Source organism: Numida meleagris, chromosome 6, assembly GCF_002078875.1.
Source record: "Numida meleagris isolate 19003 breed g44 Domestic line chromosome 6, NumMel1.0, whole genome shotgun sequence".
NCBI classification, from domain to species: Eukaryota; Metazoa; Chordata; class Aves; order Galliformes; family Numididae; genus Numida; species Numida meleagris.
The window spans coordinates 2,280,029-2,344,974 of record NC_034414.1 but is presented as its reverse complement, the minus strand read 5'-3'; the positions used below and the strand labels follow the sequence as shown (position 1 = coordinate 2,344,974).

Below are 64,946 nucleotides of genomic sequence, written 5' to 3'. Positions count from 1 at the left end.
GATCAACAGCCAGTAAGATTTATTCTTCCCCAGCCCTAGAATCTGTCAAAACGTTGCTAAAATCTTGATCTGCACATCAGTAAACTGGGATGAAATGATTTGGGAGTCGTTTCCAAAGTCCATTTCCATTTCCAAGTGGGAAACCGCTCTCTGGCTGCAACAAGATGGGACCAGGCGGGTGGGAAGAAGGAGCAAATATCTTACCAAAGAAGAGACGCAGCCCCAAAACAGTAGCACTCGCATATGCTTCAGCCTTCACCAATGAACAATATTTTGTAGGTGCTGCGTAGCATTTCGTGACACCATTGTATCTCAGTGGCACTGCTACCAGGTCTTGACGTTAGCCCCAGTGCAATGGGAAAGGCACTGAGCAGGACAAAAGGGTTTCCCAGAGATCTCATTTGTGCAGCAATATCTACTCTGTAAACATGAGATCTGGGAGGAAAATAGTTTTCAAGGCTTCGCCAATGCGAGTCCAGGAGAAAAAAAGCAGAGAAATGGGATGATAGCCTCGCTCTTTGCTCTGTGAGGGCTGCTCCTCTACTCACTCAGCCTACATTTTTGGGCACCAGTTGGGTTTGCGGCCGGGCTGAAGCCAAACCTTAGCAAAGCCCAGCTGCTAAAAGCTACGCACGTGGCTCCAGCCACACGTTTCTCCTCTTACGTCAAGATTTCTGTACAGTGCAACATCCCCATTGCCACCTCCCCCCCCTGGAGCCCCTCCAGCACTGAGCTTTGAGGAGCAGATGGAGAGCCACAAAGTGGCTGCGAAGAACTCCCAGTCAGAAGAAAATACGTATGTTTCTGTGTGTTTCTTTATTTCCCCCCTTTGCAATCCCCCCAGAGCTCTTGGCTGGCAGCCCCAGCACTCAGCACTCACATTTCTGGGGGGTGTGTAATTTCTCCTTGCTCCATATGCAGTGCAGGAGCAGCTCCATCACTTCTTCCATGGGCCTGAAAGCTGCTTCACACCGCAGCCCCAAGGCCGTGGGAAACCCTCTCACCACCAACTGCAGCTCTTTTATCACCCCCCAAAAACCCAAAAACAGAACAGCTCCCACTTTTGGGAGAGTAAACTGTAAATCTCTTTTTGTAAAAAGAGCCCTTTAATCGCTATTTCTAACGTCAGCAAATCATCCTACCAAGTCCCACCAATGACACAGCAAAAATAAGTTGTTTGGCTTGGCTCGTCCTCTCCTAAAAAAAGCTCTTCTCTGACCTTTTGCATCCAGCTTGGGACTTGGCTCCACCTGCCCCAGTGCCTCTGCATGATTCCAGCACAGCTGGAGCCTCTGCCACTGCTTCCGTGCAGCTACCCCGACTTTAATCTCACTATTCGAGCGCAGCCATCGCCTGTATTGCCTCAAACCTGCCAAGGGAAGGTAGAAGCAGTGATAAAAGGGGAAATCTCCTTCCCGTAGCTCCCATCCGATGAGCATTTTCCCCAGTGAAAGAATCCAGAGAGGCTGAAACGGGAAAGGAAGGAGATTGTTTACAGCGGTTCATGGCTGGCGGTCACTTCCATCGCTTTAGCAAGGACCTTCGGTTGCCTCTTGTTGTGTTGTATGTGCTGCTGATTCTCGTACCCAGGATGGCAGGAGGTGGGGGAAGAGGATGCAAACTTCATGAACGGGAAAGGAAGGGGAAGGAAAAGCCCAGATTTTCCTGACGCAGGTTCAAAACTAGCCATGTTCATTCTAAGGATGGACAGATTGGGTTTATTTTGTTTGAGTGATATTTATGTTCTTTGTAAACACGGACAGGAGAGAAGAGACAAGAAATCCAAGTCCAGGCCAGCTTCTTACGTGACTCAACGCACATGATGGAAGTTTTTTCAAGAGTTTGTGAGAAGGGCATTTTAGCCATGAGGCTTTTTCTCCGGGCTCTTAAGAGCCTCCAGGCTCTTAGAAATGTCAGTATTGAAGTTACCTTGAAGGGAAAGGCCCGGGGATTGAGCAGGTCACCTTCCTCTGGTGTATCTCCTGCAGTCACCCCTCTGTGACAAAAGGTGACCCAGAGTGTCCCTTCAGAAATGTGCTGCTTTAGTGGAAAGAAAAAACATCACACAATGGCTGCGTCCCATTTACACTGATACAATCTGAACACGGAGTCCTACTGCTTTATTTTACTTTGTCTGCACATTTTGTCAGCGTGGGTGACGCTGCGGTGGCTGGAGCCATCTTGTTTTGGGGACAGGCTGGTGCTGCTGTGCACTGGGGTTCAGCCCTATGGGGTACGTGCTGTGCCCTATAGCTCTGTACTGTATTTTTCTCAGTGGTGGCCCCCACTGGCTGGGCTGTCCTCACCCCACAGCTAAGCCGCTCTTGTCCCCTTGGCTGGGCTGTTCTCATCTGATGGTTGGGTGCCCACTGACCCATGGCTGGCTGCTCTCATCCTGCAGCTGTCCTTGGCCCGTGGTTGTGACATCTTTGTCCCCACAGCTGGGCTGTCCGTGCCCAGTGGTAGGGCATCTGTCATCCCATGGCTGCTATCACCCAATAGCCACCCTCGACCAGTGTCCTCCCTCACCCCACAACTGAGTTGTGCTCACCCTATGGCTGCTCTTTCCCTGTGACTAGGCAACACTCACTGCACAGTTGGGTGTCCATTGCTCCATGGCTGGGTGTCCACTGGTCCATGGTTGGGTGTTCATTGACCCCTCTTGGACATCCACTGACCATCTCATGGCTGCCCTCATCTCATGACTCTGCCATCCTCACTCCATAGTTGGGTGTCCATCACCCAACAGCTGTCCTCGCCCCATGGCTATGAGTTCATCACCCCATGGCTGCCCTCAGTCCCAGACTGGGCTACGCTCACCCCTGGCTGCCCTTGCCCTATGTCTGGGCCACCCTCACACCACGTTTGGGTGCTGGGTGTCCATCACCTGATACTTGGTTGTCTGTTGACCCAAGATCGGGCTCATCTCAGGTTTGGCTGTCCATCACCGCACAGTAGGGCACCCATCACCCCACGGCAGGACCACACACACCCCAAGTTGAAGTGTCCATTATCCCAGAGCTGGGCATTCACCCCCCCAGCCCCACGGCCACTCTCATCACCCTCTTCCTCAGGCAGGGCAGCCAAGGAGCTCCACGTGGTCCCTGTGCCCACCCTCCCTGTTCTCCCCAACACAATGAAGAGACCTTGCTGCAGAACAGCGGGACAAACGTGACCATCCCCACACAAAGCAGGAATACCCACCCTGCGGGTGGGAACGCCACGCTCCTCCCCAGCTTTTAATCACGGCGCTCAGACATCAGAGTGACAATAAGGAGTGAGAGCGAGGATCGCGGCAACCGGAGGACTTGCGGTGAGCAACAGCTGGTGAATGAGATGCATTTCCCCATCCTTTTGAAACAACCAGCGAGCAGAGGGATCTCAGAGCTCTCTTGGAGCCAGGCAAGCTCCGGGCAGATTACGGCTGGTGAGCGCGCTCGGGAGAGGGAGTCCTGCTTCCTTAAGGGAAAAAAAAAAACAAAACATTGATGCTGGATGGAAAGATGGGAAGGTTGAAAGATGGAAATTCAGCGATCAGGTTTGCTTCTAGTTTCCATCCAGATTTTGCTTTCCAGGGCTGGACACGCAGAGTTGGAGCTACTTTAATTCCAGCACAAAGTAGAAAACTATAATATCTCTCAGTAAACTCTGGGAGTTAACTAATACAGGGAAAGGAGGCTGTTCAGCAAGGGGAACAGAAAGGTAAATGTGACAGCGTGGGGTCCTGGGAGTAATTCTGCATTTCCCTGCACTTTCTGCCAAAATAGATCTGCCCCCAGTTCTGCTGCTGCCAGGAGCTGTGTGCTGTGCCGGGGACAGCTTCCGCACGCACCGGGGAAGACCAAGTGCCGCAGGTAATGAGCCAAAGTGGGGGGGCAAAGGGAGAGAGGGAGGACGGGGGCTGGAGCGAATAGGGTGCTGAGTTGGCTCAGAGATGGAAAGGCAGCGCGCACGTTTTCCTCCGGGAAGCATTGTGGTGAAATAAATACCCAGGGGGATGAAGTAATGGGAGGGGAGATGTTGGGCAGGCTGGGATGTGTTGGAGCCTCCTGCCCAGCTGTATGGCTGGAGGCAGGGAGAAAGGCTGACAGCAAGACACTGAGTGCAAGAAGAAATGCGGGTGCCTTTATTTCCCCGCTGCGTGTCAGCTCAGATTACTTTCCATCCAGCATCCCAAGCTGCTTTCCCCAGCGGGCAGCTCACAGCAGCAGCAGGACTGTTTAGTTAACCACTTCGTAGCCACACTCCCTGTTTTTTCCACACCAAAGCCTCGGTGTGCAACTACGGGGACCTAAGCCTGGTGGAACTAGGCACAGGGACTGGTCTTTCCGCCCAGAAGCACAACCACAGTGAGTTTCTCTCCTCTCCAGGGTCGAGCCTTGCTGAGCCCTTGTCATGGCACAGCTCCCCAATGACTCCTGGCAGAACGCCTCAGCCCCTCTCTTCACAGGCCTCGACCTCCTGCTGGAGCTCAAGCCGCTCTTCATCCCGCTCTACGCCACCCTGGTGGCTGTGGCGTGCACGGGGAACCTCTTCCTCATCCTCCTCATTGCTCTCACCAAGAAGCTGCACTGCACCACCAATTTCCTCATTGGCAACCTGGCGGCGGCTGACTTCATCATGTGCTTGGCCTGCGTCCCTCTGACTGTCTCCTACGCCTTCGAGGTGCGGGGTTGGCTCTTTGGGATGTTCATGTGCTACTTTGTCACTCTGATGCAGGCCACCACCGTGTTCGTCTCGGTGCTGTCCCTCACCGCCATCGCCGTCGACCGCTACATTGTCGTGGCCTACCCCATCCGCCGGCGGATAAGCTGCAAGTCCTGTGGCTGCATTGTGGCCTGCATCTGGCTGCTCTCCATCCTGGCCTCTGCTCCTACCTCACTGCACACACAGTACTTGGATCTCAACGCCATCGGCCACGACATGATCATCTGTGAGGAGTTCTGGAAGCATGAGGAGAGGGAGCGGCTACTGTACTCCTGCCTGATGCTCCTCTTGTCCTACATGCTCCCGCTGCTGGCGGTGTCGGTCTCCTTCTGTGCTATCTCCTACCACCTGCGGAGGAGGAACGTCCCGGGGGCCGCCTACCCCTGCCAAGACAAATGGAGCAAAACGAAGCAGAAGACTTTCCGTGTGCTCACCATCTCGGTGGTTTGCTTTGCAGTCTGCTGGCTGCCCCTCCAGGTGGTCAACTTCATCAGAGACGTCGACGAGGAGTTCACCATCCTGGACAAGAGGTACGTGAACGTCATCCAGGTCTCATGCCACCTGGTTGCCATGAGCTCCGCCTGCTACAACCCCTTCATCTATGCCTCCCTCCATGACAAGTTCCGCTTCCACCTCAGCAGCTACTTCTACCGCAAGAAGAAGAACTCCAGCGTCGTGTCCTACAAGGCTTCTCGGTTCAACACCTGCTCCACTTTGGCAGATGCCCCAGCTGGGCTCTCGGATAAGATAGCTTTGCAAACCAGGTTCTCTTAGCTAGACTTCCCCTCCAGACTTGCTTTTGGACCTGGATGTAGGTGCTCATGCCTGGCAAGGAGAGTGAGCACCACGGAACCAAGCGATGGGATGTCCGTCCTCAAGTAGCAGCACTTCTGAGCAGCTCAAGGACATTTTGTTCCTTGCCACAGAGCACACCAGTGCAACAACAACAAACACCGCAGCCACGTGAAAATAGAATACTCCTGAGCAGGATTTACCCACTAGCCCCCATAGTGCACTGGTGGGTGCTCCCACCTGGTCTGACTGAAGAATCAGTGAAACAGCTTTTACTTGCCTTGTTGAAATAGAACAACGTACATACATCTGGATTAACGACTGGGTGCATAACTGCTGTGAGACAGTGTTCCATAAGCTTCGGTTTTCAAAACACACTGGCTCGGTCAAAACCTGCCTCGATATGAGTGCTTGCTTTGTGTGCAAGGAGAAATGCTTGTGCTGTACCACAGGGTTGTGCAGGAAGGCTGGGGATGGGGCATATACACATCCTATCTGACTATGCTAAGGGGCTGGTGCTGTATTTGCAGCACAAAGACATCTCCTTGTGGTGTATCTAGGGGTGGGCAAGATGTTGGGTGCATTTAAAGAAGTCTTTGGAATACACGTCATTTTGTAGGATAAAGATTGTTCCTAAGCAACAGATAGCATTTTCTGCCTCTGGAATAACACCAGCTTTCCCAACTAGCAGTTAAGAGCTGTGCATTTTTTTGTGGAAATTGCAGTCCATTGGTGAAAGGACAATATACGTTCATTTTTCTGCCAGCTGGCGTGGAGGGCACACAGCCACAGTTTGTGCTGAGTGTGGGGACACTTCCATCATCTGCTTGTCCTTCTGAGTAACCTCATCTCTGTAACCTCATTGAATAGCCCCAGTTTCTTCAGCCAGAAGCGTGCAGCCAAACAAGGTGGGCCAGCTGGGGCTCAAGGGAATGGAGTGGGTGATAAGAATGGTATTAAGCTGTGTGCTTGCTGAGGAAGAAGTCCCAGTCTTCACTCCGAGTGGTTTAAAATGGCATATGTGTTTCTTGGGCAGAGGTGGGAATCCTGGTCGTGGGCTACTCTGACCCCAAAACTGCTGAATAAATTGTGGGTTGGACTCTGGTGTCTCCAGATGCTGGTTGGACCTTGAGAGCCTCAGGAAACAGCCTGCTGCTGGCTCACCTTACTGCTGAGACCTTCACATGCCCCAGTGGCCATCCTGGAGCATGAGATGGAAACCCATCAAGCACAACACAGCTCACATTGCTGGCGTCTTGCAGCTTTCTTGTGGCTACGTAGGGTTGTGCTCGGGACTGAGGCTGAAGCACTTGTGCTGGTGGAGCAAAGCCTGGGTCGCTGCTTGTCCCTTCTGCTAATAAAGGTTTCAAAAAGCTCAGGCTGTGTGTTTGTATTCATTCGAGCCCAAAAAATATGGCCTGCAGTCACTCCCCCTGAGTGCAGCTTGATCCCATCACAGGAAAACAATCAATTAGCTGCTCAGGGTCCAGCTAGCAACCCAGGGCTGGAGCTCTGAGGTGTTCAGGGGAGCTTTGCTATGACACTGCTCTGCAGTCCCTTTCTTTCTTTTCTTTACAAGGAAATGTCTCACAATGTGCTTTCTTGGCTTGCACTTCTCACTACAGCACCGCCCGTACCCCGGATCCACCTGAAATTTTGCAATAGCGCATCATGGGTCTCAGCAGCCACTTCATGCTGCTCAGCTTTGGGGTGCAGTCGTCTGCTGCCCCATGGCCTTCTGCTTGGGTTCACAAGAAGGTCCAGTGTTATAGGAGAAGGTACAAAACCCCAATTCTCTGGGCATATTCTCATGTAAAAAAAAAAAGTAAACTCACCCATTAAGGACTTCAAAGACAAGAACACCAGGATGAGAAAGTGAGTGGTCAATGAGAAAACCCAGCAAAGGGAAGGGTGATAAAGCTTAAAAGCAATTTTTCATGCTGGTACGCATAAACTGGATATTTTTAGGGCTGAACTATGAGGGTTTCCCACCCAACAGCTCCAATTGCAGGCAGATTCCCGGCAGCCAGCATTGCTTCGAGGTCTTGGTGCGCTGTGGCAGCAGGAGGATGTCTGAGCCACTAAGGGCAGTGAGATGAGTACTGAGATTTTTCTCCACTTGACATTCCATGGGAAGCTTTGCAAAGGCCCTAAAACATCCCAGAGTTCCTAAAAGGATTTTGGTAGCTTGCAGTTGGAAAATGAATGGGGCTGGGAACTCCGCACAAATGTGGGATTGTGCATTAAATCCCATTTGCCCTCACGCTGCCAGAGAGCACGTGGTGCTCGCAACAGCACTCTGCCTGATGTGATTATTTCTACATTCAATTAACTTGGGAGAAAAAAAAAGGAGATTGAAGAGTGATTAAGCCACCCAGTGCTCACATTTTCCAGCCCCGTCGTGCTGCTGAGCACAGAGGATGCCTCCGATGGGGATGAATCAGGTGGGATGCAGCAAAGAGCTCATGATCGTCTTCTTAAATTAATGCTTTTCAAAATAATTACATTCCTTCCCCGGGATTTAGGTTCACTCAGGCTGTGCCGCACTCTCAGGCGTGTGGTGGCAGAGGAGACGCATGGAGATGGGAGGATGGAGGAACAGACAGACAGATAGATTGATGGGTGGATGGGAGGATGGATAGATTGGCTGTTGGGCTCGTGTTCTCCAGGCAGTGAGCATCGCTTCGTTCCTCTGAGCTTTTAGTAAGGCTGCAACCACAGGTCCTCTGCTCAGCACAGCGAGCACTGCCTATGAGTCAAAACCCAAAGACGAGTCCAATCACACGAGTGCTCGGGATGCTCAACAGTTCCTGTAGTGCTGAAGTGCTGCTTGATCCAGTTGTACTTGGTGGGTAGGCAACATCAAACAACACAAACAGAAATGCAAATGGGCCTTTTCTTCTCGGATTTTTGGGCTGTTCTCGCTGCAAGCAGACAGGTGTTCTCCATGGCAAGGATCGCTTTGTTTTGCTGCGTGGCTTGAGAGCTTTGTGCTACTCCAGGGGAGGGAGGGACGACTCAAAGCCGAGGAGGGAAATAACCACACAAATCCTTAAAAATGTGAACAAGCCAATAGCAATTCAAAAAACCCCACATTGTTGCTGCAGAAGGGAGCTAAAACAGCCAGGGATGTATTCATCCCACCTTGTAATAGATGCTAGCACTTGAGTATCATGGGGCTTGCATGTGGTTTGGGTTTGAAATAAGCGAGGCATCCCAAACAATAGAGACCTGTCCTCATTAGGAGCGATGCTTCGTGCCAGCTGGATGTCCCCAGGAGGGAAGAAGGGAGAATGGGCTCCACCTGCCTTGGCTTGCAGAGCTTCCCCTCGCTAAATGCCGCGCGGAAATCCCCAAATCCCCGTTTCACTTACAAGCAGAGCTAAACCTTTCAGCGACCTTTCCACCTCATTACATGCCGTGAGAACCGAGGAGAGGGAGGATTTTCTCCCCCATGCCCAGCCCAGGCTTCACACAGCTCTGTTGCCCTGTTGTCCAGATGTCAAAATCCCGCTAGCAAAGCCCAGGCCATTTTATTTCATTTTCTCTTGTTGTGATGAGCACGTGAAGAAGAGGCCATTTCAGCATGCTGGGGACAAGTTTGGAGTTCTACCGGAGTTGAAGGACCTGCACCCCAAAGCTACAGCAAATCCTCCAAGTCAAAGAGGGATGCCATTCTGAGAGGGTTGCCAACTGCTCTTGCTGTTGCACATGTTTTGAGGCAGGAGGAAGCTTTCCCAGACATTATACAGATTTTTCCCCCTGTGGGATGAAGCGGTCTGGAGAATATTACTGGTGCGTGGTGTTGAAAAGTGCTCGGGGCTTTACAAGGAAGACTCTCCTCCTGCTTAGTCTCACAGCAAACAAGAGCCGTAAGCAAAATCTTTTTGACCTTTGGCTAACGATGCAGGGAAGACAAACAGAAAAATCAGAACATATGCAATGTAAAGTCTTAAATAAGCATATTCACTCCACCATCAGCCCTTGTTTCCTTATCCTCTTGCTCTGGAAAGCTGTAGGGACTTGTTCCTCTTTAACTCTTAGCCAGCTGGAAGGAGAGATGCAGCTGGGACATGCTGTAGCTGCTGCTGACACACAGGTTTCAATTATTTTTTCCTTGAACACAACAGAAAAGAAACAAAAAAGGAACTAGACCAGCAACAACAGCGGATGTAGGTTCTGGTTCAGCAGTCTGCAAAGACCCAGGAGGAAGGGGCTAAGGAAGGAGAGGGATTTCCTACAGGGATGGGGTTGTGGGAATGGGTAGGAATGATGACTTTTGGCCATCTGCGTGTCAATGGTATGGGTTTGATCTGCTCAAGGTCTTGCTGAAGATCTACAGCTTAACAAAATCATGGTCCATAGGATGCTGTGATGTGAAGCTCACCTCTGATCTAATGGGTGGCCATCCTGACCGTGACAGGGCCTGGAACTGCGTGGTCTTTAAGGTCCCTTCCTACTCCAACATTCTATGCTTTTACCGTCCCCACATCCACGGCATCATCAAAGATCCTTGTCCACACTGAGCATGACATATCTATAGGGGATGTGGCCCAAGATACAAACCTGTTTCTTGAGGACAATTTCTTTCAAGGTCCTTCCATGAAAAAATAAACTCCACTCTTCTCAAGATGTGACCAATAAAATAAAGAGGCCTCTCTCCTGCAGGTCCCTTGGCTTTTTCTTCTTCTTTTTTTTTTTTTTTGCTTGTTACCACCCACTGATGAAAATCTCTGCAGTTTCAAAGCCAAATCAAACCTCTCCTAAAATCCAGGTTGAATTAGAGGCATTTACTGAATGGGCAGAGCTGGTAGGTTCTGTGCTATAACAAATGGTAAACAGACAAAACTGAGGCTGCATCTCTGAGTCTAGTAAATGGAAAGAATGGGGCAGTATCACAGCCCCTCCCTCCCACAGAGTTCATCTGCACTTCCCACTATTTTGTCCCACTTAGCTTTAATTGACCTAAAAGGATGGCATTTTTATGACTTGCCTTGGGCTAACAGCCCTCCCTCCAACCAAGGGTACCATAGGAAATCACAGGCTGTTATCCAGAGTCAATCCTTTCCTTCTTTCTTAATTTCCTTCCATCACAAGCTCTATTACCTCACTCTTAATTAAAACTCCTCAAATTGCCCTAATTAGCTCCTCCTGTCATCTTTTTTCCCCGTCAGCTAGGGATCACGGGTTTTAAAGGGGTTGAGGAAGGCAGCTTTGAAAGAGGAGCCTCACCATCTGTGGGGTGGCACACAGCAGGTTTGCCTCTGCATATTCTCATTCTCCCCCCCTTTCTATCTCTTTTACATATTCACATAATCCAAAACAGTTTATGTCTCCAGGACCATAAAAAGAAAAACAATCCTGGAGAACTGCTCTACAAAGAGTACGATGTTTCCTCTTCTGTATTTCCACTCTCAGCTGGAATTTGCGATTCTCAAACACCAAGAGAACAAATCTCCAGCCTCCCCCCACCTCCCCTCCTTGCTGGGATGTTTTGTTCATCTTCCAAAATTACATGCAGGAGATGGGAAAGCACTGTTTTGTAAGGAGGAGCTAAAACCCAAGTGTCTTCTGAGAATAAATTCAAAATCAGTCCACAAATCCAGTCATCACAGTCTCTGATTCAAAGGTACACATAAAGAACACAATTCGTTCACTTAATGGAAGTAAATTAGATAAAATATGTAATATACGAAGGATGACTCCATGCCACTTCCCTCAACAAGATCCTCTCAGCTTGCTCTGCTGCAATCTGGCAGCCATAAATGGGGTAATTTTGTTGAACCATCCTCTGTTACAAAGGTTTTTGCCTAATATTCTGCCTAAGCAGGTTTTCTCCCTGCAGTCTCTTTACTCAGCTGAAATATGGCTCAGAACCCAATGCTCTCGCCAGCTTGGTATTGCTCTTGGTCTCAGCAACAACCTGCAAATAGCTTTCCCGTTGCCAGGAGCTGAAGAGATGCTAAATTATCCAAAATATAGACAGCTAAGGGGTTTATTTTTAAATTAGTATGAGAGTCTTGAGTGCAGGATATGACCTTTGGGACAAAGACTCAACAGTAGCCCTCTGCAACCATCCACATGTTGCTTGAACATTTTATCAGTTGACTTGGTTCAACTAATGAAGAGGCCAAGGCTGGGGTCCGTGCACACTGCAAATGTCCAGCTGATTCTTGATTGCATGCATCTGAGCTAGTTTCCAATTCTGAGAATAATGCCTGTTTAGCTGTCAAGATGAGGTACAAAGGTGATTTGCTTTTCAGCTGAGGAAAATATTTTTAATTTGTGAAGATCTTTGTGGTTCCCAAGATGTTTCAATGCTGGCAGAATGTGACCTCAAACAAATGTTTCTTGGGCTGAAACTCTCACAGTCTTTCCTAGCACATTGTAAGTACAGGTGTTTAAAGACCTGATTGCCTTCTTTGCTGAGACTTGCTGGTCTGCAGCTCTCCAGTCTGCTAGAATAAGGCCCAACAGCATTCAAGACCACTTGTTTTCAGTTGGCTTGGAAACTGGTAATTCTGTGGTTACATGGATGGCCACATTCCTTGGCTTATGCGACCCTCTTTAAATTGATTATAGCTAGTGATTTTGATATCCAGGCTATTTTGAGCTAATCTGTTCTTGCCCACCCCCCAACCTCCTCTTCATCTCTACTGACGTGTTGGCTTCTTCCTTACTGTTGAGCGTCCAGGATGCTGACGCAACCCAGAGACAGCTCTTTGGGGGCAACTCCAAGGTCCACCACCTGAAATTCCACCCCTCTTCCTCCAGCCTAGCCTCTTTTGGAAGAGAAAGACAATAGTTATTTGTTTCTCTTAGAAATAATTTGAAATATTATCATTTGAAAGAGCTCACATACACGCAAGGTATTACTGCCATTATTTCATGACCATTCAGTTTTCTCCCACGGCAGCAAATGTTAAAGCACTTTCCCCTTCCTTTCAAAATAAATTGAGATGGAGCATTATTCATAAATGTACATGAAAGGCTGCTGATTCCTTTTTCATGTGTACTGAATCGTCTCTTGGAAATTTCCTCCTTTGTCTTCCAATCAGGCACAGCAAATAAAATTAGCCTGGTAATTTTCCATTCGTTATTACCTTGCTACTTTTGCTCTGCTGTGCTGTCAGCAGTGACTGCAGCTGACAGCCACTAGAAGAGAACCCTCCCTCTGCTGAACTGTGACCATCAAACAGATTTCAGTCATGGAGGCCAGGCTGAAATACCATCTTTCTCCTTCATTCAAAACCAGTGTGTGCATGAGTGTGTTAGTAACCAGACCCATATAAAGACGTGCTAACCCCTCTCCTTCCTGTCCAAGCTTCCTTCTCTAGTGTCTTTTTTTTTTTTTTAATTTAGCTGTTGTCTTAGAGTAAAGACTTATTGTGGTTATAAGATCCAGCTTGGCTTTCTTATTAACCCTGACTGATAAGTGTTGTAGAAATAGCTCCTGCACAAAGGTCACAGACAGGTGGGCTTCCCCAGTACATGCCAGGCAGCACATTGATGCCCTCATTCAGTGTCACACTTTCTGGAAACGTCTTACCTGGCAGCCACTCTTTCCCTCACTCTGCTCCCCATAATGGCAGTGGGAAAACAGCCTGGTGGCCAGGCAGGAGGTCAGAAGGCATTGAAATAGGGAGGCAATGAGGTGGCATAGAAGGGCAGCTGACACCCATGTACACATCCATCTCTCCGGTCTCTTCAGTTTGGGCTGGAACCCAAAGCCCTAAAAGCGAATGCCATACATTTCCCAATGATGCTCAAGTCCCTAGGGCTCAGCAGAAGTAAGCAGAGAAGCAAGACAGCCACTTCACACTTCAGCTTGAATGAGAAGCGGTTAAGGATGGGGAAAGGGTGGGAGGGCTAATGAGGTGCTCAGATGACTTTGCCTCTTTTACATGGATTTCAGAAGATAAAAATAAACCCATCCCTGCTTCATTAAGCTGTGAGGGAGGTTAGAATTGCGGCAAGACAGTCAGATAATAGAGGTGAAAATCTTCCGCAAGAGCTTCATCACGGATGTGGACTGCCCACATTTTGTTCTGGCTCAAAGCATTGCTCTGGTTAACATGGTGCTGCCAGACTCCCAGAGGTTTACCTGATGCTGACCTTAATTCTCAGAGGCCTGGTCCTAACCACTATGAGCAATACACTGATTTTGCAATATTATTTCCCCAGTACATTTTCATTTGGAAACAGCAGCAGAGCCCCAGGGAGCCCACAGATGGCCAAGCTCCAGCAAACGGCCCACCTTAGAATCATAAAAGTCAGAAAAGACCTTAAAGATCCTCAAGTCCAACCCCAACCCACCCTCACCACGCCCACCGACCATGTCCCTCAGTGCCCCATCTCCATGTTTCTTGGCACGTTCTCCTTGGAGTCCTTTTTCCTCACCCAGTACAGGTAAAGAGGGAAGCGTGATCTATAAGCAATAACTCCTTGCTTCTCTTCACAGTCCTTTGCACTTTTTTAAGGTCCTAAGCAGGAGGCTCAGGCAGTAAAAGGGTTGGAGCTTCCAGGAGATCACCCCTAAAGAAGCCAGCTGGCCCCAGTTCTACTAAGCTGACATCACTGGCCAAATTGGCGTTGAACTGTTTCAGGCTGTCAAGCTCCTCTTCCAGCAATTTGCTCCCTACTGGAGCCTGTGGGACTTGGCAGACCTGAGCGCTCCTGCTTCTACAGGAATAAGGAGTCATTCAGCCTGTGGAGAAAAAAAAAAAAAAGAAAACTATGACTCATTCATTTCGGTGCAGGATGCAGACGAGTCATTCTGCTCAGTGGGTACTAGCACAGCACATTTCCTCTGCTTTGCTGCCACGTAGATCATTGCTTGGGGTCACAACAGTTCCTCTAGGAACCACCAATTTAGGAGTACATGTGTGTTAAACACTAACAGAGCAAGAGCACTGTCTAATTCCCCGTTCCCTTCGTTGCAGCAGGATGGCAAGAAACATCTTGCAGATTGAGCACTGCACTTGAAAAGCTAGGACAGACAATGCATGGGATGAGCAACTAACCACAACCACATACAAAGCTTAATGACCCATTATTCCTGCTTTTTTCATCCAAGCAATGGTCAGAAATCCGATACACCAAACCCAGCATCACCCCTGGTGGGTGTAGTGGTCGGAAAGACCAACACCATGGAAAAGGTGTTAAAAAGAGGAGGAAGGACCAGAACAATAGCAAGGTGCTACAAGGGAAGGGAAGTAGATTGCTCACCTGTATCAGAAGATTCCGGGTTCATAGGGAAAGACTTCCACCAAGAAGGGATCTCCCGAAAGAGATCCTTCCTCAGTGGCAGTCAGCCCTTAAATGAGGCCTAAGAGGTGAATTGCCTTCAGCTGTGCTGCCAGGGCTGACTGGGTCTTTCTTCCAGGTGCTCAATCAGTGTTTCAGGCCGGGACTCAGCAGTTCCCACACAGTGGTCCATAACCGATGAATCCAGACTTGGTCAAGAAGTAGGGAGGATCTGGATTTATTAATCTCGTGTCAAAAACTGCAGAAATATGGTCCTCAGCTGCTGTGTTTCTATGTAGTTTAACAGACAAAAAGGTTTTGTGCTGAAATTTTAGTTTTGGGAGCTGGAAAATGTTGTTATCCCTCCCTGGGTTAACACCAAGATAATGGCTCTGCTGCAGAGAAAGGAGGGCAGCTGGGGCTGTCGAAGGGATCTGAGCTTTTGCAGGAGCTGGGTTAGAGAAAGTTCGGCCACCTCCAGAACAAGTTAAATATAGACAGGCCTCAGGCAGGGGAGGTTGGACTCATTCACTGCTTAGCTCCAGAAATCTAAGGTCTGCACAAAGGTTGGCTCCAGGACAGCAATGGGCTATAGCAGATAGGCCAAGACTAAGGAACTTGTGCTACAGGAGCCCTTTTCCCCTCCTGGTTTGTCTCATGGGTTCATGGGTTTGAAGCCAATCTATTAAGAAAACTGCCATTTCTTCTCATCCAAATGTTGAACAGATAATGGGGCCAGACAGGAGGGGAGCATTTTCACATGACACCACACCACCTCTTGCTGTCTTCTGTCCAGAGGACCTAATGGAAACCATTGGCAAGTCTATTTCTGGCAGGAGGTAACTGCCCTGAGATGGCACACTGAGTCCACCAAGAGCAGCCTGGCTTTCCTGAGTTGGCGAATCCTTAACGTTGAGCTAAGCCCATGGAAGTTACTGCCCTAAGAGCATGAAGATTGCCCTTCTGCATCCCGTAATGCTGACCTGCCGGAGCAATGTCATCAAATAGTTCGATGGCAGAAATTCTGACCTTGGCATTTCTGCAAAAAAAAAAACAAAAAACAAAAAAACCCAAAATAAACAAACAAAAACAAACCAACCCAAAAAAACAACAAACAATGGAGTAAATATGTGCTTTGTGGCATTCAGAGTGCAAAGAGCTCTTGGTGTCCTCCAAAATCCAGCGCCAGAAACCACCGGACTTCTCTCCCCATCTGAGGCAGGGAGCGTCTCAGCATCCAAACATTCACCTTGCTTTTATGCCGTAGAAAGTCATACATCAAATAGCCCATTCTTATTCCTTGAACGTTTTGGCTGCCTTTCTACGTGGACTGCCTCCGTCCCACCCCTGCTGCTTCTGCCAGGGATTAGAAGCCTGATTTCTGAAGAGCTAAGGTAATTATTTCGCTTAACTCAAGCTTATGCCTGTTTAACTCACAGCCATAAGCCTGCGATGGCAAACCCCCCAGGGCTGAAACTGAGCTCCCCACTGGCAGCTGAGGAGGCGACAATTTCCAGTGGGCATACAGTCTGTATGCACTGCTGGACGTCACCACTTGTGTTATTGCTCAACTGAGACAAGCTGAATCCCATTTCCTCTCCGCTACATTGAAAGGGAGATGGGGAAATGCCCTGGATCCCATTGGATCGCTCCACTCCATGACCTGCCAAATCCTTCAGCAGCTGTGAATTCCTGGGAGTGATTTATGAATGGACCCATTTCCATCCCATTATGCATTCCCCTGGTACCTTCTCCTCCTGAGCTACTCGCAGGATGAATGTGAGAGCTCGCGTTTTAATTTCTCTAAGCACAGCAAGGTCTAGCTGTGGCAAATTAATGATGATTTCTTAAGCCCCAGTTTTCCTCTCATTCAGTCAGTTTACCCTTCATTCAGCTCCCATAGCAGATGGTGAGAAGTTCCTTCGTTATCCTCCACAGTTACCAAATCCTCCCTCTGAGAAAAATCTGGCATTTACCATACTTAATTCTTCATTTTCCCCTGGGCTGGTGACAACATCCCCTTCCCAAAAATCTGCATCCCCATCACTCAGTACGCTGGGTACCACTGGGGCTCAGCCACAAGCCAAGGATGGAGCGGGGCTGGGATCTGCCCCTAAAACCCACCGCCCGGGCATCACTTCCTCTGCAGTTTTAACATTCTGGGGGGTGATAAGCAAAGCCTTCAGGCTTTTATCACAGTGGGGATGGGGTCATCCTGCAATCCTGTTTGGTATATGGCAGCAACATTTTGGGGACAGACCCCCCTCCATGCATCCCCCAGCCGTGGGCACAAGCATAGGGAATGGTTTCAGCCCCTGTTCTGTCTCAGCTTGTGTACAGGTTGCTGATTAGTATAACCATGTTGACAACACGCAGCGTGCAGGGTGACTGGCACTAATTTCAGAAAACAGGCATGAGCACTCTTTCATTGCCATAAAGGTAAGAGCTGCCACAAGCAGTGCTCTGTTGCTATAGGAACCCCTAAACCCCAGGGAAATGCCAAACTGCTGGGCTGACGTTGCTCCTTCTGAGATGGGAGTGGGGAGCTGGGGTCCCTTCCTTATGACACAGCTCCTTATCCAAGTAGGGTATCAGGGCAACTTCAGGATGCCAAATGCGGTGGTGCAGGTATTATCCAGATGTGCCCTGTGATAAATGCACCATGATGCAATTTCTCTCTCCAAAATTTCATAGAACCATAGAATGGTTGGGTTGGAAGGGACTTGAAAGCCACCCCAACCCCAAGAACCACAGAACCACTGAACGGTTGGGTTGTGAAGGGTCCTCAAAGACCACAGAACCAGTGGTTGGGTTGGAAGAGACCGTAAAGCCCCCCACCCCCAATCCCTGCTGCGGGCTGGTTGCTCCCCAGCAATCAGGCTCCCCAGGGTCCCATGCAGCCTGGCCTTGAGTACCTCCAGAGATGGGGCACCCAAAGCTCCTCTAAGCAGCCTGTGCCAGGGCCTCGCCATCTTCTGAGTCAATAATTTCCTCCAACATTTGGCCTCTCTGGCACAGATGCTTGGCTCTGAGCTTTCATACACACAGCTGGAAGTGGTCTCTTCTCAGCACAGGCTGTCCAAACCTGTCCAGATGTGCACCAGTGGTCCCTATTTCTTCTGTTGTCCACAAGGAGACTCCATTCAGATGTCTCTGTCTCTTGTAACCACCTAAACTTCAGTGACATCCCTTCCAGTCTCCAGCATCCACATTTCCCTTCCCCACGGCTCTGATTCCCATCCCCCCACCCAGCTCTTATCCCATTTATCCCAACAACTCGCTGCACGCTACCTTGTAAGCCCCATTCCCCTAATGTAAAGAAGCAGCATAGAATCATAGAACATCCCAAGTTGGAAGGACCCCATGAGGATCACGGAGCCCAACTCCTGGCTCCACACAGAGCCACCTAAAGATCAGACCATGAAGAAGTCAACGTGAAGAAGTCAACATGAAGAAGTCCATGAAGTCCATGTGGTTTCTTTTAGAAGATGGGTACTGCAACGCTTACCTACAGAGCACAAGTAAGTATAAGGGTGAATTTTAGCTCCTGGGTGGTGACTTCTCACAAAATGTTTTGTAAGCAGGGATGTGCCAACGTTGTGCAATGTGCTTCAGCGTCAGAAGAAAAGGAAATGGGATAAGGAGATAAAGCGAGTTTACGGGAAGTGAGGTTAAATCTAAATGGGACAGATAAAGGGCAAAGAGGCTAACGGAGGAAAAAGTCTCCATCGTGTAGTCAAACTAAATTCAGCAAGCATACAGCAGCTTTAACGGAAAAATGGCAAAAGAAAACCTGTCGTGCCGGAAAAATAATGCTTATAAATGTCCAAACTTTGGGGTTGATCCTTTCAGCTGTTCTTCCCTAGAGACGTGGCCAAAGAGGGTACGGCGACAATCCTGATGGGATGGACAAAGCCTGGTCTGGCCATCGGTGGGAAGGGAGGAATTTTTAGGGGTCGTTCCCCTACATTCAGCCAAGGGCACATCACCCTTTGCACCGCAGCGGCGACCATCGCCTCCCAGAGCATCACCAGCGGATCCCAGGGCAGGTTCACTGCTGCCCCTTCCTCCTTATAACAAGAGATCTTCATTTATCCACTTGCCACAGGGAGTTTGCGGGCTGCCAGCTCACAGAAGACAACGCTGTTTTCCGGGTCTCCGTAATTATTTACATGTGGGCTGTATTTATTGCCAATTAAATGGTTCGGTGGCTCCAAGACATCGGTCTCCTCTAAACACGTTGTGTGCCAGATTGCTTCCTGACAGCAATCGCTGCAGGGTGGGGAATGCTGTCAAGCCCTGTGGGGCCATGTGTAAGGGAGGGGGCAGCTGGCAGAGCCTGCAAATCCTAGCAAACCCAGGAAAATGTGCATCAATCCCCGTAGAACTTTTCCTAAAAAATTTTTTTTCCAATTCAGGAAAGCGTGCAATAAACCCTGGTAAGATGTGCATTAACCCTTAGCTAAATCAGATGCACGAAGCCTGGAGCAAGAGCTTCAGGAAGAAAAACCATGCAGGAACCGTGGTGCAGAGAGCTGAAAAGAGACAGGATGAGCGTGCAAACCATGCAACGACCCTGTAAAACCTGCAGCAGACCCTAAAGCAAACAAGTTTCATTTCAGGGGATGTCCTCACTCCTGCTGCCATCTATTCTCTTGGCTCACGTCCCAATAACCCCATTGCAGAGAGGGCGGGGAGGGGGGGGAGGGATGGGAGAGATTTGCCCCAGGGAAAAGCTCGGGTACGGGAAACTTCAGGGCATAGCTCAAATATCACAGAGATATAGGGAGGGAGTGTTACTGCTGAGAAAGGGGAGCTTAATAGGGGCAAAAAACATGGGGCTTTACCCCATCACAGTGCTGCAGCCGCTGCCAAGCTCCCTCTCGGCTCCTGCATTGCTTTGTCCCTCACAGCAGGGACAAGCAACACAAACACGCCCTCCTGCCCAGCACAAAGAGCTTTTTTTTTTTTGCAATGGACTAGATGTTTTCACAGCTGCCCCCAGCATCCCCTCCTCCCTGCTACCAACAGGTTGGCAGCCCCAAAGCGCACCTTGCAATCCCTGCTCCTCAATTCTAAATCAATTCTGCTCCTTTGCTGGCAGAAAGCAGAGCCCATCGCCTTCCTATTTAGCTATTTATGCTCTACTCACCCATTTGTAATTCCAGCATCTTCACGAAGCCTACAAAACAGCAGCCACGGCTTCAGCGAGGTTCTCATGGCGGGCATTCACGTTGCTGCTGCTCTTTGCATGTTCCTATTCTCTGTATTTCCTGATGCTCCCAAACAGATACAGCAGTCACAGCCCTACGCCTTCCAGCAGAGCAGGAGGACATGGTTTAGCCCCAAAGAGCCCCGTTGTTTCCCATTTGCAAGGCTTGGAAGGCCAACCCACTGCTGCCATCGTTCGGATCAGCTGGGGTGCCATGGAGATGTGGAGAAGACCTCTAAGATCATCAAGTCCAACCCCAACCCACCCCCACTTTGCCCACTGACCACGTCCCTCAGAGCCACATCTCCAGAGTTCTTGAACACCCCCAGGGATGCTGATCCCACCACCACCCTGGGCAGCCCATCCCAATGCCTGACAACTCGTTCTGAGAAGAAATATTCCCTAATCTCCAAGCAGAACCCCCACTGGCGCTGATTAAGGCCATCACCTCTCATTCTATAAATCCTGCTTCCTCTTGCATTGCTTTCATCCGTGGCATTTCACACAGATGCCACACAGTGGTATGACAGAAAGGGAAATCACCTTTCCCCCCCCATTTTTCGCACCCTGCAGTTTCAAACAGCTGCCTCTCATGCAGGGGCAGACATCCCCCTTTTGTGCAGAAACCTCTTGTTTTTCCTAGCAGCTGCCAAGCACTGGGGCTGCTGGTGTGCGTTTGAAGCCCACGCTCAGTCAGATGCAAACAGCCCCAAGCACTGCTTCACTTCAGTTGCCAAATATTTTTCCTGCTATAGGAACCAATTCACTTTCTTTTTTCTCTTCTCCCCATCGCCCTGCAGCCAAAACGCACGCGCAGACGCTGAGTGTCATCACCCCGTGCCTTTCTGGCCCCTCATAGGAACAGAGCTGATTTATTGCCAGAAGAACCTGGGCTGCCTTAAATTCCTGCTCACGCTCTGGCAAAACTCTTTGGGAAAACTTTGGGTGTTGCTCCAGCTTTCCAGCACTCCTAGCCTATAAGTTGCACCAGCCAGGCTGAGGGCAGATGGAGATTTTGGGCTCGTGCATCACCAAAGCATCTGATGATGAAGCACAGCTTCAGGTGGGGCAGAGGTGCTGGGATTGAGCTGTGCTGATTAATGGGGTCTGTTTTGGTGACAAAGGCAGTGTTTGGGAGCTCAGGCCAGGAGTTACACGGCGCTGAGCAGCTGCTCAGACCGGTGATGGAGATCTCCGGGGTTGCAATCCACGCACGTTGCAATGAGAAAAAGAGGAGCAAAACACTCCAGGATTGAGCCATAAAACCCAGCTTGCAGACAGGGACGTGACGGCACGACAAGAAAAAGAGCGAGGGAAGTGCTCGGGGTTTGCTGCTGCCTGGCTCAGTGCTCCTCACCGGGGGAGCTGAAAATATGACAGCCCTTTTCCCACAGTTGTTCCTCTATTATTCTTTTTAATAGCCTGTGACGCCATGGTTGCGCGCTGAAACCATTTGCTGAATGGAGCTGTAATGGAAAGCATGCGCTGGCAGCGCCAGGGAAGTTGGAAGGGACGGAAAACATCCCCGTCCTGTCTCATTCTCTGACATAAGGAGATGAGAAAAGCCAGGAGTTAAGGAGGTCAGCTGAAAGACGCTGCATGGGATCTACCTCACAAAATGCTTGCTGGGGAAATATCCCTCCCTCTGTTGTTGTTTAACCCCCTTCTGTGTGCTTTTGAGAGGAGGCTGCACCAATGTATCCTACCTCATTGCAGCCTCTCTGGGAGCTGAAAGGGTTGGGTCATTCCCACTGAGAGCTGTGTTAATGCGCGGCTTCAAGCTGGAGCTGAGCCTGGGGACCTGGCTGTTTCATTCTGCAAAACCAGGACTCCACTCAGGAATCATAAAGGTCATAAAAACGACAGCTTTGCTCCTAAATCCCTTCCATGTGTGCACACCAGGGTTGTAGCTGTTGGAGCGAGCAGCTGCTGAAGTCGGTCTTGTTTCTCGACAAAATGGCTCATCCATCAGCAGAGCTCTTGGCCAAAATCTGCCCTGAAGCCGTTTTATCTGAGGGATTGGAAGGAAATCCGAAGAATTTGTTCTGAGGAGTTGAATCAGACCCAGTCCCCGGGCTGCCCCGTGCCTGACCTGCCCAACACCGCTTCTCCAAATCCCTTTCCAGAGCTGATTAAAAGCCCTTCACCACGGGACGCGATGCAATCCTAACCAAGAACCTCACACAGGGCTGCTCTGATCCCTCCTGCAGGGAGCAAGGAGCTCATTAAGAGCTGGGGAGCGGGGCACTCCTCCAGCGTCCAGCCGGGACTGCTCATGGCTGAGAGCCATCCCCGTGCATGGACCTGTCCACTCGTTCCCATTAAACGCTCTGCTTCTGCCATTTAGCAGGGAGAAAGCCGGAGCTTTTACACTTCTGCTCATTCCTAATTGCCTCGTCTGGCCACTGATATCCAAGCGCTAATCAATGATGCTCAGCAGGCCATCAAAACTAGCTGCAAAGGGAAGGCAGGCGTGATTGCAACCAGTGGGATTTTTTCTTTTTATTTTTTTGAACAAAAATGCCCTTGCTTTCTTGCTGTGAGGTTTCTATTTCGCTAGGAGATGGCCCAAAAGAAGCAATATAATGCAGCTACCTTGGAGTGTATAGGAAGCCTGCATGCAATGGGAATCTCCTCTCCTGACCACGACATTACTGGGGGACATTTCTCTCTCCCAGAGCTGAGATCCTCTCCTTTCCTTTAGCATTTTCATGGGGACTTTGTTAGTGCCTTCCTTCCAGCATCAAGGAGAGCACGACTGCAGTCCCCATTCCCGTTCCTTCTTCCCCCCTCAGGAATATTACAGGAGATAAAAGAGCTTTTCTCCACCTGGCCACCGAATGGCTGCATTTCACTTGAAGCCAGGACGCTCATTTCTCACTTCATGCTAACCTGGGGAAGATCAAGCTCCCTCTAAAATACACAAATACTGAAATCCAGAACATCCAGGCATTGCTCTCGAAAACCCTAGCGCTCCCACGGAATTCAGCACGCGGTCCCAAAAGACTTCCTCTTTGCGGCTCATTACTTAACTTTAAGGACTGCACTGACTCAATGAGGAAGCGAGGGCAACACCTCATGATTTGGTCTACCACCAAACTCCATGGATAGACAATGAGGAAGAGTTTGAGCCACGAACTTCAAACCACATTTCCCACCCGCTCCATGTAATTTCTCTAAGAATGGGAGCATTGTTGGGCAGATGTTTCATTGTAAGGCTGCTTTTGAATGAATCAGCCAACTCAAGCCCCATCCAGAGGAATAAATCTGCACGTAGGGTGATGCTGAGCACTTGCTGAAACAAAAAACACAGCCTGAGGGTACAAGGCTCATTGCTTCTGCTGAACACGAGCTGTCACTACTGATAAATGATGAACATTTCGTGCAAATTAGCTGTCCTGCCTTCCCTAGCTCCTTGATGGGATACGAGGACACCAGCTCACACCTGGCTCATCTGCCAACGGGAATAGCGTAAGCCCTCTGCACATCTCAGCCTCGAGGATCCCAATGGCCTCATCCTGAAATTTTGCACCCCAAGGTCTCACCCAGAGCAGTTTTCCCCTGCTTCCTACCATGAGATGGGTATTTCTTCTCCCAAAGGATGATACCATTCAAGTCAACACCCTCCCAAAAATTCAGCTCCCAGCATTAGCTCCAGCATGCAAAGAGAAGTAAACGTGATTTTCTGCCTTGTGCAGACGCTGAAGCAAGCAGCCACAGTTTTATTCCTGTTAGACACAGGGTTATGGCTAGCAGCCAGCAAGAAGACTGGCAGCATTCGTGCACTTACTTCAGCACCAGAGCCTGTCAAGGAAGTTATTTATTTCTGCAAAAGCAACAGGAAAGAGGAAAAAAAAATCTGATGTGTGCACCGGAGCTCAGCTGCAGCGACCAGAGGGAATATGCATAAAACCCTTTTCTTCCTGCAAGTGGCCGGCTGCAGTGCAGTTGGTTTGGAAGGACAAAGAGCCCAGGCTGCAGCTGCCAATCGTTGGCTCAGCAAGTGCTCCCCGTCACCAGTGCTGGCTCCGCAGCGTCCATGCATCCTCCTTGAGTCATCGGGGTCAAAGTCATTTCTTCTGCCTGATGTGAAATCCCTGAGCTTGAGCAAACCAGCAGCTTTAGCGATGCTGAAACGAGGCTTTCCAGACCTCCTAGTGCTGGAATCAGCAAGCAAGACAATATGTGAAACGACATTTTGAAACAATGGGGGATTGTGACCTGCCCTTCTCCAAGGGGGAAGTCAAAGCAGTGGCTCTGAATGCCAAAATTAGGCGGCTCACTTCTTCCTCATTGTTGCAGTCCTAGTGCAACGTGGAAAGCGTTCAGAAAGTTGGCTCGGCAACACGCTGTTATTATTTAACCAACATGGAGCAGGGATGGACTTCCCGTAGCTCTCAGCTGGTTAAGCACTGGGAAGCAGGGCCCTTCCCTCTTCCATCACTGCAGGCACTGAGGTCTTCTTCCATGAAGCAGTGGGATGCATGAGTCTCGTTTCACAGAAGGATCACCCAAATCAGATTTTCCCATGAGCAAGTGAATCGATGTTGAGTTCAATAGGTGAAGTATGAGAAATAACCCAGCAAACTAACACAAAATATCACCATGACAGGCTGTAATTGACTGGTTTTAGTACTTTGCGAAGGGGAACACGATGCTTGTTTAGGTTGCCTGTAGACACACAACATTGCATGTGTAAGTCTTGGCCTATAATCAATTCCTAAAGCAGAAAACTATCATACAAATTAGCAGAGCATAAGTACTTGCCTGTGTGAACAGGGAATTCTCTGTGATTTCATGCTGAGCGGTATCATTTATGTATGTTTACCTTATGTTGTTAAAAGCAGATGAATTACAGCACCAGTATTTCTCTTCTTTCAACCTCAGTCCTAACAGTACGGTTCAGATTCCTCCAGGGACTGTAGGTACTTCCAGTCCAAGAGAGCAATAGGAAAGATGAGACCTGGCAATGGGTGAGTTACAGCAGTTTGGGAAGCTGGTTGTTAGCTTTGCCACATGCTGCCTCCTTGCTGTTGGGTCTTTTTCCTTCCAGCATTCTTCTGTCAAGTTTGGTAGAAATCATAGAATCATTAAGGCTGGAAAACACCTCTAAGATCATCAAGCCCAACCCGAATCCATCCCCACCATGCCCACGACCATGTCCCTCAGTGCCACATCTCCACGGTTCTTGATCATCTCCAGGGAAGGGACTGGATCGGCAGCTCCAAGAGTCACCAGAGAAGAAGGAATAAACCAGCACGCATAAATGGCAACATCTGTGAGAGTGCAAAATGCCTCTTATTTGAGGTAAGCCAGCCTAAGAAGGGACTAATGACAAAATAAAATACCATCATGACAATTCAGAAGGACATTTTCAGAAGTTCTCCATAGATGACGGAATTAAACTGCTCCTCTCTCCATTCTCCAGGTCCTTGTGGAATTTGCTCAGGAGTTACCCCACACCAGAGAAACACCTGATAAAAAGAAATGACACTGCTGCTAAGAGATTATTTAAAAAAAAAAAAATCAAAAAAGATTTCTCAGGAAATTGCATTTTTTTTTGCCATGAGTTAAAATGAGTTATCACTAATGGAAACCCAACTGATTTTTCATACTTGCATTCAGCAGCCTTCAGGTGGCTGCACTTTTGCAGGTATGGGACAAATCTCTGCTCAACCAATGAGGTTCTGCAGATTTTGCCCTCATTGAAATCCTTCTCATGGGAGAGTATAGGGAGCTGGGAGAAGGCCATCTGCTCTTATTTAAAAAGGCAATCAATGACATAAATGCATAAGGGAAGAGTCCATGAAAAGCAGAATCCTTCTGAATGCAATAAATGAGATTAAGGGGACAAGAGACTAAAAATATGAGTATGGAGAACAGAAAGTGCAGCAGATAAACAAGCAGCCTGAAGCTTTAATATTACAGATAAATGAGCTGCTAATTAAAAGCCCAGTTGCCAAACAAGTAGGAAATAGTCCCTCAGCCTCACAAAGACAGTGAGTCCAACCAACTCATTCCTAGTTAGACAGACCTGAAGGCCAGACTGAATTCACTTCAGCAGAGAGGGGAGGCAGCTTCACCAGGAGTAAATTTATTAATTTACTTAGGCCGATTGCCCTAGGCAGGATTTTCCATCCCTCCACCTTGAGTTCACTCGGATGTGCCTCCATGCCCTCCTTCCAGGCAATTTCAGCCATCTTTTATAAAAAAAGACAGAAACCTCTTCACTTTCCTTCCACCTTTTTAAAAAATTAATCCACCAAGTCCCTGCTGTAATCCATTTTCCAAATCCACAGCAATTAGGGGCCTATTCTGCTGCTGCTTTTCATCCTGTTCCCGTGTCGTGGAATTGTTTCACCCTTTGGCTTGGATGAGTTTCCTTCTCCACTCATTACCGCTGCTCTGACACTGAAATTACTGAAGGCAGGAATCACCTACTCGTCATACTTTTACGCTGAGAATGAAAATAAACATTAATGCTGAAGAAAAAGCTCAAAGCAACACACCCATTCATATAAAAACTTTATTAAAAAGGAGGACACAGCCCCCCCAGAAGAACATTGTACAGCACCTCCCAAACTTTTAAAACTCAACAGTCATAATTAAATACAAACAGCGAGGAAGACGGTGTGCACATCCAGCAAAGGAGAACTAAACCCCAAATTGCCGTTGCTTCAAACGTGGCTGGAGATTTTCCATGGCGCATTTTGCAATGCACGGCTGTGAGCTGGTGCAGCTTGGGTCAGCCTCTATTCTTTTCTACTGTAAGTGCCACGATGGGTTCTGATTTTATTGGAACCTTGTATCACTTTATTTCAAAGAGAAAGAGAAGAAGCTCGATGCCTCACTTGATAGTGTTATGCTGTGTGAATAACTTGCATTTTCACATCTCAAGTCACAAAAAAAATGAGGTTTTTCTAACACTAGTTCTATTTCAATGGTTAACAATTAAAAAAAAACAACAGAAATATTATTGTTGTCACTAGAAAAAAAAAAAGCAACAACAAAAAAGCCAGCCTCATTTACCCACCATCTATAGATGAGAAAATAAAAGATAAATAGGCCCAAGCTTAGAAGTCTTTTCTTCTACCTGCAAAACCACCTCCTGTCGAACCTAGGGCCACATTTAACAGCGCTACCTTTCAGTGCATCAGCCACTGTACCATGATTGATTCAGCTGTGCACCGTGTAGGGCTAAAGGTACAAAAAAGGGATGAGGAATACTTAAAATATGTCTATTTCTTGATTTCCTTACAGAAGTTTTCTGTGCTGGGTCATAAAAAGAATTTGAAGCAAAAATAGATTTACAAAAGCTGTTGTGCTCAAGTCAGCGGCGTATGTACATCTTTGAATTGGAACAATACAAAAAGTATCCTAGTAGAAAAAGCAATATATAAAATTATATGAAGAGTGCTTTAGAAGTACAAAGTTAGGAAATTATGCATAGAATCATAGAATCACCAAGGTTGGAAAGGATCTCTGAGTTCATCCAGTCCAACTGTCCACCTACCACCAGTATCTCCCCACTAAACCATGTCCCTGAGGACAACATCTAAACATTTCTTGGACATCTCCAGGGACGGTGACTCAGACACCCCCCTGGGCAGCCCTTTCCAGCACCTGACCACCCTTCTGGAGAAGAAATTTGGAGAAGAAAGTTTTCCTAGTATCCAACCTGAACTTCCCCTGCCCTGCGGCTGTCTTAGTGAAACCTTGCAGAGTTTACACCAGATCCTGAAGCAAAAAACCACCTCACTGCCTGCAGAACTCGCTGGTGATGTTTGGAAGGGGATAGGCAAAGAGAGTGAAATCCAGGATGTACTTTGGGAGCAGCTCTTTTATCAGCTTGCGCTGGGTGTTGCACAGGTAGTAATGGAGCGTTTCTGCCGTCACGGGCTTGTACCACGACTGTCTTTCGGGGAAGCGGATGAAGGACGGTGCCTGAACTTGCTCCAGGACATGGTTGGCATCCTCGTTCAGCCGCTCGTAGGAGCCGATGAAGTCGTACCGCACGGCACAGGGCTGGCACAGGTTGTAGATGGGCATCCAGTGTTCGTTCATCCTCTCCACCTCCTCGTCCAGTAAGTAGCGGAGAAACTCGGAGAAGGTCACGTCGTCGCCCGCTGACTTCCCCCCGTTCTTCCGATACCGCCTGACTATCTCCACTCCGTACTTCTGCTGGTACTCCTTGATCTCCCCAAACTTGTTCCTGTAGGCCGACAGCAGCCTCTCAGCTGGGTTCCTCACGAAGATGAACTTGTAGTAGTTCTTCAGGCGGTAGTTGATCTCGTCCGGCTTCATGTCCGCCAGGAACACCAGGTCGCTCTTGTGGTCCATCTTCAGCTTGACATCAACGCTCTCCAGCGCCCCGTCCAGCACCTTCAGGATGCGCTTCCAGTTGGAGCAGGCCACCTTGGGCACGTAGCAGTAGAGGAAGCGGTACTTATCGCTGACCAGGAGGTGCCGGAGGACCGTCCGCCGCTGCCCGGCCGGCAGCTCCCAGACGCTGCGGGGCATGGCCCGCTGCCCGCACACCGAGCGGATGGTGCGGTTGCGGATGTCCCGCAGCACCTCGAGCTCCAGATCTCCTCCGTGCGCCTGCACCCGCCGGGAAACCTCCCCGGCCGACGGGTGTAGCGGGAGCGGCTTCACCTCGGCCAGGATGCCCTTCTCGATCATCAAGAGGAGCCCGCTAGAGGCCAAGATGACGCCGAACATCAGCATGGAGGGCAGCAGCACCGTGCTGCCGCTCCGCAGGCGGGACCGGCTGCACGCCGAGGCGGCCGCCCGCCGCACCTCCCCGGGGAAGGCGGCCCGCGGGGACATGGCCTCGGACGGGCCGGGCCTCAGCCTCCGCCGCTCCGCATGCCGGGGAGAGGGGCTAGCAGCCGGCGGCGGGGAAGGAGGGCGAGGCGGGGCGGCAGCCGGCAGTGACGGCCGCAGAGGCGGGCTGGGGGCCGGCGGCCATTTCGCGGCGTCCCCGCCCCGCGCCCGCCCGCTTCCCTCCCTCCCTGCCGGGGCTTCTGCGTTGCGGGCGGGGCGCGGTTCTCTGGAGGCTCGCGGTCTCCTCCCCCCACCGTAAATTGAAGAAAATAAAGCGCCTCCGGGCCTTGCTCCGCGTTCAAGGATGGCTCTGCAAGGTGCTTACGGCCACGCAGGGGCTTCCAGACCCTCACAATCCACCTGCGCGGACCCTCTGCACTCCACTAACCCCCGGCTTTGGGTTCTTGTGGTAAATCCCCCGCTGCAAAGATGTCAGGTTCTAACCCAGCGCAGATGGAGGCTGGCACAGCTCGAAGCCCAGCTTGTAATTAGTCCTTTTGTACAGGCCTTAATTAGGGGGCTGTAGGGGCATCCTGGAGAGTAGCTCCCATAGGGCCCGGCTGCCCCAGCCTACCACCAGGTCATGGAGAGCCATGGAGATGTGGCACTGAAGGACATGGTGGGGATGGGTTGGACTCAGTGGTCTTGGAGGTCTTTAACAGCCTCGATGATTCTATGATTCCCTTAATTAATAGTTACGCCTTTAATGTGCTGCCATTTGCACGGTCTCAGCAGCCAAAGGAGAAAAGGGATTTAATACCTCGTGATCTGGCCGCAGCGCTCCGCGAGCCAGGGCTGAGGATAGATATGCCACCACCTGCAAGCCAAGGGACAGCAGCCCCCCAAACCTCTGCAGGAATTGCCCCTGAGCCTCATCCCTGCCGTTTGCTGAACGAGTTGAGCTGAAGTTCTCCTTACACAACCTCGGCCTAAGGTAAGCCCTAGCACGGGGACAAGCTGTAACCAGAGAGGTGCAACGGGAGCCACGCAGGCAGCCCGAACAGCAGGTAGCGTGGAAACTGCATCTTCATAGCTGCTCTAAACACAGCCCTTTCCGGTGGAGAAATCACGTCATAAGTGCGTTGTTCAGCCTGTTTTTCTTCAGCGTGCCTTCAGAGCATGCCACCAGGCTTGCACTTCTTACCAAGGCTTCCAGGGACTCTCTCTGTCAAAAGACATCAAGAGAAAGAAGCTTCCACTTAGTTTTCTTTGATCGGAAGCCAAGAGCATTTTGTCGACCAGGGTAAACAAAGCATTCGTAGCGAAGCGTGAGTGCCTGAAGCTAGATTATTTTTACACTTTATGGTTTTATCTCGATGTAAATATAGCACTAGCTTTAGGAAGGTGCCGTATATCCCACGCTGCAAACAGAAGGGCAGCAGTAAACCTGCGTTATCTGTAACGTTATCCGGTTCCTGATATGATTTCAGAGAGCAGGTCCACGGATCCAATTCTGAACTCATATCAGAGTAAACTGAAGCCATGCCACTAGGTGTTATCTGCAGCACAGGTATGCAAATCGGCCCCAACTGGAAAGCAGGAAGACTGATTACAGTGAACTCTGGTAAAGGCACTAATGCTATTTCCAAAGCAGCCAAGGGAGATTTTTATTGCTTAGAACGTAGGCTGGCCTTGCATTGCTCGTTTTCCTCGTTTTCCTTTGTTTCTATTCATTTGTGATATAGAAGCATAGAATGGCTTGGGTTAGGACCTTTAAGATCATCTAGTTCCAACTCTCTCGCTATAGCCAGGGACACCTCCCTGTAGACCAGATTGCTCACATCCCCATCCAGCCTGAGATGGATGGGACCTATAGCTGTAGGTCTGGCGTAGTTTCATATGATAACTGAAGAGGAAGGCTCGTGTTCAGAAGCGTGCAGAACTGTGGGGATATAGTTCAGAGATCTATTTTTTTTTTCCTCCAGAAAAGATGCATTTAGAACATCAAATGGCACTGAGAAAGTCCAAGTTTGGGCTACCGAGGGTCAGCTGTAAACTAACCCAAGTACAAGTGATGGAATTTAGTTTGCTCTTAGAGATGTGTGGTGATGGCTTCTCACCACTCCTAATCAGAGACTGGGAAGGAAGCATTCTGCAGATGTGCTGTTTCACCTGACCGCACTGCTGACTGCATGGTGCTCTTGCACCAATGCTGATGCTTGGTTCTCCACTGCAGGTAGCTATTTCTGCAGCCTCACCCCCAGGCTGGTGCATACTGACAAGCAAACTGATGTTATCAGTGGAGCTTGCCAGAGCACGCAGAGCACTGCATTAAGAAACTACATTCAGCGCTGCCTGAAATAAGAGTCTGTTCCTTTGCTTTTCCACATTAAAAAGAGAGGCATCCAGACACCGTAAAAATCCAGGTCTCCTGTCACTCAGAGCATTTGTCCCCCATACTTAACTGCACAGAGCAACCTCCTCAGTCCACTCCCACTGTGAGAGCCTGAGAGCCTGGGAAAACATGCAGGCTTTACAGCATGCCCAATGCATTAACCAGGGCCAGCTGTCATTGCTATGTATGGGTAAACTGTGGCCCGCTCTTAAATTGTGCCTTTCATCCATAGGAATCCCAAAGTCCCTATAGATGGTGCAGGAGAGAGACGCATTCACCGGCCTCAAGTCACAGTAAATTGATTGGAGCCCATGGCATTACAGTGAGCTGCTCTCCCAGTGTTGTTTATGATGGGTGCACGCAGGTTTAAAGCAGACTGTAGAACGTGCTGGTGATGGTGAAGCAGCTTCTATGCAAAGCAGAGTTGTGTTTTTTCTTAAAAACTCCTTTTAAGACACATCAGACATGCTGCTAAATAATTCGGAGAAGATGGTGAGGACGGGCTAGGTCTATCTTGCTCAGAACAGAAATCACTATTTTCCAGGAAATGTAGTGCTGGACGATCTGCTTATCTTGCAACTGCAAACTAATTGATAAGCAGCTGGCTGAATTCACAAGGACCTTACGCTGGGTTTAATGTTTCCCTCCCCACTCTGTTGTGCACAGTTGTGAACGGAGGCTTTTCAGGAATGCTGGTTGCCCTGCCCAAGAAAACCACTGCCACACGTGGTTAGTAGAACCCCCAGAAGCTTCTTCTTCAACACTTCATCCTCCCCCACTCCATCTCAAACCCCTCTCAGCCCTTCCAGGCCAGGGCTCTCTCTGCCTCCCAGTTTCACCCACATCAGACATCACTCATGTCTGTAGCTAGATGTGGCATTGTCATCAATTTTCAGTATTGCACATTAAGCCCTACATGGCTTTGAAATTGTTGTTTCAGGCCCAGAGCCATCACAAGGATCTGCGTGAGCTGGAGCAGCGAGCAACTATCCATGGAGCAGTCCAGATCCATGGGAGTTTCTACAGGGCTTATGCTTTGCCCATTCTCAACAGGTGACTTCTTTGGCTAAGAGATCCCATACAAATGTGCCAGACAGGACCTTATTTCCAGTGGGGAAAATAGCATCAGAAGGGTTAACCATCTCATGAAAATACCTTCTTCTCGCCGATGCAGGGTTGATAGATGGTTAGAAACTCTCCTCCTTCATTGCATGTTTTCCTCCAAAGCCTCAGCTGGAAAGCAGAAGTATCTGTTAAGAAAAAGCAGTGCTACACAGCACCTCGTAACACTTTTCTGGGTCTGACACCTCAGAAAATAAAGAAATTGCTCACGTCTGTTCATAAAACTAAATCCAACCTGAATGTCAAAGGAAGAAATACCAATTTCTTTCCCCCATGAAAGAGCAAAATGGATGCAGTCAAAGCTTTTGGGATGGCTGCGGTGATCCCCAAGCACAACGGGATGCACACTGCCCTGTTCAGCTGCTTTAGAAGAAAACGGAAAAGTAATGAGCTCCCAAACTTATTTCATCAAGACTTATTACCATTAAACACGAGGTGCTACTTGCACTCAACGAGTATCACCCGAGTCAGCTTTGGATGAGCAGGGGATGATGCAGGCTGGGTTCAGCTTGATGGGGAGATCTTAAATGGCCCCAGCACAGCTGAGTGGTCCTCAGCAGGGGGCTGGAGGTTGGGTTACATCTCTGGGTGCTTGAGTTGCTCCTTGCAAACATATCAACATAAAGGTGGGTTGGGAAAGGAGCATTCAAGAGTGAATTAAGGAGAAAACTCAGGATCTGGGGAGCAGGAACCGGAAAAGAGAAAGCTTCGTGTCCCGAAAAATGAATCGTTATAGAACGTGTGCTGTTTTCATTAGACAAGGTGACTTAACTCAAGGCTTCCATTTGTCTCAATCTGTTCAGTTTAAAAGAAGCCTCGAAAAGGAGTAAGATACATAAGTCAATACGTATCCTCTTGCTTCCTTACCATGGGGAAATGAGCCTTTCTGTAGAAAAGCACTAGAAAACATCTCCCTCCCTCTATAAATAATAAAAAAAATGGCACATTTTCTCCCAGATTTTAGAGGAAAAAAACAATCAGAAATCCGACACAGGTGTTGCAGTTCTCACATGAGAAGACAGAGGAGTAGGGTTTTGACCCTTTAACAGAAGAAATCCATCTTAGTCCACAACGCCCCTTGCAAAGGAGGAAATTTAAGCTGGGAGCAAACTACCTCAAACATCAGGAAAAAAACATTCCAGGTCAGGAGCATCTCCTCTCGTTGCTGGATGAAGGCTGGTATTGCAGGCAGGCCCTACTGCTCACCCAGGTCTGCATTTCTGGATGCACGTGCCTGCAGGGCTGCTGGCACTGGGCAGTGCAGCAGCTCCCAGCATTCCCAATCCCTTTGGGAAATCCGCTCCCAGCAGGTGCTTGGCTTTCATCTCGCAGGGAGGTCAGAACAAAACCCAACCTTGCTCATTTGTGTGCACGGCAGCAGCTAATACGGTAAAATAAATGGCGCTAACGTGCCGTATAAATCCCTTTTTATAGACTGTAATTATACAGCGGGGTATTAACTCAGCCCTACTTATTAGCTGCGCTCTGGTACTGGCACAGGGAGGATTTTGGAGCTGTGGTTGGGAAAGAAGAAACATCCCTACCACTCCATATCCCAGCCTGGGATCGGATGGGGTCACTTCCATTGTGGGATAAACAGCTTTTGCTCAATATCCTTTCAAAAACACCTTTTCCCCCCCCCATTAGAATAGCTTGTCTGTTTTCTAATACCATATTCCAGTGCCCTAAGACACGACGGAGAGCGGAGAACATTCAGCAGCCTCTGGCTTGGTCTAGCATCGCTGAACAGATTTGCTTTTAAGAGTTACTAGGCATCCAAAGCCCCTCCAACTGCAGCTTTTTTCTGCAGAGCGCTCCTGAGAGGTTTGCCGAGATAGAAGAACTCAATATGAAGCTGCAGAATAAAGGGTGCTTCCACGCAGCAGATTGGGTAAAGCCAGTTTAAATTGTTTCCTTTATTAAATAGCCTTTCCTCTTAAAAATGGATTAGCTGCTCTCACTGGAGGCTCTGACGGAAAAGCCATCTCATCCCTATAGCAACAAGGGACACAAACACCATGCTCACTTCCACGGCAGCTCCTCGGCTCCGTATGATCCAGCACGGGAAATCTCGGGGGCATTTCCCCTTACTAATTACCTCCTTCAGCACAGAGCAGCAACCGGAGCGGGCACCACAAGCTGCTGTGGGTTTGCTTGTCCAGGAGGAAGAAGTCACATCAGAAACTTCATGGGACAACCTCAAGATCTCCTGCTGGAAACAACCCAGGGACCAAAGATGCCGTGGAGCCTGGATTGGTGCTGCCCTGCTCCCTGGGCTATAGGGATGCTGTGACCGTGCTCAGCCCACCTGCATTCGTGCCAAACCACGCTCGCCACTCACTTGTCTCTAATGAGGAGACGATTCTCGGTCATTAAAAACCATCTCTTTTCCCCCTCGCCACTCATTCTGTTCCCAGAACTCATTTCCCCCCTTCCCAAGCATGCAAGAGTCCAGCTCTAATTAATACACATAATTATATATAGAAATAACCCATGCCAAGGGCCAGCTGCCCAGCCAAGAGCTAAATGACATCTCCCCACTGCTCCGTGCTCAGATCTCAGCACAGCCTCACTGCAGAGGGCACCAAACCCTCAAAGCCACAGCAGCTTTAGGGATGAGCAGCTTTGGCAGCAGCTTTTGGTTTGCAGAGCTGTTTCCCAGCACTGCGAAAACTTACGCTTACCATCTTCAGAACCTCACCTGCACTCAGGGCGCTTTCCAGCAGATCCTGTTCCACGCAGAGATACCGATCCTGTTGTGTTATTCCAGGCAGGCTGTTATTCGCTGCAGCTTTGGCTCCCACCTGGGTTCCTCCTTGCCTTATGGGCACATCCATGGTGACCACGTAGCTGTCGGTTCTATTCTCGGTGTGAGGATGGATGGAGCTGGAAGCCACGGGGCTGGGATGCTCCTGTGCTGGCAAAAGCTGATGGCAGTGATACCAAGTGAAAAGACACTGAGCACGACGATGCTCTTTACGAGATGCTTCTCCCAAAAGAACACTTCAAAACACTCTTCTCCAGTGTTTCTAAAGTACAGAGTGACACACCGAGCCTTACGGAGACAACCTTCGCCTCTAGCACCTTCCCTCCCTAAGAAGCAGAGGCTTAGCTATTCCTATAACAGCAGCTGTTGAGAAAAGATTGGGAAAAGGTAAAATTCATCCCGTCAACCAATCATCCCTTTCTTAGGACCGTATCCCAGCAAGGATGGGGGTGGAACAGCACAGGGATCACTCCCCAAGTACCCAAGCCCCAGAATCAGGTCCCACACTGGCACCCTCCGAGCACTTGAGTACTTCAATCCTTCTTTCGACAACTCAGGCAAGGAAGCGAAGAACAGAGTTGCACTGATTTGTTTTCTAAATCAATACGATCTTTCAAATTTATTTTTTAAGAATTACTTCTAATATATCTTTTTCACAGAAGGAGGGGATAGGGAATGTTTTCATTCCATCTGTAAACACTGAAATACAGATCTTGGAAACCAGGGCAGAGACACAAAAAAAGTGCATTTTACAAAATTATCAACTAAAATATATTTTACATGTATTACGTTTCAATTTAAATTCTACCGACTGCATTTTCAGTTTCAAAAAATATTTCCATATCTAATAGATTAAAAAAGCATGAAATATTTTCATTACGGATAAGACATTTCGATTCATTTACATGCTGTTTGCACAACAGCATAAGCAACCACGTGAATCTCAAACAACGTTCTTGGCCTGAAGCAGATTCTAACACGAGAAGTTGGGATTTGTCCTCTCTGGACACAGCAGAGCCCGTTCTATGCCCAGGGCAAGCGCCATTTCTCTTTTACCTGGGGAGAAGCCAAGACAAAGGTGGGAGCAGAGGGGGGAGAGGGGTCAGGAGGAGGAATTTCAGCATGGTACTGCGGTTTCCAAGGCTGAGTTTCAAATCCTTCTCTGACTGTGTAGAAACGCTCAGGGTTGCCTGGCCCGGTGGGTCTTGAGGCATCCTGTGTCGGATGGCACTTGGGCTGGAGGAAGGCGGCCGCAGGCAGCTCACCTGCTTCAGGTTGGGTGTCGGGAATCCCTACCAAGTCAAATGCGTGTAGTTAGGACTGCCAGTCACCTTCCATGCTGTCACCACGTGCCCATGGCCCCGGGGCACGGCCATTCTGTTCCCCCTGTATCACGACGGGCAGGAGCAGCTCTGCTTCTCCAGCATCCTCCCTCTCAGCATGGACCCCATCCTCCAGCAACTCCGTGCTCCCCCCCCCACCCCGTGCCATTTTCATCCACCCAAAAGCACTCCTGACTCCCATTGGGAGATACTGCACCATGCAGCCCAACCAAACCATTCCAAGAGACCACCAGTGCCCAAGCTAATTGTTGAGGAGAAATCTGAGCAATTCCTTTGACACTAACAGTATCTTGAGGTATAAATGACATAAGATGCTTAGCCCACAAATTCCTGCCCATGCACCTAGCATCGAGCCTCCTAGAGCTGGGTGTTCTCCCTTGGGCAAGGACAACAGGGCTTTTCCAGCATCTTCTGCAACACTGAGCAGAAATCGTCCCCCGACACCAGGGAGATGCGTGCCCTGCTGTCCCACTGTGGCAGATGCCAGTTCTCATCCTCTCCTTTTATGTCCTCTTCTGCTAGATGCTTTCCCCTCTTTGGTATGTAGAGCAATTCTGGACATCTCCAACATGAACAAGCTATTTCCACGTCACAGATCAGATGCCATGGGGTTTTCCCTCCAGACCAGGCGTGCGGCTGTTGGAGCAAGCCAATGCTGTTCCCTCCCACTTCCACTGACAGGACGACATTAAAGCAGTTTCAATACTTCCACTGTTCAACGTGAGTTGAGAAGCCCCCAAAAAGCAGAAAAATGCAGATCCCTACGTTCCAACGAGCGGCTCCAGCCAGTAGGCACGTGGGATAACGCAGCCTTGTTTCTCATTCTTTACATTAGTGCAATCTAAACGTGGATTCCCAGCTTGGTGTGGCTGACTCAGCGGACTCTGTTACACTGTCCTTTGGTTTGCTTTAGAATCAACTTCAACAGTTTGCATTGAGATAAGCTAAAGTCTACTTAGGATCTATACACGTAAGGCAAGAGGCAAAAAAATATCTACGAGGCTCAGGTTGCATTTGTCAATGCAAACCCTTCCCAACACTCAGTTCCTTTCAGGAGCCACAAAGCCACTTTGGTGAGCTTGCTCAGGTGACAGGATGAGTTTGGAGATGGGGAGGAAGCTGCGGGGCAGCACTGAGACAGCTCTGCTGGTGGCTTCAACGGGACACTCAGGGTCAGATCAGTGACATAAAGGGGGGCTAAATTGAAAAAAAAAAAAAGCTAAAAATAACACTTAAAGTGTTTGCCATCTAGCTTCTTCACAGTGAGGACATGGTGTTAAAGGACATGACAGATGAATGAATTGGAAGAAAGAGTAAACCCACTTCTATCACTAAAGCCTTCTATGCTACAAGAGCAAGCAGTGCTCAGAAGAGAAAACCTGGTTTCCACCAACGGAGCCCACTTGGTGCGCTCCCAGCTTTAGAGCCATGCGCATCTGCTGCAATCCTGTGGGTGTGGGCACAGCTCTCTGCAACGCCACACCAGGACATAAAGCCATCGACCTCGCCGGGTCCCTCTCTGCCTTGGAGCTGGATTTTCAAGCCTGGCTGCCAAGCCCAAGTCCAAGCACTGAATTGCGGAACAGCTCTGAAGAAGGTGAGGGGAAGAGAAAGATGAGGAAGAAAAAAAAAAAAGGGACTAGCTCTTCCCCACAATGGAGCAAAACCTACCCGAGCATGACACAGGGCCACTCCACATTCCAGGTAGCTTCAAAAGCAACTGCTGTATTTTGAAGGAGCCCTTGCTCACCAGGAACCCTCCCTCTTTACTTTGGGACAGAGGAAGCTCCTCCGCCCTGCCAAAGAACCAGTCTCAGTCCTCTCACTTCACATGAGGACACGAGAACCACAGGACTATCACAGCTTGACTCACATGACACACCACAGCATCCCTCCTGCGTCCTCCCACCACTCCCACCAACAATGGCTCTGATTCAGCTTACTGGCTTTTATCCCCTACAAACCCTTCCCAATAGATGCATCTCTAGATACATATATAGATATAGATTTACATATGCAAGTACCTATATCTATATACATATATTTATTTTATACGTATATATTTTCATTTATGCTTTTAACGAAGTGCTGTGCTTTTGACCGCTGCCTTCCTCCACAGGGATCTGCTCCCGTGCACGCCGTTCAGTCCGAGGAAAGAGCACTGAGTGCTCTTGGCTGTGAGCAGCACGAGCTAAGTGGGTGGGAGCACACAGATGTCCTGGCCTGCTGGCCTGCCATCAACTCCCCAGTGCCGCTCGTCCTCGCTGCAGTCCCACTGCAGAGCCACGCTACTGCGGGTTCTTCAAGATGCGCCCATGTCTGAAATCGTAGACGTGACGACAGAGGAAAACCAGCTCAGGGTCAGTGTCCTCGGGCACCTTGCGGTGCAGAGGCGTGGAGTACTCCTCCGAGGGAGGAACCATGATGGCTTTCCTGCCAGGGATACCTTCGACTCGACGCTTTGCCAAGGCACAGAATCTGCAACACAATCACATCGGGAGAATTAGCGTGGAATTCACATCATCTCCCACCATGCAACTTTTGCTGTTTGTGTCAGCCTTTCTCATAAGCGTGGCTGCCCAAGGATCAAGTGCACAGGGGAACGTGCAGGAGAATTAAACTATGCTCAATAGCAGAATGGCTTTGGATCCCACATTGAACCATCCAAAGCAGCACGATGGTCTTGCTTACTATACTGGCAGATTCCATCCAGTAGGAAAAATGGCTCCAACAATCCATTTCACCTTTACTACTTGGGCCCCGTTTTTGTTAATTATCTCCCCCAAAGTTTAACACATGAATCATTTCCTCATCCAAAGCTCATGATAAGGGCCGCTCCTCGCTGGCAGAGCAAGACCTTGCAGCACGTATTGGCTTCAGGTCCTGGGGACCAAATGCTGTATGCCTACAGGGCTGATCCTGGAGGAGCTGGAGTCAAAGTTGGGTTACAAACGAGCTCCTGAGTCAAACTACAAAGAACATCAGTTTGGTAAGCACTTCACACCGCAGCGTAATGTGCCTTTCCCTTACACAGAGGCTTCCAACACCAACTATCCCCTTGAAAAAAAGCTGGTTCCAGCATGGCACATCAAGTAGCTCCAGCCCTAGGTCAGGGATAAACCTGTCCTCCACACCAGGCTAAGAGCAACAGGAAAAAAAGCTTTGTTCTATCAACTGCACTAGCACTTCTAAGATTAATAAACCAGAGGAAAATAAGCTATCTGTATTCTAGGTGCTTTGCTGTTTCCATCCAGGGCACTTCAACAACCCTTCCACGGGAGCCTATTTGCAGCCTACATTAGTGAACCCAAAACTGACCAAGGACAAAAGCCATCTCTGAGAGCTGGTGAGAGCCAGCTTAAACAGCCTACAACTCCTAAATAACAGAGCACCTCCTAAAAACCTTGATTTCCTTGTTGGACTTCCAGTGTAAGCAAAGGATAAATTCGGGATGCCTTCAGGAAACTTCTCTCAAAGGTGACCTCATCCACAACAGCACAAAACAAATTCCTGCCAACAGCTACTCCAGAGGACTGGACTGTTAGAAAGGAAATGAGCTGTCTGAATCCAAAGCCTAGTTTGCTTTTCAGTTTTAAAAAAGAACAAAATTGCTTTAAAATGAGCTGGAAAAGTTTGCTTTTAGAAATTCAAATAGTGGAGCACCAGGCTAGAAGCAAGAGGAAAAAGAGGAGAGCAGCAAGACTTAAACGTTCCTTCTGTAGTAAAGCTCAAAAGTCAACCAGATATGCCCAGCAAAACTGAAGACGTTTCAAGCACTATTCTCTATTACAGACTTGTGTGCCCATTCAATCCCTGCTTTCTGAGGGATTCATAGATCCAAGGGTGGCAGTCTTCAATTTGAATGCTTTGATATTCTTATTGACCAAGCTTAAATCCCATCAGCAAAAGGTTACCTGTAAGTGCTTCAGTCATCACTCTGACCAGTCCTTTAGTCAAAAACGCTCACGCTGGCAAGCACATATACTAGGATCCAGCAGCAATACCGGCATATCAGAAGGCATTCTAGCTAGCCATAGCATCTGTGTACCCTTGGGGATGGATGTATAAACATTCCCAGATTACAGTACTAAACCTGTATGCAGAGTGAGTGCAATTCATCCAATTACGCCTAGCCGAAAGTCTGGAAGGCAGGGACTGCTCTGCTGGGTGACAGCTGGGAAAGGGAAGAGTGACAAGAGCTGGAGACAGACGCAGGTCTCAGGAACAGCAGCAAGTTAAGAGCACCACCTACCTGCAGTACTCTGCAAAGGTCAGCACGTAGCACTTCTCCTCTATGCAGGCAACACTGTTTTCGTCCTGATGTCGGGATGCAAAGATCTCATTCTGCAAAAGAAGAAAGGAGGAGGTCACCCAGCTGGCCAGGAGCCCCAAGGAGGTCGAGGCAGCTCCACGCCTTTACCGGCCACCTCAAAGGGGAGGCGGCAAAAGCACGCTCGAAGCAGATGCTCTCTAGAGCCAGTATTTCCCATCATGCTCACACTTGGCAAGTGTCTTGGGACCCCTTTATAGGAACCACTGGAATTTTATCCGGCAACACCGAGAAAAGAATTAGGTGTTCTCCCACCATTTAACACCCCAACGCTCTCTGTGAGGCCAAGTACTCCTACAAGAGCTGCTTTCACTCCAACTCATCCTAAACCTGACTTCGTATGGAGTCTGCATGGGAGGGGCCTTCAGACTACATCCAGAAAACCAAGTGAGAGACGCTTCTGCAGGCAGGAGGTTGGAGCACCCCCCACCCACACGTTCCTCTGAGCTCCCGGGGACATTCTTCATTCGTTTTCCCTTTCCTGTGCTGGAAACCTTTCCAGATCATTTGTATAGCTAAGAGTAGAAACAGAGGTTGAACGGCACTTTGTCGTCTTAACTACTGGCTTGACACACAGTATTAAATCCATTTCCATATCAAAGATAAAACAACCTGTTCTTTTCTGGCTATTTCTTCATCCCAATTCAATTTAAAAGACTGTTTTAGTGAGGGAAGTAGTAACGGCCTTTTTTCTCCCAGGGTAGTTTAGGAAACTTGGCTCCGGTTAGATACGGGGGCAACCCAGATGGAGCAGTTTTAAAGTATTTCAGATGTGGTTAGTCCAGCAAAGATGATCTCAGGCAATAAGGATGTTTTGCACAAGTCTGGAAGTGTTACCTGCAGGCTGTGCTTCTGCTGACAGCCCTAAGGAAACAGCTAAAGGCAAAGACTCAAAATAGGGTCACTGTTTGTGGACAAGCTTAATCAGAGAAACTGAAAACACCACACCCTGCTTCTGCACATTGAGGTTTTGCTCTACTCCTTACATCAAAATTATCTGAGTCATCTTTGGCAAGCTACTCAGCCTTGCAAGGCAATCTCTCATTTGAAGTCTTGTGTAATTAAGCAGGTGTGCAAAAGAGTGGTTCAGTTCCTCCTGAGCTGAAGACTGGCTCTCTCTCTGCATTAAAATGCAACTAGCTAGTTGCGCTTTAATTATGAACCAGAAAAATACAAGACACCACATTCTGATTTAGAAACTCATCTCTGCCCTGCAAATCAGGCAGGTACAATTCCCTGGCTGCTCCCCAGTCCTGTCCTCCCATACCGCTCCACTTTTAAATGAAAGAAAAAAGGCATCAAGGATTTTGGAGGTTTGAAAACAGCCATACATTCTCCTTCTCTAGTTTGGACACAGCTGTTCTGCCAGCCAATGCAAGCCCAAGCAAAGCTGAGTACAGTGTGAAGTCACAGTGACTCACACATTTTTCTTCTAAAAAGTGAATTCCTTTGCACTGGCACAACATCCTCGAATCAGTCTTTAGTTCTCATCATAAATCTACACAGGGGGAGGATGATGCATCTGCAATTCCGCACAAATTTCTAGAACTGAAGAAGCAGATCCAGGGATTTTTATTATACAAAGGCAGCACACGACAGAGCTACTCCAACATAATGCATAATACAAATTGCAGAATTTCACTGGGGGTGTTTGCATCAAGCTCTGTGTTTCTGCATGAATCAGAACGCTCTTTTCGGAAAAGCATCTGATCGTGATTCAGTGTAAACTCATTCTCCTCACTCTTAAGGTGGAAGAGAAAGTTTTCACTTGATGCTCAGGATTTTCTCAGATTGAAGGTAGAGACGGTAAGACTGAGCACAGGTATCCACGTGAAAAACGCAGAAATTCTGTTACGTGTGGCAACGTAGACTGGGGGAAGCCCATATACAGGACGACAGCACTGCTTTGCACATCTGGCAACAGCTGCACTGTAGCCAAGAGACAGCTCAGTTTTACTCAAATCAGAAGCTCAGCCTCGTGAGTGCGAGGCCACCCAAGAATGCAGGAAGATACTCAGGCTAATCCCTCAGTTCTTGCCAAAATGTGGATGTACCAGGAGACCCTTGCCTCGAGTTCCACGTTTGGATGTCTCACCTGGTGCATACTGGGATTGCGGCCTCCCTGAGTGTGCTCCGGTCTGTAATACCACAGGAGGCTCATCATCAGCTCCCCTGCAACAAGATTTATTGCAAGACATCAAGACTGGGTTTGCTGTAGTGCTTTTCCACCAACATCCTGCTTCCTCCCTTTCATTTCCATAGCTCTCATTTAGAGACAGCTGTGCCGTGATAAATATTTCATGCTGAGCTAGGTATCCTTTTGTTACAGCAAGGAGCCGCGTTAAGTCAGTCACATTGCTTTTCCACTGCACCTTCACCCCCTTCTACTTCCATTACATCATCACAGAGGTGAGTTATGCACAAAAATCCAATGCTTCCCTAAATAAAGCCTCCATTCCAGCTCACGGTCTGAAGAAGTGCTCACCCAAAGCTTGATGTTTGTGGTATTAACTCCCGCAATAACGTCACTATCGCTTTCTACAACAAAAAACTTGTTTTCTGCTTCCTTTTAAGCTAGAACTGTACTTGGAAATATTTGGCGCAGCGTTCTTGGCTCAACCATCGCTAACCAGATACGGGACCTCAGCGTCAAAACCAAACACTCGAGTGACTCTACTCAGGTCCCACCAAGAACTTCTGCAGATATGCCCACGTCGCATACCAAGCCCCAGCCCCAGTGTTGGCTAGAGCATCTGAATCAACAACAGCTCCTGAGACGCCTACTTCTACGGAATAATAAAGGAAATCATTGCTAAGATGGCAGTTGGCAGGTATTACGTGCTTTCATGACCAGGAAGATTTTAATTACCAGTTCCAGGCCAGTGATTAAAGAGATACTAGAACAATCTGAACTAAAACCATGGAGCTGATCTCTTCCCCTTCGCCACTCAATCTGGCAGCAGCAGAGTGCCCTAAAAAGCTCACAGCTCTCCAAGATCCATCACTTCCCTGGCTCCAGCTCGCTTTCATCTGTCAAACGCAGAGGCTAAACATACTCTTTTGGCACAGTACCTGTTTTGGGGTCTTCCCACAGCGCCGATATCTTCGCAACATACGGCATAGATTTCTTCCTGGGTCCTGATTTCAAGAGGACGGTATCTCGTACCCGGATAATCTCCCCATCTCTCTCCACAGCCTGATAGCTCTTGCGAACAGCTGGCTCAGGTTCATTCTACAGCATTGGCACACAAAAGAAAGAGCAACCCAAGCACAGAGGCAAAAAGTTAGTTTATCGTTTGCTAGCCCAATCCAAGACTCCTTTGGTTACGCTGTGAATTAGAAAACTAGCCTAAGTCTGCACAGAGCCAAGTTTTTTCACTCCATGAGAGCTCTGAGAGAAGTCATACAGCATAAGGTCACTCACAGCATCCCTATTTCCACTTTGTCAGCTTATAAAAGCAAAGCCTGGGTCAAAATGATTACTTTTTCCATGGGTAGGGCATTCATAGGTAAAGAGAGTTCAACGTGGAATAGCATCCAAATGCATGCAGGCTATACGGGGCCATCGTTCTCAAAGTGAAAGACAACACACAACTATTTTTCCTGCGTGGTCTGGCAGAAAGGAACAGCTCGCCATCCAGATAGGAGGTCTCACAGCAGGCCTCACACGAGCACACATCTGTGAAACTAATACCCTTCTTTCAAATTAAATCAAGCTCCTTCAGTTCCGCAGGCAAAAAGCACAGAGTGTCAAGTCTGCACTGCGGATGAAAGAGACCCATCTCCAAGTTCCATGGGCTTCACACCCTCGCGCAGCCCTTGGTACCGGTGCACACCTCTGAGAGCTGAAGCTACAAACCCTCTCCTGGATGATGCTCTCGGCAGCTCGAGTTGTGCTACTGCATCGAGTGTGTACTCCTGGGCCACAACTTCCCTTGCTGTGACATTTAGCAAGCATGGTCAACACCCTGTCCCACCTTCCGACAGCAAAAGGGTTCTGACCTTCATGCCCACAGATCTCATGCTTTAAGATGAAGGATATTAGCTTCTCCTTCAGTCTAGTTGCTAGAAACGAGCGGACTTCACTGCATTACTACAGTAATTACATTTTCTGGCAGGAAGTCTCCCATCTTACAGCAGCTAGTCTCTGCACCTCGGCGCAACAAATGGGTAAGTGCAGTTGAGAAGACTTCAAAGGAGTGACTGCCCGTGCCAACGAGTACGTTATAAATTAGAGGCTACTGAGTGCTAGAAAAAGAAATTCATCTGGGAGTGAGGAAACTGTTTCAGTCCGCTGTGTGTTCCGGGAGATCTCTGCTGAACTATGGACACTATCAGTGAGAAGAACAAGCTTGCAAGAGCTACCTTGGGACAGCTGCTTACAGCAAAGCTAAAACATTCCCTTCCTCAAAACAGGTTTGACCTAGCCCAGGAGGAAGAAGCTGAAGGATGATCTCCCTGAAAGATGGACTCACAGGTGCAGCAGGTGCCACCCTCATAAATGCCAAAGTATTCATCATCACAGCATTTCAGCTGATGCTAGCACAGGAGTGGCAGGCTTTCCATCCTCTGCAAGCTCCCCATCACGCTGTGCGATGTAATAAGAGAAAAACAAAGCCAACAGCTCAGCCTCAAAGCCCAGCCAAAAGGCTGCTGATCCACAGCTTGTCTTCTAGAACGGTGGACATCTAGCAACCACCGCTACCCTGAAGCAAAAGCCAAAACCCTCCCAAACCTCCACGATCTTACATCTCTGAAGATGCTCAAACATGGATACACCTAAACAAAAACAAACAAAAAAAACAGTACTCAAGACACCTACCACAACATAGACAGCCTTCTCGCAGGCTGTGCCGACGGGTATCCAGCCATTGGTGGCTCTTCGCCGGCTGATGCGCTGTTGCTTTGGATGGGAGTGGCCTCCCACCGTTTTGCTGTCGGAGGCATGCAGACAGCCCGGCGTGTTTCGGAGACCGGATTTGGAGCCACTGGGAGGCTTTGAGCTCTGGGGACATTCACGGGCCATGGTCTGAGGGTCAGAGTTGGGGGTCTGCAGATGAGGAACAGGTTCTGCAGCTGGCGGCACGCTGGGTACAGGACATCCTGAGAGCGGGTGGGCAGGCGACGCAGGGTGCCCCGCCACCGGAATTGTGAGGTTCAGCTGGTCCAGAGACTTGCAGCCTTCTAAGAGAAAAGAAGAAAAAGAGGCACGTCGCTTGTTTGAAATTTCAGACTGCAACACAATCAAGACTGTCCCAGGGTACCACCACTTTCCCCTGAAATTCTCTTCATTGCGTTACAGCCATGAAGGCCCTTCACGTTTTCTGTTCATTTTGCACTGTCACGGGATTCTAAAAGCAAATGTCTTTATTTCTAAACCTCCAACGCGTTGCCGCCGATGACACTGCACTACAACAAACCCAGCTGAAATCCCCCAGAGTCACGCCAGCCAGTAATGCACATAAGGCTGGCCAGCATCCAAAGCGACTCCAAACTGTCGATACGTATAAAAGAAATTAAAGGCTTATCAAAATGATAGGACGGATTAAACCACACTAGCATAGCCAGCTTCTTTCCAGAAGTTCAACTCAAGTTGAGAAGATTCTCCAAATTGACTCCAGAAATATGAAAAAAATATAGATCAAAACTACATAAAATTATGCAAGCTGCTGGCTTCAGCAAAACCGTGTCCCCAAAGCAAGTTGGTAACCGCAACAGGTAACCAAACTGGCTGACGCTGCCTCTCAAAGGCATCTAGAACACCTCATGCTACTCCAGAAGTCACAAAACAAGCCCTCAAACCACGCTGTGGCCAAGATGAGAGCAAGCTGGATCTGAGTTACCTAGTGTCAGCGGGAAGAGAATTCCCAACTGATCTCAAATGCGCCCCAAAACCTGAATGCATGCTTGTCAGGGGTGACCAAAGGGCAGCCTACAGCAACCTCCTGGAGATGCCTCCAGGCAGGAACATGACCCAGCAGCTCTGTGGGAGAACGCTGCTGCACAACACATTGCTATTAGAAAATAGAAAAAGGTAACAAAGATCACAAAGTCATCAGCCTGGCCTCAGCAGACCCAGGATCCGTGGGGCTGCGAACCACGTTGTGCCTGTTTCACTCACAAAAGCCCTTTTAGGTCGGAAGTTGAACACCTTGAGCGTACCAAGTAAGACAGACAAAGCAAACTGCTCTGTACATAAAGCTGGATCCTGCACATCAAGGCGGGATCTCAGATGGGAGCCTGTTGCCTCCAACCAGAGTAATCCTTTAATTCCTTAAAATAACCCACTTGAGGGAAGGATGAGATTTCAGAGGCACACGCATAGGTAAAAGCCAACTCCTAAGCATAAACCCCTGTTAACATGTTGGTAAGCCTCCTTCAGTCTGAAAAACAAAGTCTAAATTATTCTGATGCCGACGGCTTTGAAATCCAAGTTGCTCACAGGAAGGAAATCAAAATCAAATATATATACACACACACACTTATATATACACATAGACATCAAGTCAGCTTTAACTCAAAGTGCACCAAAAGCACGCTAGGAAAGGAAATTATTTTGCCACTTGCTAATCCACACAGAGAAAGATTGTAGCAGTGAGGTGACACGCTGCCAGTAAACACACACCTGAAGTACTGCCGCAAGCACCACAAGGAATCAGCCTGTTTGCACGAAGGGCTGAACTCTGAACAAAGCCCATCTGCACTGCCTGAGCCCTTCTGGTTGCATGAAGTCGGAGGCAGCGGCATGCAAGATTTCAGGAACGAAGTATTCTGACGTGACCTCGGGGCACTACGCAGGAAAGTGTCAGACAGGAACGCGTTGCTGAGCTAGTTGTCTTGCAAGCTTTATAAGGCACTAACGCTGTCTAACTCCTGCCGTAGGAAGCAGCACCACGACAGCAGAGATATTTCAGGAAAGGGGAAATTATGCTTCAACCAAGCGCTCCCAAGTTTCAGTAGCTTCCTACAACGGAAGATGACAAAGCCTTGCTCAGACTGAGAGCTGAACCAAAACTCCATCCGCCTACCTGAGAATCTGTTTGGAGCGGCTAAGTCATGCCTTCCTTTGACTCCAACACGTGCATGCAGTTATCTGAGATGCTAATGTTTACACTCCCAGCAGCTGAAGCAGCAGCTTTGTCTACAGACTGCATCGCTTGCAAGCGGCAGCAGCGCCTAGCTTGATGGCTTTTACACAAAGCACTGGTGTCTGGTAACCACAGCACAACAATCCAGCTGTAAATATTTCAAAGAGATGGGTTTTAATAGCAAAAGGCCGACACGAAGCACAAAGTTTGAAAAAAAAAAAAACAACCAAACAAATGGGACAGAAATAAGCCAAGCCAACAAGTACCCAACATCTTACGCCATCGCTCACCCCCACTTCAGTGCCTGATTTCCCAGTGTTGTTGAAGAGCAAGTACAGGTTCGCTGTCCACAATGCTAACAATGTACCAGCACTTACATCACGGCAAAGAAATTCAAGCATCGGTCCAACCAGCAGACACGAACTGAATCACTGCACAGCCCTGCCAGATCAGGTCTATAAAGCCTTTCAAGACTGCCTCCCTACAGGACTGCATCCCCTACACAGCTTTCAACATCGAGAGTCTAACAACGGAGGCACTGCCTGCTTCTCCACGCTGCTCTGCAGGGATGCTTCAGTAGCAAGAGCAAGCTTTTGGGAACAGACTGGCACCATGGTGCAGCAGGAGACAGAGAAGCCTTGCAGAGCATCTAGGAACTGAAGCCACTCGTTTTGCACGGATCAAAGCGGCCAGTTCCAGCGTGACAAGTCATGAGTCACCTCCTCACCGCCTCAAGTCTTTCAGCAACTCCATGCTTTCCACACTACCGGGACCCTTCCATGGGGAGAAACCGTCTGGGCTAAAAACAGGAGAAGGGGAGGTAAAATGCGGGTTCTTTTTGATCCGTGGCAGAGATCCCAAACTTCGGTAAGCCCAAAGATAATCACCGCTGCCCCAGAGCAGCCCTCGTCTTGCTCAGCACTCCTAGGAAAGCGTCCTCGCGCTTTGCACCTTACCTGCTGCAAAAGGCATTTTGTAGGGGTAGCTGTTCCGCCCCGCGTGCACACTGCTGATCCTGCCGTCCGGCACGTGCACAACACCGCAGACACTGTAGCTGTTGATGGCTGTTCCTTCTCCACAGCAGTACGGGGAGCTGCACCAGTGGAGTGGCTGGAAATGAGCGCCTGACGGCAAGGAACCGGGCGACACCAAGAGCCCTTCACAGGTAGCAGGCTGCGAAAGTTCGTCCTTGGGGTAAACTGAGCAGTGAGAGTAGCCACTGTATCCACTTTGGCCATAACAAACGTAAAACCCGTTCAACGGAGTCAGATCTGAGGATTCATAGAGACAGCCACAATCCGTGTGATTCCCAGGAACGGGCAAAGGAGGGAACTGCTGCACAGGAAAGGAAGGCTGATGAAATTCCTGCTTGGGAGTCGGGGATTTCTCTCCAGGTCTTCCGTATTCCGGCTTCATGGAAGCTTGCCCGCCCATGAGCAAAGGCAGCCTGTGGTAGAAACCCTCTGTACCCGACTGCGATTCGTAAGGGACAGGTCGGGCCGTCCTGTAGAGCCTAGAGGAGTCCCGCTGTTCTGCTTTCCCAAAAGCACCTAGGGTGAGCCCTCGCCAGCTGTGCTGACCTTCCATTTTTAAGCTAGCCGCTTCCTTTTTGGACTTGACACAATTCTTCCTATTGGCTTTGGCCCATTTGAGCGTAGACTTTGAACAGTGGTTCTCAGACTTGCCCTCCCCGTCTGACTTACTCCTCTGCTTCAGGGGCTGGTCTTTCTCATGGGTCAGCTTCAAGAAAGCCACAGCGTTCAGGCTGGCCAGTCTCTTTGGGGTGGGATGATAGGAGATGGCACTATCCTCTCTCCTTAACCCATCATCAAAGACCTCATCCAGCGAACGGTCACAGCTATTGCATTTCTGACTGGGCTCGTGCCGGTTTTTGCCTTTACCTGTTTTCACAGCTGTTTTTTCCAAGGCAGGCCAGCTGTCACCTGCCTTGCAATGCAAGCTCTTGGCAGTACAGTCTCCGCTGGCTTTGGCAGGGTCCCTCCGAAAGCGCCTGCCAGACAACAAGCCATCGTCCCGCTCAAAGAGCAGATTGTTCACAGCCTCTGCATTCAGAGAGGCCAGTCTGCGTTTCCTGGGCTCCGAAGGAGCAGTATCAAGGTCTTCCTCTGTCCCTGGATAAGTTATTGTGCACTTCTCCCCAGCTGAATCGCTCTTGCCCGCTCCCACAGGTTTAACTTGTTCAGCAAAAAAAGTAGGTCCCAACCCCTCCACCCAGCTGGGAAGGTCCTTTTTCTTGCAGCTTTGGGTCTCTTTGGACAGAGATCCAGCCACATCCTCCAGCCTGGTGAGGAGCACTTTGCAGGTCTTTTTGTTCACTGAAGGGAGCAGACGTCTCCGCAGCGGGTACGTCTTCCGGACTTCCTGCAGATTCTTGCTTTTGCTCGTCCCCACAAACCCACTCGAACTGCTGGTAGCCTCAGCAGCATCCCCGTCCCTTGGCTCGCCGCGCTCCGCCTGCGTCCTGTCCATCCTCCCGTTGCCCGTGGGTGATGAAACCTGGCCAGCAGAACCAGCTGGACGCTTCAGAAGGAAAAGCTGTTTTTTCCGGGCATGCGTCATAGGATCAGTGTCCAGTCCTGAGAACGAAGAGAAGAAAACACACCTATTAATACAGACGAGAGGGATTCGTCTCCTCACAACGCATCCAGCGCCAATTAGGAAATACTTGGGGAACCTTGTTGCTATACACGGTCAAGTCTTTTTGGGTGACAGCCAGTTACGCCAATTAGGAGACAGGATGCAGTGAGATGTGGGTTAATATTAAGCCACAGAACACGACAGTAATTGAAGGCGAGGTGCTACAGGAGCCAGGAAAACCAGGACATAGCCAGTTTCACCCAGCTCCCGGTCCAAGTATGCTCCCTACTAAAGCAACACTGTCTCGAACGTGCTACAAACTCCCATCGTATCTTGTAAAGATCATCTGAATCATGGTCCAGGGCACACGAGAGAGATAAGGCCCAGGTATTTGACTGCTTGCACGCTGTTACAGGCAGGTTGTTTCACTGTCACTTTCTGAAACAATTAGAAGAAAAACAACGAGTCCACCTACTCGTGTAAAAAGTAAGCTTGGTCGATTGAGCAGAGATCTGTCAACATTAATAAATTAAATACATGCCAATTCTTGCAGGCAGGTTAGAAGCCGGCTACCTGTCGCTGCTGCCATTTTCTACAATAGCGTTTTACAAGATCTGTGGACACTGTTCAAATTATCACGTTTGGCAAAGAGGCTTGACCAAACATCACATGCCTTCAAAATGCATTTATAGAAGGAAAAATAATTACTCAGCCATATAACATACCATCTAGATGAAAAATCAGGAGTGTCAAGACATCCTCAGAACAGACACAAATGTCTAAAGTACAAAAAGGAAGAGATAAGAATCTCCGAGCTGGGAGAGGTTTGTATAGAGAGGAAGCACCAAAGAAAGGCAGACAAGTCCCAAGTGCCTTTATCCGGTGTCAGTAGCAGAGGTTGGCTGCTCACCTTTCGTCACACCCCAGGCTTTCTGGCTGCGCCAGGAGCAGCAGCTTACTGCTGAGTGGCCTCGGAGCAGCTGGCAAGCAACCCTTCATCCCAGCAGTCCCTTCAGCCCATTGCTGCCTTCAGAGCTACACAGCAAGCTAAATCTGATTTTTCTCTTCCCCTCGTTTCCTTTCCAGCAGAATAGTTAGGGTGCCTCTGCGCTCTTGCCTTTCAACTTCAGCAAGCGGCCTGCAGTAGGCTTGTGTCAGATATTTGAGGGATGAAGTGACGCTGCAGTCCAAAAGAACATGTATTCACAGAAGAACCCATACGTTTAAAGCTAAGAAGGGATATGGTAGGAGATCCCTGTGAACATTTTAAACAGAAAATCTAATTGACTAACACAGAAATCAATTTAATCGAGCCTGTATCGGAGCACAGGAAGCAGCAGAAAAGGGCTATTTCTTGCAAGTAATGGTATTTACAAAGCAGCCAGATCCCCGTTATTGGCACCAAAGTGTCAGTCTTCAGATTAGCACCGATGTAGGAGCAGCCTGATTGTCCCCACATCAAGTATCTGGCTGCAGCACCTCCCAATTGACACCAACAACGCAGGTCTGCTACTTCTGAGGCTGCTAATTAAAGCTACTGCATCTGTAGCGAGGAGAACAAAGCTACCAAATTACAAGAACTGTTCATTTGATATGGTTTAATCAAGCTGATAATTAGATTATCTATTTGAAATAGACCCAATGTGTTTTAATTGACTTGCTTATATATGCATTAACTAAAAGAAAACTAGGAATTGAAAGCTACCGTGGCTTGCACGTTATTTTGCAGATGTCAGGCTCTTTCCAAGGTGTGTCAGGGTAAGGGAACCCTTATGCTCCATTACACGTGGGATAACTCCTATAGATAGGGCCTAAACTGCAGTTGCTCTGTGGGGAGCAATCATTTATGTATATGCCCATGTTGTTTCCGATCAGCAACACCAGCTCTGGAAATTAGGAGGATGGTTATCAATTCAGAGTGACAAGTTCCCCCCAAATCAGAATAATTCTTGCACAAGCAGCCAGATTAACCACACACCACCTTTGGAGTTGGTAAGAGAATTTCTCTTTAAAGTGTGCAAACCAAGGTCTGACAGTGGTAGACCAAGCACCCTATAGAAGATAACATCTCCCATACAGGCCTGTGGTTCCTTTACAACTCTAAACCTGTTTTCTGTTGTCCCCAACAAAAGGTGGAGCCTCCAGCAGAAACAGTTAGCAGAGATGGAGGAAACCCAGAGGAAACGAGCACGACTTGCCTTAAAAACCAGCATCAGTTGCCTCCGTCTCCTCTAGCTCTCACCAATCCTCTGTGAGCAGCAGTCATCTCCTCCCTACCACTGCTCATCTGTCACGTGCTGGGGCTTTATAGCACATCAATGTTTGAATGAGGAAGAGATCTATTAAGAACAGAGTACTTTAGACACGACCTTGTTCATACCAGACCTGCTAAAAAGATATAAAGAAGGCTGGGACAGCTTGAAGGAAGGGGATTTTTCCAACAGCAAAGAGGAGAACCATTAACAGCAAGAGTGACAGTCTTCCCTGTTTGACCCCACGGGGAGGGTCAAGACAAACAACAGCTTAAATCAAGTACCTTTCCTGCAATATAAGCATAGGAATGCTTTCTGTTACGGTACTCCACATGAACATGGATTTTTAATACATACATTTCCTCCCCAAAGCCCAGATGCAAGATCAGTATTCTGGTGCAGCACAGGTAGCATCGCCTCGCGTGCTGTGGCAATATTTACAGGTAATACTCCACAACAGCTTTCATCACTGACAACTGCAACGGGGAACGTTAAGAGAAACACTCAGGTTGAAAGATGACATTAGAGATAAACAAAAATCGCATTAAAGTGGGAAGAGCACCGGGATTCAACACAATACATTTTAGAGAGTCTCAGTTGCACGAGCTCTTTGACACGAGACTGATCAAGCAATCACAGGCTTTTTATTAATTACTTGTCAGTAAAACGAGGATCCGTCTACATAGATCTCCTTGTCACCTGGCCTCCAAGTTCTCCCCCTCGGCTGTTTGAACACTACAAGGCACTTCTCTCCTAAGGAAGAACTAAATATCTGAAAACGTGTGCAAAGACAAAATAAGCAAACCCCACGTGTTTTGGTATTACAGCCATGCAAATCCTTTAAGTGCCAGCAAAGAAAACAACAGATTCCCCATGACTGTAAGCCCTCTGAAAGCCAGCTCCATACAGCAGCTACTGAAACGCAATCAAAGTTAAGTAAAACTGACTTCTGCATTTGCTCCTTCAAAAACTTCCACAAGTTCCTTGGAAAAACAAACCACATCAGCCACATAAGTTTCTCCCTGACCTGCTCAAGTGTTCGGTTTGGAAATCAAGAGAAGGTTGTTTTTCCAGATCACACCCCACTAAAAACCTCCAGTTAAAAGTGAGGTGAATTCTGTTGGTTTTCAAAAGCATTCAGGATGCATACCCTTCGCTCCATGGCAGCTCAGAATGAGCAGCAGAAATAAACTGATTTTAAACCTGTAAGTGGTCACTTACAAAGTGTGGCTGCAAGGTTTCGTTTCTACAAAGGGAAGTTCCCCATGACACTGCTGCAATAAAACAACTGCCCCTTGTTTTTCTCCCCTTTTCTGACACAACTAATAGAAGTGGGAACAATCAGGTTTAGCAACTATAACGATTCTTGTTATTTCAAAGCAGCATACAGTGTGAACTTATGGCAAGACTGGCTGGGGGTGAGGGAAGAGATCCCAACAACTGGCTTCCTATCCCCCCAGAAACCAACTGCAACATTTTAGATGTCAGATCTGATCCTCACCATCTCTTCCAGAGACTCTCAGCTTTTCACTGAAAGCCCTCTCAGCCCTGAGGATATGCTGCATTTCTCAGTTCTCTGTGTTTGTTGTATGCAGGTACAGCAAGAGCCACTCTGAGCCTTCTGCTACAGAGCGCTGCAGCGATGCCACTACACGTTTTGGAGGCATACAGACAGGCACGAAGACAACAAACAACTACATCAGCAGTTCATTCATGTTACGAGCACGCACCCACAAACAGGCACCAAGCAGTCACACCACGTTGCTCCCCTTACCTGGAATCCACTAACCCCTTCTCCTTCCCCAGCATAATACACAAGCAGAGCTTCTGAATGCTGCTTGAAGCTTCAGTATCTGACAGTGGATGATGCTTCAGAAATCAGAGTCGCGCGGAGCTTACCGAGACCAGCTACTCACAGGGAGTGCTGCATTCCTTTCAGCGGGGAAGGAAGCGTCAGGGCTTTTCACCTCCTTGCCACCCCTGCAGGGCTTCACAAAGCAAAGAGGAAAAACTAACCATACCCAGAAGCCTCAAAGAAATCACAGCACAACAGGAAGAACTGAAAGTGAAAATACTTACGGCAGAGCCACCCGCCTCCTGCGTGCAGCGAAGGAACTGGATTAGCAGTGGGGAGACGCTGAAGAGGAACTATCAGAAGTGAAACAAGTTGGATGAAGCAGTTTGGTCTGGCCCTCTGCATCCCGAGCCCACTGAGCGTTCTGATAGCTGCAGTCACTATCCCCTTCCTCAAACTGGAGCGGTTTGAAAGAATCACACTGACAGCTGCAGACCAGATCAGACTGAAGAAGCTCAAACCAAAACGCACCAGTCTAATTTTATGCTATAGGAGAAGCGCTACCCAAACAGCAAAGTCTGAAGAGAGTTGATGCCTCATTAGCAGGAAAATAAGCAAGTGTCTCAACAGCTGCATTTTCTGTAATCATGCAGCTGCAGCATCTGTCTCTCCCTCTCCATCACTTGATTGCAAGTGAAATTAAAAGACACCAGTCTGGGACTACCCATTCAAGTACCACCTCCCTTCCTAAGCTTCGCTACGGAGATGTGCTGGATCCAAGGAGACGATGCCAAAAAGAACAGAAATGTAAAGCTTCTCAAGCTTCTAATCCATTTGGCACTTCAATAACATACAAAGAGTTACAACACCACCAATCTTACTCTCCACGCGCAGCACTGTCCTGCTGACTTTCAGTCCTTGTCTACTGGAAGAAGTTATGTCCTTTTGAATCGGTGCAGCTTACGCTGTGACAACAGCCCCATAACTGTAAGTGCCAGGAGGACTGGCTCCTTTCTCCCTGCTGCTTTTAAAGTCAAATCATTCTCAGTGCCATCAAGAACCTGCTGCGTGAAGGAAGCCTCCCAGGAGCTCTTGGGAATCTGGGTAAAGCACAGAACTGTCAGGTATCCCAGGCTGAATTGCCTAAATGCTGTGCAAGTCCCAGGAGCATCACTTCAGCCTTAGACACATAGAAAAATTAAAATCGTTACGGCCTGCAATTTGTCTTTGTAGGGTCCAGCTCTGATTTCTCTCCGGAGGCTCACTGAGAGCTTCATCAGCCACACGCTCCAGAGAAAACTGATAGAGAAGGCACATGCAAAAGGCTTCTTTTTTTCCACCCCCATCAACATAATCCTTGCAGTTTGCCAGCACCTCTTGAAAACCAGGTGAATACTCAAGCCCTTGCCTCTTCAGCTTCAAAAAGGGAAGCGACAAGGGATCTGGGGTTTGCTCCAACTCTTGCACCATCAAGAGAGGCTCTCTGCAAGCGTACGGGCTGCTTGCTCCACTCCCTGGTCCTACATGAGCAATTATAGCTCAGTTGTGAAAGCCCATGCCCCAGCCACATTGCTGCGAGTACTGAAGAACATGTGACCCACGATAAATTACAGTGCTGAAGCAACAGCAATTAGCATCGGATGCTTGAAAATTGGAGTGCTGTGCCTATCTGAAAGCGATGGCACACTGAGAACAAAACACGTTGGGCTGCGCTCCCTGCTTGCCCGTTGACCACTCGCATCAACAGGAGCTGGACCTGCGAACACCCCAGCAGAGAAGCTGCACAGCTGATTTCATGGGAGGGCCCGTCCTGTCCTTGGTTATCAGCTTTCAGATCTTGCCTAGTGGCAGTGCTCTGAAGCACTTTGCAGGGAAGCCAGAACTCAATTTCTCTGGCTGCTCTCACACGCTCCGCAGCCCCAGTGAGCAGCACTTGTAAGGGGAAGGAAAAAAAAAAAACACAGAAAAAGGAAATAAGAAAAAAGAGAAATCACTGCTGCACCACTCAAGCCTGACCTCAGCACGTGAGAGTCAAACCAACCAAAGCCTTTCCAGCATCTGGAGCAGAAAGGGGTCTCATTATCAGCATCATGACACAGCCCATCTTCCCTGGGCAACGTAGCCCTTTTGAAGACTCAGACACAACAAGCGCAATTCTAAATTCCCTAGCCAAAGCGATTTGGGAAGCTTAAGCCAGCACCCTGCACTGGGAGGGAAAGCATTTCATGTCTGCTTCATCTCCCCTGCCACCACCAATAGTTACAGCATGGAGACCAGCTAGCAGATACATCCTATGGGGAGAGTTAGATGCACACTTGTACATCCTTTGGCAAAGAAAGGTGCCTGCTTTCAGAGAGGAGATGGTACCAGGAGCTGCTCAGCTAACCATCTCCATTCACCAAAGAAGTTTGGTTTTTTGCTCGCATGCTGAACTAAACAGTTTATTGCATCCAGCTGGGAAGAGCCAGTTCTTTCTACACAAGTGGGAAGGAATTATCTACAAGTTCAGGGGAAACTGGAAAGATGTTTCCTTGTAACCGATGACAAGGTGCGTTATTTGTGGAACTACCTTGATATCTGGAGAACTGGAAAAGGCACATTCCTTTTCAAAACAAGCACCAGCTTTCCTTTCCCCGCTACCGATGCTACAAAGCTGTATTACTGTGTCACATTTTCAGTGACAAGCTACCACTGAGGCGGAATATTCAGTATACGCTATAGTCAAGAACAAGTATGGGAAGAAAAGCAGGACTTGAGCAACTCAAACATCAGTCACCAGAACCAGATCAAGCCTCACAGCCACGGTTTCTTTACATACCTACAGTATAGAGCAATGTTTCTGAAGGCAAAGCCATCGCTGAAAACCTGTTTGAACAAACACGACCATCACTTGCAAAATCCGCTTCCTTCCATCCCGCAGTCATCCAAGGAGCCTCTCAGCAGCACCTGCAGGAACCCACGGCCACCCCAAACCTCAGGGCCAGGAGCCACTGGCTTTGCATGGCTTCTCTAAACCGCCTGCTTGCGTGCAGAGCAATTTAGGGACCCTGGGGAAAAATAACATCCAGCCATGTCATTAGACACATGCGAAGAAACACACAGAAGGCCAACCCCCTGCCCAAAGAGAAACCATTTCTTTGCCAGTGCAAACACTGCAATTATTCCCATGGTGCAAAGCCCACCGTTGGCTTCTCACCTCTCAAAACCAACCTTGAAAAAAGAAGCGAGAAGCGTGACTAACCAAGCCCCAAGCACACCCTGTGATGAAAGCCCAGGGAAGGCAGAGGAAATCCCTGCGCTTGCAAATGCCAGGAGATGAGCTGCTCCTGGTCCTGCAGATCAGCCTCAGCTCATCTCAGGGCTGAAAGCACCAGGAAAGAGGGAGGTGCATCACCTGAGAAACAGAAAACAAGATTTTTAGATTACTAAAGCAAAATTTTCAGTAGCAAGCCCAGCCTGAGACCTTTGCATTTGAGGAATCATAATTTGATCTCTCCCTTTACACTGCTCTGACGCTTGGAGTAAGAAATATCAGATGCTCAACTCCTCCCTCCCCTACACAAGATTTTGCAATTCTGAGGAAATACCCGAGATCATCAACAGCAACCACCACTATATATAAAACACTACATCTGTTTAGTGTCTCTTGTAAACAAGAAATCGCCTACCAGGACTTTAAATCAGTTCAACGTGAAGCTGCCTCCCTGACAGCTATGCTAACAGCACCCAGTAAGATACCTATAAGTAGCCTGAAAAACTAAGTCAAAAATAATTCTATAGCTTTGACAGCCATGTTTTTAGAAGGAGCACGAGCTTTGCCAAGCAAATTAATGAAGGTTTAAAAAAAAAAAAAAGAAAAAAACCCAGAGCCTTGCTCCTGATCTTCCATATATGCAACCCTCAAGCTCAATTCCTATCCAGCAAAAGGCTGAGCCTGGTGAAATATCAATCACGTGTCACTTGGCTCAGAGAGCTCCGGCACCGTTCCTGCTGACATGACCAAGCTGGAGTAACACATTATTCCCAACGCTTTATTCTGAAGAACAAGGAGCAAGATTTTTCTCCAGTTAATATTCAAGCTCTATGTAGTATCGTCACACTCTTCCACAACCACTACAGCAACTTCCTCCGAGGTGCTCAGCTGCAATAATTCAAGGCACACTGTGATTCCGTGGATGACACACACAAACTGTGCCACCTTTGGGGATTCCAGTGGCAGGTGCATCCCTACCAGCTCCTCTCCATTTCGCACAGCTCTCACTGCCCTCCTGTCTCTGGATCTGGACTTCTCCTCTTCCAGGTGAGTGCCTCCACAAAGGTCTCTGCTAACCCCCTTAACCATTGCTGCTCCAAACTGTCAGCACAACACCCTTGAGATCCAGAGATAACGCGTTCGTACTCAACAAGCTCAAAAGTTTTCGAGGAGAAAAAAAATAACACAGGAAATTCAGGGCATTCCTTCGATTTGATTGGCACTTACCCAACCACCTCTACATCTGACCCAAAAATCTGTCTTCAAGAACATGGGTATTTCCCCCCTAACTAATTTCTTCTTATTTCTTTACATAAGCCTCAAGTTCAGGCAGGGGAAAATAAGACTACGTGAAACAGAAAGTTCATGCAACGTTTTAGAAGATTCCTCTACCCTGAGTCAACCCCAGGTGAAACACATCAGCCTTAACTATCTGCTTCTCCAGACTAGAACTTCGACCTGAACGTATTTTCAAATCTAGGGAAGTATTTAAGACAGGGCTGTCCTTCATTTGGAAACACCTACTGCTTCTACACTTCCTTATTTCAGAAGCATCATATTCAGCCCCAGACTGGTGTGCACAAAGCGAGCCATGTGTAAAGCAGAACACCTCTCCAAGGAGAAAAAGCTTCTTCATTCATCTGTTGGTGTCAGCATGCTCACCCGCACGGCTCAAGTCAGGCAAAGAGTTTTCTGGTGCTGGATATTTTTTGAAAGAGCGGGTCATTAGCTGGCTCTCCGTTAAGGTAATCAGACACCGAAATATGTGCAGCAGGTAGAAAGGTGGGAGAGGGTTGCAGACTCGAGAGCTCAACTTGCAGGAAATCCTAAATCACAGCCGCGCTGGTACAAGAAACAGGTTTTACTTTTGAACCTAGGGTTGCTAATGTCTTCATCACAACAGACTGAACCTGCACCAGCCACTCAGCGATTAAAGTTAATTGCTTGGTCATTACACTTTTCATTACTAAGCAATTAGCCCTTCAAGGTTTTTAAGTGCCCAGCATTGGCTGCTTGCCGGATCATTAGGGGCCTGGGGTGGGCTGGGGAACCCGAGTATCTCACAGGGACCACGCGCTGCTGTCAAGTGGATAAGGCAGACGGGACAGCACTCCCAACCTAACGCCAACCTAATTTTGACCATTTGAGCCCAGGGAAGCAGAGGGACTCAACGCCTACACAGCCACGGGTCCTGAGCAGAGGAGCTGCAAGAGCATTTCTACGATTCTAACCCCCAGCAGCTAGCAGGACTCAGATGGGCACAGACTAGCTAGCAAGACAGCTGGATGCTACGTAGCTCCAGAACTGTTCACAGGTATAAAAGCGACAGAAACTGCAAGCCAAACAGAGGCAGTTCAGACCCCAGCCGCTTTCCAAATTCAAAGCCCAGTTTCTGGAACATAGCTTCCACTGTAGCCCATTTAACTCCCATTAGAAGCTGGCCCAGCTCCTTCATCCTTTACCCACATCATTAGAGGTATATGCTTAAACACACACATTTGCTGGCACCCAGGTTTGATCAGCCACGGAAAGACACATCCCCTTTAAATGGACCGGACAGCATTTGCAAATCTGGACTGGGAGGGATTTGTTTTATATCCACTCATTAACTTGCATTTATATACCTACAAGTGCATGACACTATTTGGCCATTTAGAAAGGAAGCGATTAAACATGTCTGGCTTTCAGAGCAATAGGTAAGATAGGGTGCTCTCAGGAGGGTGAGCCATTTCACGTCACTGAAGTACTTTGCAAATCCCATTGGATTTTGCACAGCTGGAAGGTAAGACAGACTGAAAAAAAAAAGTCAGGAAGAAACAAGAACCGTGAATAAATTACACATTCAGCCCCAAGAGCTCTGGATTGAATTATTCCTTGTTCTGGTCAATGAAGGTGCTCTGCACTCCATAGTGAGGGACTCTCTAGGGTTATGCTATACAACCTTACCCAGAAAGCACGTCCTGAGAGCTCACACTGCTCCTGGGACATTCCCCATGGTTCACAGTATCATCCTGATGGGCCAGAGGAGCATCTAATACAAGTTAAAAAATGTGCATCCAGAGCAACAGATTCACGATTTCCATGCTGGACAGGCAGGAATAATCAGTGGCATAAATGCAAGTGGTCAGTGAGGTGGCACCCCACCAAAGGGGGCTAGGGTTTATTAAGGAATACAAGTTGAACAGCCAACTGTTAGGAAGAAACAATCAAACAACGTCCTAGGGTAAACACCCAAAAATGCTGGATGGAAGGAGAGTGGAATGGGCTCCAGATCGTGTCTTTGTGCTGCATCCAGTGCAGGACGAGCCACAGAGCAGCGAGGGAGTAAGAGCAACCACCAAGGAGAGGGCGTAGGGGCTGAAGTCATGCAATTAACAGGGTGGAGGAAAAAAAAGTCTGTAATGTGTAAACTGGCAATATGGCATTCTCCAGGGGATGAGGAGGACTTACACTGCACTAAGGGAGACTTTAAAAGATTCTGCTTGCATCTTGCCCTCCTGCTGGGCTAGAACAAGCATCAGACTGCCTCAAGAAGTCGAGGTTAAACATAAAAGGTTGGAAGAACAGCTGTCAGCAATGTTTTGGTACAGCTCATCCCCTGCCCCACAGCAGGGTTCATTACAACCACTACAAGGTCCTTTTCTACATCCTATGCTGCCAACAGGTAGGTGGCAATGGGGCCAATACAGCTAGCACAGGTGGTGGAAAACTCAGCTGTGATTTTTCACTGCCTGGTTTTAAGAGCGCGTGTGTTCAGCAGCGCATCTTCCCCCCAATTCCTACATCCATCCAGCATCAAAATCTCAGGCTAACAGCACTTCCCAGAAGATATCACGGAAAAAAATAAACTAGTTAACAGAAACAAGTGATGCGACGGCTCCACACCATGTAGTTGCAGAAGCTCATGTACAGGACAGATATTTTCTGGTGCAGATGAACTCGTGAGCACCAAAATTCACAGCTTGCCTCGAGGCTAGCATAGCAAATGCCTCACCTACTTTATGCCCAACTCCTTTCACACCAGACGTTTTGCATGCAGCCTTGCAGCCACGAGAGGGGCCTATTTCAGCATTTGCCTTGAAGAGAGGCACTGTCTCATCCCAAGGAGAAGCCAGCAACATCAGGTCTTTGAAGACTTCAGTTTTCACCCCAGAGCAGCTCACCATTAAGCAAGCTTGAGCTTCAGAGGACAAGCCCAAAATCAGACTGCTTGCAAAAAAGGTGTAATTAAAGATGTCCTCTTTGGAACTACGAAGCTCACAAGCAGTTCAGCTTAGTTTTAAGGAAGTGTCATGGGTGCCTCCAGCTGGATTTTCAGGGAGGTCCCTTGAAGTCAGGCTGTGACTTGAAAACATCTAAACGTGCTAGGTGGGACAAAACCCGCTAAGCACTATACAAGCTGCTCTTCACAAATGAGCACCCTGACATTTCAGACACTCTGCGCTTCCTCCAGTTCTGGCTTCAAGGAGAGTACGATGCAGAAAAGAACAAAACCTTTGATGAACTCTGAGCACTGGCAAATGGAGAAACTAAACAGCATTACTCCTTGATCATCAGCTCTGGGATCTGAGAATGCGGGCTGAGCTGCAAGGCCAGAACACACCGAGGTGCCCAACACGCGGGGCAGAGGGTTGGGGAAAAGAAACACGCCCTCCTACATCCAAGTTGCCCGCACAAGAGCACCAAGGTAGAAGACACGAGCAGTTGGGAGCTACCGCCTCCAGCAGACACAATCCTGAACTGGATTGCTGTAAATCTGACCGGAGAGAGATGCCTGCAGCTGGAGGAGCTGCCAGCTGACACCGAGCCAAAGCGGCAGCGGGAGACGCTCACAGCTACCGACCAAACGGCGTAAGGACCAGCACGAAGTTTCCAGGAGCTGCTGGAAGTCAGAAGAAAGCTGCACGCAGCGGGCTTGGCTTACCCACAATACACGCAGACACAGATGGGGAAGCAGCTGATAAAAAAGCACGCACTGCAAAGCCCCCCTACTCCGCACCACCACGTTGTCCAAGCGCCCAAGACTGCCGGAGCCACTTTTGCTGCTGGCAGTCCAAATATCCAGAGATTTGATCCAAAGAGGATCTGATGCTGGACGACAGCTGCAAAGAGCTTTGAGCTGAGGAGCTTCAGCCTCAGCCTACAGTTACAATACACAAGGATACAATATACCCACGCAGGATATCCCCAGATACCCGGATTTCAGCTATTTGTCACAGTAAAATATTTTTAAATCTGAGCAATATAGCAGCATTCTTTAAACTAAAATGACAGATAGCATTCGGGTTTAGAACTCTGAAGTGAGAACCTCACCACTCATTCCAATAACCAAGATAAACATTGTATTTAATGGCCGTACTAACAGGCAGAAATACACCTCTCTCTGGAAAGCAAGGCAGTTCTGGCTGCTGGAGAATTTAAGCTCTCAATTAAAGGGAAATTCCTCTTAATGGGGGAAAACTCATTTACCCTGAACAGAATCCAAGTGCAAATTTTGTCTCTGTCTCCAGACTGCTCTGGAGCAAAATGCAGAGAAGCCTTTCAGAGCCCCACGGATGTAGAAGTCCCATGAATCCCATGAGTTCTCGGTGACGGCCCATGCAGTTAGGCTGCAAAACAAGAGAGCAACAAACTCCACGGCTTTCTGCTCAAGGTAACCTTCCAGGTTTCCCTTTGCCTTGGGTGAGAAGTGAGCCTCGAGGCACTGCAGCACTTCCTGATGTATGAGCAAGCAGGAGCCAAGAGCCAGATATTCACCTGCTTCTCCAATCCTTTGGCAGCACCTATCAAACTACTGAAACAGCACAGAAATACTCCGTGTACAGCACCTTGATGCTTTGCTGCTCTCTTTTAACACAGTCAGGAAAGAAAATCAGCACGGCACTACGCAAAGCAATCACCTACATGGGGAAGCGTTAAGCACCAAGAGCTGGAATGAGATCTTGGGGACAATACCTAAAAGTCGCTTTTATTTTAATTTTATCTACACCCAACCCAGCCTTGTCAAAGAAGGAAGTACTCCACACACTGCCCTGTACGGGGTTATTACAGCTAACCAGATTTTAATCACATTGGAGTATTGAAAAGCAGAAATGTTTCGGGTGCGCTCGCCTTCCTGCCCCTCCATGGTCCATTTCTCACTACTGCCTCCAATGGTTTCCTTGGAAACATATGCAAGCCTAAATTGGATTGACATTCACTTAGTGGACAGATGGAGTTTTGAACAGCCTGAAATTCAAGGCCGACTCTCAGGATAAGTCACAATATCAGTGCAAAAACCACCCCTGAAGCCCTCCACGCTTTATGGAAAGCTCAAAAATCACCTAATTACGTGGCAACAAGCGTTGAGGCGGAACCCTAGGCAAGGTCAGCGATTACCAGTTGTATTTGCACCAAAGAAACATTGCTGTTTGGAGGGAAGCATTTCGTTTCTGCTAAACGTCAAGAACACAGAAAAGTTCTTCAGCTCGTTAGTGGTCTCAGGCAGGACAAGTGATGGCAATCACACGTAGGCTGAGCACAGCCACGGTGCATTCTTTAAAGAAAGCACCTAAGAATTGGAGGAAAAATGATAGGGCTCTTGAGAGGGAGAAGGGGCGCAGACATCCTGCTGCCACTGACACAAGGCTGGATGTCATTCACTAAATAGTTAAGGGGTACGTAGCAGAACTGGGTTTACTAAGTTTGGGATTTAGCTTTTGTGGGTTTGTACCCTAAGTTCACCTCTGCTCCTCATGCAATTGGCTACGATCTAAAGAATTCCCAATTTGAGGTTTACCTGTCAGGTGTCTTAAAGAAAACACCTCCTCCCCTTGTTCTGCACATGATTACAGCTGCCAAATCTCTTTCCTCTGCTATCTTCCTTACACTGGAGAGAGCCAAAACACCTCCAGCCTTGGTTTCCTGCACTGATTCCGAGCTAGACAAAGAAACAAAATCAAGCATGCTTCTTGCATATTTGTATGGGTTTCTTTTTTAAATTAAAAAAAAAATTGTGCCTCTCCCTGGTCTCCCTTATCATCCTTCCCTTCACTCATACCTCCAAACCTTCGCTCTTTATCAATATGGTTATTGCTGTTTGCTTCCACACTGCACCTCCATCCTCCCTCTGCAGAGGGAGATGCATTAATGCCCTCCTCCACAAATCCTTTTCCCTTCCACGCTATTCCCAGCTCAGCGAGAACGTGCTCGCTCCCCCAGCACGCTCGCCTTAACGCCGTCCCCCTCACCAAATGCCCTCCATTTTAGGGTCTTGTAAAAAAAAATAAAAAAATTCCAGT

The 64,946-nt window shown here is 48.5% G+C and overlaps 3 protein-coding genes and 1 long non-coding RNA gene across 4 annotated transcripts; 1 reads left to right on the top strand and 3 right to left on the bottom strand.

Moving 5' to 3' along the window:
* On the top strand, positions 4,376 to 6,842 carry LOC110401688 (prolactin-releasing peptide receptor-like). Its single transcript, XM_021403073.1, has one exon. The coding sequence runs from the start codon at positions 4,396 to 4,398 to the stop codon at positions 5,479 to 5,481; it is 1,086 nt and encodes a 361-aa protein (XP_021258748.1). The 5' UTR covers positions 4,376 to 4,395; the 3' UTR covers positions 5,482 to 6,842.
* On the bottom strand, positions 10,999 to 23,644 carry LOC110401987. Its single transcript, XR_002440738.1, has 4 exons — positions 23,530 to 23,644; positions 19,898 to 20,058; positions 14,728 to 15,784; positions 10,999 to 14,206 (listed from the first exon to the last, which is right to left on the bottom strand). It is a non-coding gene; the product is annotated as an uncharacterized LOC110401987 (long non-coding RNA).
* Positions 27,594 to 28,943, bottom strand: CHST14 (carbohydrate sulfotransferase 14). Its single transcript, XM_021402101.1, is given in 2 exon segments — positions 27,594 to 28,820; positions 28,822 to 28,943. Coding segments are annotated over 2 exon segments (1,215 nt in total). The 5' UTR covers positions 28,929 to 28,943; the 3' UTR covers positions 27,594 to 27,712.
* BAHD1 (bromo adjacent homology domain containing 1) lies at positions 35,595 to 57,283 on the bottom strand. Its single transcript, XM_021402100.1, has 7 exons — positions 57,232 to 57,283; positions 48,725 to 50,365; positions 45,503 to 45,864; positions 43,753 to 43,912; positions 42,776 to 42,852; positions 40,603 to 40,694; positions 35,595 to 38,828 (listed from the first exon to the last, which is right to left on the bottom strand). The coding sequence occupies exons 1-7, from the start codon at positions 57,266 to 57,268 to the stop codon at positions 38,639 to 38,641; spliced, it is 2,559 nt and encodes an 852-aa protein (XP_021257775.1). The 5' UTR covers positions 57,269 to 57,283; the 3' UTR covers positions 35,595 to 38,638.

What these genes read in the sequence shown, in the direction of transcription:
- LOC110401688 (XM_021403073.1), top strand. Translation starts at nt 4,396, where the DNA reads ATGGCACAGCTCCCCAATGACTCCTGGCAGAACGCCTCAGCCCCTCTC.
- BAHD1 (XM_021402100.1), bottom strand. Translation starts at nt 57,268, where the DNA reads ATGGCTTTGCCTTCAGAAACATTGCTCTATACTGTAG. An exon ending in AACATTGCTCTATACTGTAG is followed by an intron (nt 50,366 to 57,231) that starts GTATGTAAAGAA and finishes CTTCGTTCTCAG; the next exon opens with GACTGGACACTGATCCTATG. An exon ending in GTGGGAAGACCCCAAAACAG is followed by an intron (nt 42,853 to 43,752) that starts GTACTGTGCCAA and finishes ATCTTGTTGCAG; the next exon opens with GGGAGCTGATGATGAGCCTC.